The sequence below is a fragment of the Oncorhynchus nerka genome, linkage group LG9b, assembly GCF_034236695.1.
Source record: "Oncorhynchus nerka isolate Pitt River linkage group LG9b, Oner_Uvic_2.0, whole genome shotgun sequence".
Classification (NCBI taxonomy): domain Eukaryota; kingdom Metazoa; phylum Chordata; class Actinopteri; order Salmoniformes; family Salmonidae; genus Oncorhynchus; species Oncorhynchus nerka.
This window is the reverse complement of record NC_088424.1, coordinates 46,014,606-46,086,694: the sequence shown is the minus strand read 5'-3', so window position 1 is coordinate 46,086,694 and position 72,089 is coordinate 46,014,606. Positions and strand designations below refer to the sequence as shown.

The window sequence follows — 72,089 nt, the reverse complement described above, 5'->3', positions numbered from 1 at the left end:
ACTTCCAGTCATCCTGGAGAACAGATAAAAGTCCACGCACCCTATGTCCAAACACAAGGTCATTTGGACTGAAACCTGTGCTCTCCTGTGAAACTTCCCTAGCAGCTAACAGTAACCAAGGCAACCCCTCCTCCCAATCCTTATCCATCTCAGTACAATAAGCTCTCAACAAAGACTTTAGTGTTTGATGGAAACGTTCCAGTGCTCCTTGACTTTGCGCGTGATAGGCGCTAGACAAATTGTGTTTAATATGGAGCTGTTGAAGAACCTGACCAAACAGATTAGAGGTAAAATTAGATCCTTGATCACTCTGAATGACCTTAGGGATTCCAAACAATGAGAGAAACTGAGTCAAAGCTTTTAACACCGATTTAGTCGTGATAGATCGGAGAGGATAGGCAGCAGGAAACCTAGTGGTCTGACACATCACAGTGAACAGGTAACTACTACCCTTTTAGAACGAGGCAGAGGACCCACACAGTCAATAATCAGATACTCAAAAGGTTGGCTGAGTACAGGAATAGGAAACAATGGTACTGGTTTAATAGCTTGATTAGGCTTACCAGTTAATTGACAGGTGTGACAAGTTTTGATAAAATCAGAAACATCCCTCTTTAATCTAGGCCAAAAGAAATGTCTTAATATGCGATTGTAGGTTTTCCTCACCCCCATATGTCCAGCCACGTCGCTGTGAGAAGTTTCCAACACCAACTCACGAAGCTTAACTGGTACAACAACCTGACTAATTGCCTCCCCCAGAAAAACACTATCATGAGACACCCACTTTCTCATCAGGACATCCTCTTGGAGAAAATAGCCATGGGCGACATCTCCCAACTGTTCTATAGGCACAATTTGATCACGCAACTCTTCCAACGTGGGGTCATCCCGTTGCGCATTGATTAGATCTGAGCGGGTTACAGATAACGGGATAACAGGGAAAACAGTGACATACTTTGTATTATTATCATTAGTCGGCGCAGTGACCAGTTCGCCACGGCTCATAGAACGTGTCACTGCACACGCAGAGAACACCTCTGGGAAACTCTGTACACTCTCATCAGGAATCCCAACAAATGACGGCTTAGTGGAAACCACTAGAGATGGAAACACGACAGGCCATACACGCTCACCAGCCAAGTTATTCCCAAGGATAACATCGATACCCTCAATAGGCAACGAAGGACGCACACCCACAACAACTTCACCCTTCACCAGCCCACAATCCAACATCAGTTTATGCAATGGAACTGACAGAGTGTTCAAACCTATTCCCCTAATTAGAACACTATTCCCCGAATCAGTCTCAGCAGAAAAGGGTAACACAGACTCCAACACAAATGATTCAGAGGCACCTGTGTCTCTCAGGATCTTCACTGGCACTAGGTCTTTACTTCCTAACATAGACACAAAACCTTCTGTAATGAAAGGTAAATAGTCTGGATCAATATGGACTTTCACATTCTCCTGGGCCTGAGGAAATGAGTCATGAATGAACTGATGTGGAACAGGTGCAGCTAATGCAGTAGGCTTAGATTTAGCGTAAGCACCCTTTAACCTGAGAAGTGGACATTCGTTTTTCCAATGCCCTGAACCTTGACAGTAGTGACACTCATGCCCAAAGTCAGCTTTACCATGGGAGTCAGGTTCAACCCTAGTTGAATAGAACTCTGCCCGAGAACCAAAGTATCTCGGTGAGCGAAGCCCAAATCTATCCGAACGCCCCCACTCTTTCCGAATACGGGGTTCTGCAAAGACACTTTTGTGAGTCAACACATACTCGTCTGCCAAAACTGCAGCTTCAGCAACATTCTTTACTTTCTGTTCATTAATATACGTGGCAATACGATCAGGAATTGTGTCCTTAAATTGCTCTAACATAATCAGATCACACAGCCCTTGGAAAGTCACAACTGCAGAGGCGGAACACCAGCGATTAAACTGTAAAGACAACTGTCGCGCAAACTCAACATGAGTCTGGTTATCATCCCTTTTAAAGTTCTAAATCGTTGGCGGTAAGCCTCAGGGACCAATTCATAAATCTGTAACACAGCTGTTTTAACTTTATCATAACTGGCACTATCGTGTACACTAAGAGCTGAATATGCTTCCTGCGCTTTACCAGTCAGCACACACTGCAACATTAAAGTGCGGTCAGAATCAGGCCAACTCCTAGCGTCAGCAACCCGCTCAAACAACGAAAAGAATGTCTCGGGGTCCCTTTCATTAAACCGAGGCAATAACCGTAAGTTCCCAACAATATCAAATGTCTCTGGGGCACGACCAAAAGCGGAACTACCCCTAGGTAAATCTGGGTCACCTTCCCAAAACAAACTCTCCCCTGAGATCTTTCCTTCCCTAACCAACTCTATACGTTCTTGTTGCAATTTGATTTTAGCACGCTCCATATCTTGTTTAAATGCCAATTCCTTTTCATATTTTACACGATCATGCTCTAGCTTCTCACGATCATGCTGCCGATCATGCTCTCTCTTCTCACGATCATGCTCCAGCTGTAACAAAAGCAGTTCTTTCTGCTGTTCAAAAAGAAGGTTACTAGGACTAACCGATGGAATGTCCATTGTAACGTTATGGGGAGACGACAAATCCTCAGCAGAGGCTGGCCCAGTGGTAACTTCTAGAATACCACTCTCCATCAGATTGGCCTTCAATATCAACCTAATAGAATTCTTTAGACGTTTATCACTAATCTCAACCTTGTAGTATTCCGCGACCTTCAACAGCTGTTCTTTAGTACCTAAATCTAACAATTCCTCTGATGGAGAGCGAATGAACTTATCTACATAAGACACCATAATCACACAAAAAAAAATTCTGCCTCTTCCCTTCTGCTGAGCACACCAGACCACAACCCGAGAATTGACAATCACCCTGAGTACCACAGAAGAGAGATGAGATACGGAGCTTCCCCAAAACCTACAATAACTCAACCCTAGTCTTCGTGCAGATTTGCGGTGGGAATTTACGCACTGTAGCCCGCTGGCAAGGAAATAGAACTCCCCAGCATGCTGGCAAATTCCACCAAGCCACGGATGTGCCCCCGAGACAACTGCTCAGTCCACAGACACCACACAAAAATAACAAACATTAACCATGCCCAACATATTCCAAAAAATGAAACACGTCGCTAAACCTATCAGGGGAAAAAGGCTATAGCTCCGGGTAGCAAGTTCCACTACCCTACCCAAATCTCCCACCGAGGTACACAGCAGATTACTCACCTCAGACTGATGTCCCAACAGAAAGTAGAACAAGAGTTCAGGCTAGGCAGGGCCTGGAAACTAACCATTATAGTCTCTCCAACACAGCACACAAACCAAACAACAAAAGGCAACCAATACTGGGCCTATCAAACACAATATGCAACCCAAACACGTACCTCCACGGTCTCCCAAACCAATAGTTCAAATATCCCGGATGAGCCCCCACTTGTCACGAACCGGCTCAAAGCCCGTAACAAAGGGAGACAACGTGGAGATAATGAGTAGCAAAATATGTATTTATTACCTAAAGCAACTAAGTATAATAGACAATGGTGTGTGTAATCAGTAATCAGTAGTGTAAGTGAGTGTTTTGCATGCATGAATGTGATAATGCAGGGTGATGAAAGGTGCCAAAGCAAACAAACAAACAAACAAACAAACAAACAAACAAACAAACAAACAAACAAACAAACGGCCACCAAGAACCACAACACAATCTACAGAGGGTGTCTGCATGGAGAGAGTCTCCTCCATGAATGGGGAAGTGGTGTATTTATCCTGGGAGACACCGGGCCCAGGTGTTTCCCATGTAGCTGACGACCCTCCCAACTCCGCCCACCAGCATCCTAATAAGGAAATAACAGAGAGAATACGGCAGACAGAGTGGGAGGGTCGTCACAAGGTGATAAGTTTTTGATTTTTTTTTCACTTTTTCAAAATGTTGCTTTTGGATGTTGACTTGTGTTGCATTTGCAATATGAAAAACCACGGTGGAGCGCGCTCGCCACCTGTTGGATTTTCAAAGTGTTACACCTGAAATTTGCCAAATGGCATTTGCAATCAACTTTAAACGAAACGAAGCCGAATTGAGTGGTATTGGACACCGTGTATATGGTTTGTCCAGTGCCAATGACTTTCCATTCATTTTTGTACATTTCAAGGGGGTGTTCCCTTACATATAATAGCACTCAGAACTTTCCAAGAAAATAAAAGTGTAGACATTTATGGTCTGTTTATATACAGTGGGGCAAAAAAGTATTTAGTCAGCCACCAGTTGTGCAAGTTCTCCCACTTAAAAAGATGAGAGAGGCCTGTAATTTTCATCATAGGTACACTTCAAATATATGAATATTTTTTTTTTCCAATTGTAGGATTGTTAATGAATTTATTTGCAAATTATGGTGGATTTTTTTTTTCTCTCATTTTGTCTGTCACAGTTGAAGTGTACCTATGATGCAAATTACAGGCCTCTCTCATCTTCTTTAAGTGGGAGAACTTGCACAATTGGTGGTTGACTAAATACTTTTTTGCCCAACTGTATATTTATAGAGGCTATTTAGAGGCTATTTATACAGACAATTGGCATTTAAGTTGTATAAACTGTATTTGTAATTATATGGCAATATTTTAGGTTGTCAATAAGTAGATTACACAATTTCTGATATCACATGCCTTACTTGGCTGCTTTCGCTGCATATCATGTAGAAGTTGTCCCTTTTCAGGTTTAGAAGAAGTGACCGCTAAATGCTAACTCCCGTTCGCATAAGCTGGTTAGCATAGCTAGCATTCAGAAATCAGTGGTGGTAGTCAAAGTCGTTTTATACTGTAATGCTGTCACGACTTCTACCGAAGGTAACTCCTCTCCCTGTTCGGGTGGCGCTAGGCGTCACCGGTTTACTGGCCGCCACCGATCCCTTTCTCCCTTTCTGGTTGTTTTGTCTGTGTTCCTTTTCACACCTGGTTTAATTTGTGTTTATTTCTATGTGTATATAAGGCACCTGTTGCCTGCCATAGTTCGTGCGCGATTAAGCTTGTGTGTATTTACGCTCGATTATCTTTGATGTTTATTGTTTTCACTATTACGCACGTGTACGTAAGTGTCGGAACAGAGTTTGTTCCTCTGTGCGTTTTGCAAAGGTTTCTGATTATTCGAGAGCCTAGTTTTGGGATTTTCGTCTGTGCCATTTTTGTATCGGTGGACTATATATACTAAACACGCTTCTCAAAAATCCCTGCTCTCCTGCGCCTGACTCCTACACCTCTCACCGAGACGCACCTTGTCACAAATGCAGTTGTTTGGGAATGATGACATGAACGTGTTGGGGTTGACATGTGTACAAGAATTATACTCAGATTTTTATCTCAACATAGTGTGAAATGTACATATAAACAATAGCCTAAATGTAGGCACATTTTGCTGGTGGTCAATGAGGCAACTCGGGATGACAATTCCATTGTTTTGCTCGAGTTTGATTGACCTCTTAACCGTATCTATGACTGCTGTTTTCAACCCATTCTAGAACTTTGAAGGTTTATGACATAGGCCCTCTAGTAATTTAATAGGAATTATCAGTGTAATTAAGGATACAGGAAAGAAGAATAGTCTACTAACCATTACAGAATAGAATTGCTGGAATCAACATATTGGCCACATACCATTGGTCTATCCCCACGATCGTGTTCAGCAGCCTGTCATTGGTTGGTGGGGCTCTGGTCTTTCTGCTTCCTGAGACCAGGAGGACAGAACTACCTGACTCTACAGATGAGACCGAGGGGAAGAGGTAAGAGGGAAGAGGTAAGTGGTACCAGAGGATATGTGAGGAAAGATGCTCATACATAAGACTTGGCTGATCGTTTTTTGCATTTGTAGGAATGTTGTGGAACTATAAGAGGGCATTCATTCATATATGAGGCAGATGGAGAATCTAAATAAGTTACAAAGAAGTTGTTTAAGGATGTATAACTTTCTGTTGTCTTTTGAAGCTTGGTGTCATTGATATCTCCTTTTTCCTGTAGAAATGTGACTATCGCCATGAAGAAAGACAAAGGCTGCAAAGTGGATGATTACGACTCTGAAAAATCTACCAAACTATAAAGTCATGTTTATGTAAGTCTTTTTTCTGGGTAAATGTATTTTCAAGGCTTAGTTAGTAAGACAGTTGGCTGGTGCATGGTTGTTGTAACATCAAGGTTTTGAATTTGATTCCTGGATGGGCCACATAACTTGCTATTTTTAACTTTGGCTTATAGAATTGTAAAAACTGACTTTACTCTTTTTGTAACTCTGTTCACTAGCTAAATGGATCAGAAATATACGATAAAAGTGTCTACAAAATGAACCTATTATTATTATATTTGAAATTAAATACATTCGCAGTGCATCAAGGAATTTAATGATATATACACCGTTACTTAAATTTGTATAAATAAAACGGATTATCACCAATGTTACCCAATGAATCTGTAAATATTGTTGTGAAACCACCGAGCCAGCCTTCTGCTAACTCTACAGTCGCAGTGTCCAGGGGTCTGACAGGTCTGGCTAAATAATCTGTATCCTGATTGACTTCTTGGTCAGTCAGCCCAAGTAGTTTAGTTATGTTCACAATGGTTGGTGACCAAAATAAACATATTAAAAAATAAACCATTTCGAGGGGGGGACAAAAGGAAGGGAAAACGAAGTCACTGATTGCCCAGAGCTGATCAACTTATCAAGTGTTGATATTTCAATCAGCTGTGTAATGCCAAGGTAAAAAAAAATGAAAATGTCAACCCCTTTTGGTCCCCAGGACCAGGATTGAGAAACACTACACTAATCTATCCATTTATTATTGAACAAAATTGTTTCAGATAATTTTTTATTTGCTACATGAAATTGCCGTACTGTCTACTTGTCGGGTTGCCAAGATTGTTTCCAATAAATAACTTTGCCATCTCAATTTGTTACAATGAGCGAAGGTGGGAACCCAAGAGCGGACTCAGAAGAGGAATGCACAAAAAGGTTTATTGATCACAGAGAAAATGGGAGTGCAGAACCGGGGAAGCGCAGATGAGTTGCAAAAACCAGGAGTGTAGAGTGAGATTGGAGTTGGCTGAGTAGAACAGAGGAACAGGTCCTGAGGGGAATCCAAGGTAATGGTGGTGATATCCAGTGGAAGGTGGTGAGATGTGGAACAGGAGACAGGAACCAAAGACAGAGCGGTAACTGCAAACAGAGGACAAAAATGATGTAAGCAAAGCAGAGCAACAGGATCTTGAGAATAGACAAAAGGCTAGAGTGATAACTGACTGAGCAGAGATTACGATCTGGCAGAGTGGAGGTGGCAGGGATGAGTAAATGTAGAGGTCTTGATTTATGGGACGATTTGCAGCTGGTAAGGGACCTGCTCTGACTCCAACACACCTGTCTCCAACCACACAATCAGAGAGAGAGGGTGTATACAGGGGGAGAACTGAAGGTTAGGAAGACATCGGATGAACACCAGAGGGCGTAGTGGGCGCAGATGTGACACAATTCTTACATTCAGCAGCTACCCAGATCATTAACTTAAATTTAGAACTAAACATGATTACATTCAGAGGTCCAAGTCATTCTTGCTGTTCCACAATAATGTGTTTTTTCTGACTGAATAAATCCCAAAGGGCATTCCTACTGTACAATAAGCCAATCACATGGATGTGACTTTATGTCCCTTGATCTACACTTCTAAGAAGGCACCTGCCAAGAGATAAGTGAGGTTTATAGTATCTGTAAAGAATCATCAGTCAACGGTCGACTGGTAAAAACATGTCATTACTCAGCTGTACTGTAGAAAACCCCATCACAGTTAACCTCTCTGGCCCCGGGACACTCTCACAAAACACTCTGTGACTTCTAACCCCATGTAGAAGGTGCTCTTCCCCCACTGGAGTCTAGCACACAGAGGGGTTGGAAACTATCTTTCCTTACATCAGGCACTAGCCAAACCCAGTGGTTTCTTGTTGCCAGGGGCCCTTTTACCACACGTGGAGTCAGCCAATCACAGGCAGGTCATCTAGGGTCTCTGAACCTCCTCCCAGTCTTCAGCAAGCAATGGCAGAGTGAGGAGTTCTCTCAGAAACCTCTGCCCTGCACACCAACAACTGGGCCACAACCAGCCCTGGACACGCACAACAGATGCAAGTTCTGGTGTTACTGACTTATGAAAGTGGACTCTGGACAGACACCTTTTGTCTAGTTGTACCATACGCTTGTTCAGGGATTCACATTTAAATTCTCAAAGACACTTGTCCATCTGGCAGATCAGACAAGTTTCTTACTTGCCCAAAGATGGTCTCTTGCCCAGAAAATTCATTTCACAGTTTGCATTCTCAAATGACAAAAGTGTAAAGTTGTTCACTCCAACATAGTTCCCTTATTTTTATTTTATTTTTTATTTCACCTTTATTTAACCAGGTAGGCTGGTTGAGAACAAGTTCTCATTTGAACTGAGATAAGGCCAAGATAAAGCATAGCAGTAGTGAACAGACAACAGTGGGTTGGCATGGAATAAACAATTAACAAGTCAATAACATACAGGTAGAAAAAAGGTGGGTGGTATATAGGTGCTTTAGTGACAAAAGGCAAGGAGGTACTGTGATAAACTGCACCATTTTGCAGATTAACACTGGCGTGATAAATGATCAGATGGTCATGTACAGGTAGACATATTGGTGTGCAAAAGTACATAAATAAAAACAGTATGGGGATGAGGTAGGTAAAAAAAGTGAGTGAAGGAGGCTTTGTTGCAGTATAGAAAGCTGACTCTAGATTTGATTTTCGATTGGAAATGTTTGATATGAGTCTGGAAGGAGAGTTTACAGTCTAGCCAGACACCTAGGTACTTATAGATGTCCACATATTCAAGGTCGGAACCATCCAGGGTAGTGATGCTAGTCAGGCGTGCGGGTGCAGGCAGCGAACGGTTGAAAAGCATGCATTTGGTTTTACTAGCGTTTAAGAGCAGTTGGAGGCCACGGAAGGAGTGTTGTATGGCATTGAAGCTCGTTTGGAGGTTAGATAGCACAGTGTCCAAGGACGGGCCGGAAGTATATAGAATGGTGTCGTCTGCGTAGAGGTGGATCAGGGAATCGCCCGCAGCAAGAGCAACATCATTGATATATACAGAGAAAAGAGTCGGCCCGAGAATTGAACCCTGTGGCACCCCCATAGAGACTGCCAGAGGACCGGACAGCATGCCCTCCGATTTGACTCAAAGTAGTTGATGAACCAGGCAAGGCAGTCATCAGAAAAACCGAGGCTACTGAGTCTGCCGATAAGAATATGGTGATTGACAGAGTCGAAAGCCTTGGCAAGGTCGATGAAGACGGCTGCACAGTACTGTCTTTTATCGATGGCGGTTATGATATCGTTTAGTACCTTGAGCGTGGCTGAGGTGCACCCGTGACCGGCTCGAAACCAGATTGCACAGCGGAGAAGGTACGGTGGGATTCGAGATGGTCAGTGACCTGCTTGTTGACTTGGCTTTCGAAGACCTTAGATAGGCAGGGCAGGATGGATATAGGTCTGTAACAGTTTGGGTCCAGGGTGTCTCCCCTTTGAAGAGGGGGATGACTGCGGCAGCTTTCCAATCCTTGGGGATCTCAGACGATATGAAAGAGAGGTTGAACAGGCTGGTAATAGGGGTTGCGACAATGGCGGCGGATAGTTTCAGAAATAGAGGGTCCAGATTGTCAAGCCCAGCTGATTTGTACGGGTCCAGGTTTTGCAGCTCTTTCAGAACATCTGCTATCTGGATTTGGGTAAAGGAGAACCTGGAGAGGCTTGGGCGAGTAGTTGCGGGGGGGGAGCTGTTGGCCGAGGTTGGAGTAGCCAGGCGGAAGGCATGGCCAGCCGTTGAGAAATGCTTGTTGAAGTTTTCGATAATCATGGATTTATCGGTGGTGACCGTGTTACCTAGACTCAGTGCAGTGGGCAGCTGGGAGGAGGTGCTCTTGTTCTCCATGGACTTCACAGTGTCCCAGAACTTTTTGGAGTTGGAGCTACAGGATGCAAATTTCTGCCTGAAGAAGCTGGCCTTAGCTTTCCTGACTGACTGCGTGTATTGGTTCCTGACTTCCCTGAACAGTTGCATATCGTGGGGACTATTCGATACTATTGCAGTCCGCCACAGGATGTTTTTGTGCTGGTCGAGGGCAGTCAGGTCTGGAGTGAACCAAGGGCTATATCTGTTCTTAGTTCTGCATTTTTTGAACGGAGCATGCTTATCTAAAATGGTGAGGAAGTTACTTTTAAAGAATGACCAGGCATCCTCAACTGACGGGATGAGGTCAATGTCCTTCCAGGATACCCGGGCCAGGTCGATTAGAAAGGCCTGCTCACAGAAGTGTTTTAGGGAGCGTTTGACAGTGATGAGGGGTGGTCATTTGACTGCGGCTCTGTAGCGGATACAGGCAATGAGGCAGTGATCACTGAGATCCTGGTTGAAGACAGCGGAGGTGTATTTGGAGGGCCAGTTGGTCAGGATGACGTCTATGAGGGTGCCCTTGTTTACAGATTTAGGGTTGTACCTGGTGGGTTCCTTGATGATTTGTGTGAGATTGAGGGCATCTAGCTTAGATTGTAGGACTGCCGGGGTGTTAAGCATTTCCCAGTTTAGGTCACCTAACAGAACAAACTCTGAAGCTAGATGGGGGGTGATCAATTCACAAATGGTGTCCAGGGCACAGCTGGGAGCTGAAGGGGGTCGGTAGCAGGCGGCAACAGTGAGAGACTTATTTCTGGAGAGAGTAATTTTCCAAATTAGTAGTTCGAACTGTTTGGGTATGGACCTGGAAAGTATGACATTACTTTGCAGCCTATCTCTGCAGTAGACTGCAACTCCTCCCCCTTTGGCAGTTCTATCTTGATGGAAAATGTTATAGTTGGGTATGGAAATCTCAGAATTTTTGGTGGCCTTCCTGAGCCAGGATTCAGACACGACAAGGACATCAGGGTTAGCAGAGTGTGCTAAAGCAGTGAGTAAAACAAACTTAGGGAGGAGGCTTCTGATGTTGACATGCATGAAACCAAGGCTTTTTCGATCACAGAAGTCAACAAATGAGGGTGCCTGGGGACATGCAGGGCCTGGGTTTACCTCCACATCACCCGCGGAACAGAGGAGGAGTAGTATGAGGGTGCGGCTAAAGGCTATCAAAACTGGTCGCCTAGAGCGTTGGGGACAGAGAATAAAAGGAGCAGACTTCTGGGCATGGTAGAATATATTCAGGGCATAATGTGCAGACAGGGGTATGGTGGGGTGCGGGTACAGCGGATGTAAGCCCAGGCACCAGGCTCTGATCAGGCCCTACACCCAAACAAGGGCACTGCGTTCATCCACCTCTGGCCTGCTCGCCTCCCTACCACTGAGGAAGTACAGTTCCCGCTCAGCCCAGTCAAAACTGTTCGCTGCTCTGGCCCCCCAATGGTGGAACAAACTCCCTCACGACGCCAGGACAGCGGAGTCAATCACCACCTTCCGGAGACACCTGAAACCCCACCTCTTTAAGGAATACCTAGGATAGGATGAAGTAATCCCTCTCACCCCCCTTAAAAGATTTAGATGCACTACTGTTCCACTGGATGTCATAAGGTGAATGCACCAATTTGTAAGTCGCTCTGGATAAGAGCGTCTGCTAAATGACTTAAATGTTAAATGTTAAATGTGTGATGATGAGAGAGGTTGTATCTCTGGACATGCTGGTTGTAATGGGTGAGGTCACCGCATGTGTGGGAGGTGGGACAAAGGAGGTATCAGTGGTATGAAGAGTGGAACTAGGGGCTCCATTGTAAACTAAAACAATGATAACTAACCTGAACAACAGTATACAAGGCATATTGACATTTGAGAGAGACATACAGCGAGGCAGACAGTAATCACAGGTGTTGAATTGGGAGAGCTAGCTAAAACAGTAGCTAAAACAGTAGGTGAGACAACAACAGCTAACCAGCTAGCACAACAACAGCAGGTAAAAAGGCGTTGACTAGGCAGGGAGGGTCGGATTAACTACACACAGAGCCTGAGTGCGGCTGGGGCCGACAGATAAAACATAAACAAGCAGAATGGAGTACCGTGATTAATGGACAGTCCAGCATGCATCAGCTATGTAGCCAAGTGATCAGTGTCCAGGGGGCAGCGGTGGATGGGGCAGGGAAGCTAGACTGGCGAGTATTATCCAGGTTAAAAAAACTGGCTGGCTGTGCAGAAGGTAAAAGCCGCTAGCAGTGGCTAACAGTGACTAAATAGCTTGTAGCTAGTTAGCTGGTTAGCTTCTGGAGGTTCTTGAATGTGTTCTAAAAATTATCACATTGGGTGAGGCAGGTTACTGGAAGGTATAATCGAATTAAAAATCGAAAAGAGATTGAAAGTAAATATGGGTCCAGTGAGTGGTTGGGACGCGGTGATTCAGACGGTTAGCAGGCCTGTGCTAACAAGCTAACAGTTAGTAGGCCGGGGCTAAACAAGGTAGCAGTTAGCGGACCGGGGCTAAACAAGCTAGCAGTTAGCAAGCCGAATTAGCAAGCAAGGAGATAGCAAGGGCTAGAAAGTTAGCTTTTGGGGGACGTCGCGATGGGGTGAGTCTGTTGATGCCTCTTCATGCGGGGACATCGATAGACCGGTCGTGGGTCCGGATATTGTAGCCCAGGAGTATGCTTCGGTGGTAGCACAGGAGCTCTGGCCGGGCTAGCTTCAAGCTAAGTGGATGGAAACGCTAGCCAGGAGTAATCATCCCGGGTTGCGGTTAGCTAGTTAGCTAGTTGTGAAGATCCAGCTGAAAATGTTCCGTTTGCGTTGGGAATCTGGGGATAAAAAATAATAGGTCCATTATGCTCTGGTTAGAGTCGCGTTGTTCGCACTTGCGAGAGCTTTCCGAGCTAAAGGTTAGCTGATGACCGGTTAGCTGAAGACCGCTAGCAATGGTTTGCTGACTGATAGCTGGTAGTTAGCTGGCTAGCTTCAGTAAATAAAAATACTTTCGAAAAAAAAGCAGATCCGCACTACAAATCAAAATCAAATCAAATCCAATTTGATTTGTCACATACACATGGTTAGCAGATGTTAGTGCGAGTGTAGCGAAATGCTTGTGCTTCTGGTTCCGACAATGCAGTAATAACCAACAAGTAATCTAGCTAACAATTCCAAAACTACTACCTTATAGACACAAGTGTAAGGGGATAAAGAACATGTACATAAAGATATATGAATGAGTGATGGTACAGAGCGGCATAGGCAAGATACAGTAGATGGTATTGAGTGCAGTATATACATATGAGATGAGTATGTAAACAAAGTGGCATCGTTAGTGGCTAGTGATACATGTATTACATAAGGATGCAGTAGATGATATAGAGTACAGTATATACGTATACATATGAGATGAATAATGTAGGGAACATTATATTAGGTAGCATTGTTTAAAGTGGCTAGTGATATATTTTACATAATTTCCCATCAATTCCCATTATTAAAGTGGCTGGAGTTGAGTCAGTGTGTTGGCAGCAGACACTCAATGTTAGTGGTGGCTGTTTAACAGTCTGATGGCCTAGATATAGAAGCTGTTTTTCAGTCTCTCGGTCCCAGCTTTGATGCACCTGTACTGACCTCGCCTTCTGGATGATAGCGGGGTGAACAGGCAGTGGCTCGGGTGGTTGCTGTCCTTGATGATCTTTATGGCCTTCCTGTGACATTGGGTGGTGTAGGTGTCCTGGAGGGCAGGTAGTTTGCCCCCCGGTGATGCGTTGTGCAGACCTCACTACCCTCTGGAGAGCCTTACGGTTGTGGGCGGAGCAGTTGCCGTACCAGGCGGTGATACAGCCCGACAGGATGCTCTCGATTGTGCATCTGTAGGAGTTTGTGAGTGCTTTTGGTGACAAGCCGAATTTCATCAGCCTCCTGAGGTTGAAGAGGCGCTGCTGCACCTTCTTCACGATGCTGTCTGTGTGGGTGGACCAATTCAGTTTGTCTGTGATGTGTACGCCGAGGAACTTAAAACTTACTACCCTCTCCACTACGGTTCCATCGATGTGGATAGGGGGGTGTTCCCTCTGCTGTTTCCTGAAGTCCACAATCATCTCCTTAGTTTTGTTGACGTTGAGTGTGAGGTTATTTTCCTGACACCACACTCCGAGGGCCCTCACCTCCTCCCTGTAGGCCGTCTCGTCGTTGTTGGTAATCAAGCCTACCACTGTTGTGTCGTCCGCAAACTTGATGATTGAGTTGGAGGCGTGCGTGGCCACGCAGTCGTGGGTGAACAGGGAGTACAGGAGAGGGCTCAGAACGCACCCTTGTGGGGCCCCAGTGTTGAGGATCAGCGGGGTGGAGATGTTGTTGCCTACCCTCACCACCTGGGGGCGGCCCGTCAGGAAGTCCAGTACCCAGTTGCACAGGGCGGGGTCGAGACCCAGGGTCTCGAGCTTGATGACTAGCTTGGAGGGCACTGTGGTGTTAAATGCCGAGCTGTAGTCGATGAACAGCATTCTCACATAGGTATTCCTCTTGTCCAGATGGGTTAGGGCAGTGTGCAGTGTGGTTGAGATTGCATCGTCTGTGGACCTATTTGGGCGGTAAGCAAATTGGAGTGGGTCTAGGGTGTCAGGTAGGGTGGAGGTGATATGGTCCTTGACTAGTCTCTCAAAGCACTTCATGATGACGGAAGTGAGTGCTACGGGGCGGTAGTCGTTTAGCTCAGTTACCTTAGCTTTCTTGGGAACAGGAACAATGGTGGTCCTCTTGAAGCATGTGGGAACAACAGACTTGGATAGGGATTGATTGAATATGTCCGTAAACACACCAGCCAGCTGGTCTGCGCATGCTCTGAGGGCGCGGCTGGGGATGCCGTCTGGGCCTGCAGCCTTGCGAGGGTTGACACGTTTAAATGTTTTCCTCACGTCGGCTGCAGTGAAGGAGAGTCCGCATGTTTTAGTTGCGGGCAGTGTCAGTGGCACTATATTGTCCTCAAAGCGGGCAAAAAAAGTGATTTAGTCTGCCTGGGAGCAAGTCATCCTGGTCCGTGACAGTGCTGGTTTTCTTTTTGTAATCTGTGATTGACTGTAGACCCTGCCACATACCTCTTGTGTCTGAGCCGTTGAATTGAGATTCTACTTTGTCTCTTTACTGACGCTTAGCTTGTTTGATTGCCTTGCGGAGGGAATAGTTACACTGTTTGTATTCGGTCATGTTTCCAGTCACCTTGCCCTGATTAAAACCACTTAAGCCTACGCCTTACTTTTTCGAACATTCTGTTAAAAATGGCGAAACATTTCAGCGTCCTGCTACTCATGCCAGGAATATAGTATATGCATATGATTAGTATGTGTGGATAGAAAACACTCTGACGTTTCTAAAACTGGTTAAATCATGGCTGTGACTATAACAGAACGTGTGTTTCATCGAAAAGCGCAAGAAAAACTGATCACCGAAAACTGGAAAAAATATCAATGCGCCACTTGCATGTATTGTCTATGGGAAAGCAAATTACATGGGGCTGAGATTGCAAGTCCTACAGCTTCCGCACGATGTCGCCAGTCTTGTCAATTGCCTGGGCTTTGTTTCTTGGTCAAACGAGTAAGAGAGAGCCCATTCCTTCCGGTCTCCGACAGGATGTTTTGGAAGAGAGATTTCCGACCATGATTTGAAGACGTGGAGCTATTGAATACACATCGCCCCGTGATCAATTTGATAGATTATTAACGTTTACTAATGCCTAAAGTTGGATTAAAACAGTATTTTGAAGTGTTTTGTGAAAGTTTATCGTCAACTTTTTTAATAAAAAAAAATGACGTTGCGTTTTTAAACGGTGTTTTTTCCTGGATCACACACTTTTCATAGATCGATATTTAGGGTATATATGGACCGATTTAATAGAAAAAAAGACCCAATAGTGATGTTTATGGGACATCTAGGAGTGCCAACAAAGATGCTCGTCAAAGGTAATGAATGTTTTATATTTTATTTCTGCGTTTTGTGTTGCGCCGGCTATGCTAATTATTTGGTTTACGTCCCCTTCAGGTATTTCGGGGTGTTGCATGCTATCAGATAATAGCTTCTCATGCTTTCGCCGAAAAGCATTTTAAAAATCTGACTTGTTGGCTGGATTCACAACGAGTGTAGCTTTAATTCAGTACCCTGCATGTGTGTTTTAATGAACGTTTGAGTTTTAACCTCTTGCTCCTACCTGGCACGCAGGCGTCCCATCTAGAGCTCTGGAAATGCAAATGCACTACGCTAAATGCTAATAGTATTAGTTAACCTCTTAGAACTCTCGCTCTATACTGCCCCTGTTGGAGAAAGTGCGTACCCATAGTAAACTGAAAATATTTTTTCCCAAAATTGCTAATATATGCATATAAAAATTATTATTGAATAGAAAACACTCTAAAGTTTCTAAAACCGTTTAAATTATGTCTGTATGTAAAGCAGAACTCTCAGGAGAGCCATTCTCCCAAACACTCTGTGAAGAATAGAAAAGTTGGGTCTACTTTGACGTCATCGCCAACACCCTTCCCAGGCAGCTACGGATCCAGGAATAGTCTCTATCTGTCCAGCGCGATGTCTGCTTTCAAATGGCGCGTTCACTGTGAGAATCGCACGAGCCCTGCACCTTTGGCGCGAAATTGCGCCTGTCCCTCTCAAAACCGGGCACTCTATTGCGCGCGGCCGATTTGGAGCACGTCTTTTTCCAACATGCAGCATTTGAAGCCGGTTTGTCTGTTAGCGCTGTCCTTTGTTCTACATGCTAACAACAGCATAAAGCTCGATTTTGCACATCGTTTGACCAGTTTAATCGACATATAATATGTAAATTGAAGTTTTGGTGCGCAAGAGTGCTGGACCAGAAGTCATTTTTGATGCATTTCAGCTGAAGCAGTTAGCATATGCTAATACAGGGACACGCAACGTGAAACCAAACGATTTCTTGGGTAAGTATGACTCCTTCTACTTCTTCTGATGGAAGAACATCAAAGGTAAGGGAATATTTATGTGGTTATTTTGGGTTTCTGTTGACTCCAAACGTACTGCTAATATCTGAGCGCCGACTCCTAGTATAGCCAAGTGAACGATGTCTGTAACGTTAAAAATAAATGTAATACAGCGGTTGCATTAAGAAGAAGTGTATCTTTGTAAATATATGTAGAACATGTATATTTAGTCATGTTTATTGCTTGTTATCTGACGTTATCTGTCGGAGCTATCATCATGTCTCCTGACATTTGAGTAGCATGTTTTTTTTTTAAATGTCGTCAACCGAGATTTATGGATATTATATAACATATTATTGAAAAAAAATTAAATGTACTGTGTAACATGTAATATTACTGTCATCTGATGAAGATTTTCAAAAGGTTAGTGAATTATTTATTTTTTAATCCTACTTTTAAATTTTATTTTTTCTGGGACAAAATGGCCGCCGCTTGCCTTTTGTTTCGGTGGTGATCTAATATAAATATGTGCTATGTTTTTGCCGTAAAACATTTTAGAAATCTGACTTGCTGGGTAGATAAACAACTTGTTTATCTTTCATTTGAGCTATTTTACTTGTTAATGTGTGGAGGTTAAATATTTTTAGGAATATTTTTTCGCATTGTGCGTTATGCTAATGAGCTTGAGCCGTAGTCACGATACCGGATCCGGGATGGGTCGGACTATGAGCTTAAAACTCAAACGTTCATTAAAATACACATGCAGGGTATTGAATTAAAGCTACACTCGTTGTGAATCCAGGCAACAAGTCAGATTTTTTAAATGCTTTTCGGCGAAAGCATGAGAAGCTATTATCTGATAGCATGTAACACCCCAAAAGACCCGCAGGGGACGTAAACAAAATAATTAGCATATTCGGCGCTACACAAAGCGCACAATAAAATATAAAACATTCATTACCTTTGACCATCTTCTTTGTTGGCACTCCTAGATGTCCCATAATCACTATTGGGTCTTTTTTTCGATTAAATCGGTCCATATATAGCCTAGATATCGTTCTATGTAGACTGTGTGATAAACGAAAAAAAATAGCGTTTCATAACGTAACGTCATTTTTTTAAATTCAAAAGTCGACGATAAACTTTCACAAAACACTTCGAAATACTTTTGTAATGCAACTTTAGGTATTAGTACACGTTAATAAGCGATAAAATTCATCAGGAGGCGATATAAATTCTATACATGTCCGTTTCGAAAAAATGTCTTGGAGAGAGCTCGACCAAAACATCCGGTCGGAGACCGGAGGGAATCGGTTCCCTTCTGTCGGTTTGACCAAGAATCAAAGCCGAATCAAATGACAAGACTCTAGACATCGTGTGGAAGCTGTAGGCACTGCAACCTCGGATATTACCAAGGATATTTATTTCCATTTTCAGTGATCAGGTTTTCCTGCGCTTTTCGATGAAACGCACGTTCTGTTATAGTCACAGCCGTGATTTAACCAGTTTTATAAACGTCTGAGTGTTTTCTATCCACACATACTAATCATATGCATATACTATATTCATGGCATGAGTAGCAGGGCGTTGAAATGTTGCGCGATTTTTAACAGAATGTTCGAAAAAGTAGGGGGTAGGAGTAACAGGTTAATGAGTGCTATTAGCATTTAGCGTAGCGCATTTGCATTTCCAGATGGCTAGATGGGACGCCTGCGTGTCGGGTGGGCTTAACAGGTTAAAAGCAGTGGTTCACGCTTTCAGTTCACGCGAATGCTGCCATCAATCCACGGTTTCTGGTTTGGGAATGTTTTAATCGTTGCTATGGGAACGTCATCTTCAACGCACGTTCTAATGAACTCGCACACCGAATCAGTGTATTCGTCAATGTTGTCGTCTGACGCAATACGGAACATATCCCAGTCCACGTGATGGAAGCAGTCTTGGAGTGTGGAATCAGATTGGTCGGACCAGCGTTGAACAGACCTCAGCGCGGGAGCCTCTTGTTTTAGTTTCTGTCTGTAGGCAGGGATCAACAAAATGGAGTCGTGGTAAGCTTTTCCGAAAGGAGGGTAGGGCAGGGCCTTATATGCGTTGCGGAAGTTGGAATAGCAATGATCCAAGGTTTTTCCTGCCCTGGTTGCGCAATCGATATGCTGATAAAATTTAGGAGTCTTGTTTTCAGATTAGCCTTGTTAAAATCCCCAGCTACAATGGATGCAGCCTCCGGATATATGGATTCCAGTTTGCAAAGAGTCAAATAAAGTTCGTTCAGAGCCATCGATGTGTCTGCTTGGGGGGGAATATATACGGCTGTGATTATAATCGAAGAGAATTCCCTTGGTAGATAATGCGGTCTACATTTGATTGTGAGGAATTCTAAATCAGAAGGACTTGAGTTCCTTTATGTTGTTTTGGCCACACCACGTCCCGTTAACCATAAAGCATACGCCCCCCGCCCCTCTTCTTACCAGAAAGATGTTTGTTTCTGTCGGCGCGATGCGTGGAGAAACCAGCTGGCTGCACCGTCTCTGATAGTGTCTCTCCAGTGAGCCATGTTTCCATGAAGCAAAGAACGTTACAGTCTCTGATGTCCCTCTGGAATGCTACCCTTGCTCGGATTTCATCAACCTTGTTGTCAAGAGACTGGACATTGGCGAGGAGAATGCTAGGGAGTGGTGCACGATGTGCCCGTCTCCGGAGTCTGACCAGAAGACCGCTCGTTTTCCCCTTTTCAAGTCGTTTTTGGGGTCGCCGGCTGGGATCCATTCCGTTGTCCTGGGTGATAGGCAGAACACAGGGTCCGCTTCGCGAAAGTCATATTCTTGGTCGTACTGATGGTGAGTTGACGCTGCTCTTATGTTCAGTAGTTCTTCTCGACTGTATGCAATGAAACCTAAGAAGACCTGGGGTACCAATGTAAGAAATAACACGTTAAAAAAACTAAAAACTGCATAGTTTCCTAGGAATGCGAAGCGAGGCGGCCATCTCTGTCGGCGCCGGTGCCGGTGAGGCGGGTTGCAGGAGAGTATTTAGAAGTTGAGGTTTAGCAAAATGTTTTAAAAGATATGCGAAGAAAAATATGTAAAAAAAAAAAAAAAACGATATATATACAAGGGACACGACACGACGTCTGACTGCTACGCCATCTTGGATCCTTATCCCGGTGGAACCAGATTGATTGGTGTTCACGCAGCTATCAGGTTGGTTTTACCAGGCTATAAATCCCTAGGGGGGAAAAAAATGTTTTACTGGAATTGGTTGGAGTTGAACGTTTTTTGATAAAAGTTAGGTCTTAAAAGTAAAATGCTGATAGCTAATAGGATACGACACCGGTATCTAAGTCACAGATTTGGACTATAAAAAGGATTTTCCTTAGCATATGAAGGATTATCTCACTCTTGTAAATTTGAAGTAAGTTAAATTCACAGAAGGCTGCTGAAGGGAGAACAGCTCATAATAATGGCCATACTGGAGCAAATGGAATGGCATCAAACACTTGCAAACCACATGTTTGATGTATTTGATACCATTCCACTGATTCCACTCCAGTCATTACCACGAGCCTGTCCTCCCAAATTAAGGTCCCACCAACCTCCTGTGGTAAATTGTATAATGTTGATTTGCTTGCGTCGTTTTGAAACTCCCAAGCGGATTTATAGTGAAACTAAATTATTTTGGGGCACGACATTTAGATATGAAAAAAAAAGTTGTATAACTAGGGAACGGACAGTGCAGAATGGTTATATTCCTTCTAACTGTTCTTCTTAAAAATCCTGTTTCTACACGTGCTGAATCATGCTTGCTGACTGTGGGACAGTAGAGTTAAACATTAATTTACCTTGCATAAAGGCTTCTCTGACAAAGCACCTTCTTTCTGAAGCTCCTCAAACAGATAATTGCTTTGCTTCTTGAACATGGTTGATTTTGGCGAGATCCTGAGGTCCATTGGAGACTTTGGATTATTCCAGAAGCTCATACTATTGGGACTATGCTTCCCGAATCTTGTCCTGCCTTTCCACCTGGCCAGTTTGATTTTCATCCAGTCAGACCCTGAGCGCCACTGTAACACTGACTGGATACTTAGAGCTGGTTCCAATCTGAGCAGTGAGGAACAGCTGAATCTGACCGTGCCCCGGCAGGAGGATGGAACCTTCAGTAGGTGCCTGATGTTTACCCCTGTAGACTGGGACATTGACATCATCAGGGAGCATGGACTCAATCAGACCACTGACTGCCAGAATGGATGGGAGTACAACAATATAGTGTATGAAGCCACCATAGTCACTGATGTAAGTAGGAATAGATGAGTGTTTTTTACTAAACATATATTGTCATGTCATTAATGAGCTTGTATGTTATCTGATTTTATTTTGTTGCAGTTTGATCTTGTCTGTGGCAAAGCTAACGTTGTCGGACTTGCACAAACTGTGTTCATGGCTGGCATTCTTCTTGGTTCACTCTTGTTTGGACCTTTTGCTGAATCGTAAGCACACTTGAAGTTGTGAATAACATGTCCTATACTTCTTGGTTTCTTTCTTTCTCTTTGTAAAAAAAACCCACCACAAAACATAAACAAGTAAATCAAGAGGAACATTCATCAAACCTTCAAAAGGAGGTTTCTAACCATTTTAACCAACACAGTTTTCTCACCTTTTCTCTTCCAGATTTGGTCGCCAACGAGCAACTCAGATACCCATGGTTATTATGCTCATTTTTACTGTAACGACAGGCTTGTCTCCAAACTTTTATTTGTATATGGCATCCCAGTTTTTAGTAGGGATCGCATATGGTGGATTTCGAATCAACTGCATTGTATTAGGTAAAGTGATGTCCATTTCAAATAGACTATGCTCTATAATAAAATATAAAACAGAACATGAGATAACAGAACTCAGTCAATGATTTGTCAGTCAGCCGGTCATATTAAGTTGTTTACATTACTACATGTTCCTTCCACGCAGCAACTGAATGGGTCGGAGTGACAAAACGTTCTTATGGGTCTTGTTTGAGTCAGACGTTCAGTGGAGTTGGCCAGTGCATCCTTGCTGGCATGATCTTCTTCATCCGAGACTGGAGACTTGCCCAGTTTGTCATGGCTGTACCAATAGCAGTGGTCACAGTGTACATATGGTGTGTCCACGTGTCGTCTTGGACCAATATTAAAACTATTAAAACTGATGGCATTACAAAGCCAAACGGAAGCACCACAAATTGACACAATTCTTACGAGCATTACAGCACCCAACCTGAATATGAATGATTATCAGTATTAATTATAATTGTAAAATTGTCTGCCTGTTCTGTGTTTCCAGGTTTTATTCCTGAATCAGCCAGGTGGTTATTGGATCAGGGGAAAACAGAGGAAGCTAAGAAGTTGATACTCAGGGTAGCAGCCATCAACAAACGCACAGTTCCAGATACAATTCTAGAGAAGGTAAAGTGCATGATTTAGGAATTTGTTTAAAGGCCAGGGAGCTGGCCAGCCATTGTTTGCCAGTGCTGTGAAAAGATAGTGTAAAATCCTGAATTTGAAGAATTTATCTGCATGTGTTAGTTAGCTAGCTAGCCAGACAGTTTTAGAGAAAATAAAACATACATTTTTCAATTTAGCTGCCAATATGCCAACATTCCATTCAGACAATGCAGGTTTAGAAGAAGTGACCGCTAAATGCTAACTCCCGTTCGCATGAGCTGGTTAGCATAGCTAGCATTCAGAAATCAGTGGTGGTAGTCCAAGTTGTTTTAAACTGTAATGCAGTTGTTTGGTAATGATGACATGAACGTGTTGGGGTTGACATGCGTACAAGAATTATACTCAGATATTTATCTCAACATAGTGTGAAATGTACATATAAACAATAGCCTAAATGTAGGCACATTTTGCTGGTGGTCAATGAGGCAACTCGGGATGACAATTCCATTGTTTTGCTCGAGTTTGATTGACCTCTTAACCTTATCTGTGACTGCTGTTTTCAACCCATTCTGGAACTTTGAAGGTTTATGACATAGGCCCTCTAGTAATTTAATAGGAATTATCAGTGTAATTAAGGATACAGGAAAGAAGAATAGTCTACTAACCATTACAACCAGCTTCGGTTTAAAAACGTGGCTAAAATGTCATTGAATAAGCTTTATAAAGAAATAGAGACTATACAGTGTCATATTTGAATCTTTAAATGTAATAATAATTAAATTAATTAATAATAATTAATAATAAATAATAATAATTTAATTTAATCTTGTAATTCAATAGGATCTCTATGGTAAAATGTGACACTTGAATCTTTGGAAGCAGAGATTCAAGTGTCTATAATTATTCATTTCTGTAAAAGATAACTCTATTCCAGATAGCTGAGAAGAAAGTTGTTCAGAAGGGAGGCATACTCATTCTCATCAGATCTCCTGTACTTAGGAAATACTTCTTAACTATTACTCTTGCATGGTAAGTTCTTTAATAACTGTCAATAACTTAATATCTCATATTGGTCAACTTTCAGCCCATAATAAATCTCATCATGACAAACAAATGTGATGTCTGTTTTTGTGTGTCTCTCTGAAATCCCAGGTTCTCGTTAAACCTCTCCTACTACTCTCTGTCCTTTAACGTTGGAAACTTTGGCCTGGACATCTTCTTGACACAGCTCATGTTCGGACTCACAGAGATACCAGGTCATATACTCTGCATCTTTATACTGGAATATTTGGGGAGGAAGATATCCTTAATGTCTACCCTTCTGACTGGCGGATTCACATGCTTCCTAATCCTGGCTGTTCCACAAGGTAAAGTTTCAACTGGAATAGATTTATATGTTTTTGTAATTTAGTAGATTCTCTTATCCCGAGCGAGTTGCAATTCCCTCATCATAGTATTTATCAGAAAAGTCAGTGCTTGAGGGAAAAGAGAAGTATTTTTCTTTGTATTTTTAACTTCTTGTTGACAGGGGGGCAGTATTGAATAGCTTGGAAGAATAAGGTGCCCAGAGTAAACTACCTGCTACTCTGTTCCAGATGTTAATATATGCATATTATTAGTAGTATTGGATAGAAAACACTCTGAAGTTTATAAAACTGTTTGAATGATGTCTGTGAGTATAACATAACTCATATGGCAGGCGAAAACCTTTTGATAAATCCAACCAGGAATTGGGAAATCTGAGGTTTGTAGTTTTTCAATTCTTTGCTATTCCAATTTACAGTGTAAATGGGGTCATATTGCACTTCCTACGGCTGCCACTAGATGTCAAAAGTCTTTAGAACTTTGTTTGAGGCTTCTACTGTGAGGTTGGGGTGAATGAGAGGGGATTGAGCCAGGTGTCTGGCAGAGTGCCACAGGCAGGTGAAGCGCGGTCACGAGAGAGTTAGCTCTCGTTCCATTGCTTTTCTACAGACATAGGAATTCTCCAGATGGAACATTATTGAAAATGTATGATAACAACATCCTAAAGATTGATTCTATACTTAGTTTGAACTTTTTGAACTTTTCGTCCGACGTTTGGCTGGACCTGAACGCGCGTTTAGATTTGTTTCCAAATGTTTACCAATTGGACATAAGTTATGAACTTTATCGAACAAATCAAATATTTATTGTGGAACTGGGATTCCTGGGAGTGCATTCTGATGAAGATCATCAAAGGGAAGTTCATGTTTATAGTGTTCTTTCTAACTAATGATGACTCCAAGATGGCGGAGTTGACTTTGGCTGTTTTTGGGTACTGAGCGCCGTTCTCAGATTATGCTTTTTCCGTAAAGTTTTTTTGAAATCTGACACAGCGGTTGCATAGAGGATAAGTCTATATTTAATTATGTGAATAACACTTAAATATTTTATCAATGTTTATTACGAGTATTTCTGGGAAAATCACCGGATGTTTTGGAATCCAAACATTACTGCAAATCAAATCAAATCGAAACAAATTTTATTTGTCACATACACATCGTTAGCAGATGTTAATGCGAGTGTAGCGAAATGTTTTGTGCTTCTAGTTCCGACAATGCAGTAATACCCCAACAAGTAATCTAACTAACAATTCCAAAACTACTGTCTTATACACAGTGTAAGGGGATAAAGAATATGTACATAAAGATATATGAATGAGTGATGGTACAGAGCAGCATAGGCAAGATACAGCAGATGGTATCGAGTACAGTATATACATATGATGAGTATGTAAACAAAGTGGCATAGTTAAAGTGGCTAGTGATACACGTATTACACAAGGATGCAGTAGATGATATAGAGTACAGTATATATGTATGCACATGAGATGAATAATGTAGGGTATGTAACATTATATAAGGTAGCATTGTTTAAAGTGGCTAGTGATATATTTTACATCATTTCCCATCAATTCCCATTATTAAAGTGGCTGGAGTTGAGTCAGTGTCAGTGTGTTGGCAGCAGCCACTCAATGTTAGTGGTGGCTGTTTAACAGTCTGATGGCCTTGAGATAGAAGCTGTTTTTCAGTCTCTCGGTCCCAGCTTTGATGCACCTGTACTGACCTCGCCTTCTGGATGATAGCGGGGTGAACAGGCAGTGGCTCGGGTGGTTGTTGTCCTTGATGATCTTTATGGCCTTCCTGTAACATCGGGTGGTGTAGGTGTCCTGGAGGGCAGGTAGTTTGCCCCCGGTGATGCGTTGTGCAGACCTCACTACCCTCTGGAGAGCCTTACGGTTGTGGGCGGAGCAATTGCCGTACCAGGCGGGGATACAGCCCGCCAGGATGCTCTCGATTGTGCATCTGTAGAAGTTTGTGAGTGCTTTTGGTGACAAGCCGAATTTCTTCAGCCTCCTGAGGTTGAAGAGGCGCTGCTGCGCCTTCTTCACGATGCTGTCTGTGTGAGTGGACCAAATCAGTTTGTCTGTGATGTGTACGCCGAGGAACTTAAAACTTGCTACCCTCTCCACTACTGTTCCTCGATGTGGATAGGGGTGTTCCCTCTGCTGTTTCCTGAAGTCCACAATCATCTCCTTAGTTTTGTTGACCTTGAGTGTGAGGTTATTTTCCTGACACCACACTCCGAGGGCCCTCACCTCCTCCCTGTAGGCCGTCTCGTCGTTGTTGGTAATCAAGCCTACCACTGTTGTGTCGTCCGCAAACTTGATGATTGAGTTGGAGGCGTGCATGGCCACGCAGTCGTGGGTGAACAGGGAGTACAGGAGAGGGCTCAGAACGCACCCTTGTGGGGCCCCAGTGTTGAGGATCAGCGGGGTGGAGATGTTGTTGCCTACCCTCACCACCTGGGGCGGCCCGTCAGGAAGTCCAGTACCCAGGAAGTCCAGTACCCAGTTGCACAGGGTGAGCTTGGAGGGCACTATGGTGTTAAATGCCGAGCTGTAGTCGATGAACAGCATTCTCACATAGGTATTCCTCTTGTCCAGATGGGTTAGGGCAGTGTGCAGTGTGGTTGAGATTGCATCGTCTGTGGACCTATTTGGGCGGTAAGCAAATTGGAGTGGGTCTAGGGTGTCAGGTAGGGTGGAGGTGATATGGTCCTTGACTAGTCTCTCATAGCACTTCATGATGACGGAAGTGAGTGCTATGGGGCGGTAGTCGTTTAGCTCAGTTACCTTAGCTTTCTTGGGAACAGGAACAATGGTGGCCCTCTTGAAGCATGTGGGAACAGCAGACTGGTATAGGGATTGGTTGAATATGTCCGTAAACACACCGGCCAGATTTTTTGCACATTATCGAACAAAACATACATGTATTGTGTAACATGATGTCCTATGAGTATCATCTGATAAAGATCATCAAAGGTTAGTGATTAATTTCATCTATATTTCTGCTTTTTGTGACTGGTATCTTTGGCTGGAAAAACAGCTGTGTGTTTTTTTACTTGGCTATGAGCTAACATAATCATATGTTATGCTTTCGCTGTAAATCATTTTGGAAATCGGGACACCATGGGTAAATTTACTTCTTGGATATAGGGGGTGCTATTTTAATTTTTGGATGAAAAACGTTCCCGTTTTAAACAAGATATTTTGTCACGAAAAGATGCTCGACTATGCATATAATTGACAGCTTTGGAAAGAAAACACTCTGACGTTTCCAAAACTGCAAAGATATTGTCTGTGAGTGCCACAGAACTGATGTTACAGGCGAAACCCAGATAAAAATCCAATCAGGAAGTGCCGCATTTTTTGAAACCGCCTCATGCCAATGACTCCTTATATGGCTGTGAATGGGCCACGAATGAGCTTAGGCTTTCTGTCGCTTCCCCAACGTGTCGACAGCATTGTGACGTATTTGTAGGCATATCATTGGAAGATTGACCATAAGAGATTTCATCTACCAGGGGTGTCCTCCGTTGCAATTATTGCGTAATCTCCAGCTGCATTATTTTTCCGTTTGCTTCTGATGAGAAACCAACTGTCACGACTGATATATTATCGAATAGATATGTGAAAAACACCTTGAGGATTGATTCTAAATAACGTTTGCCATGTTTCTGTCGATATTATGGAGCTAATTTGGAGAAAAGTTCGGCGTTGTAGTGACTGAATTTTCCGGTCTTTTTCTTAGCCAAACGTGATGAACAAAATGGAGCTATTTCGCCAACACAAATAATATTTTTGGAAAAAAATGAACATTTGCTATTTAACTGAGAGTCTCGTCATTGAAATCATCCGAAGTTCTTCAAAGGTAAATGATTTTATTTGAATGCTTTTCTTGTTTTTGTGAAAATGTTGCCTGCTGAATGCTAGGCTTAATGCTATGCTAGGCTATCAATACTCTTACACAAATGCTTGTGTAGCTTTGGTTGAAAAGCATATTTTGAAAATCTGAGATGACATTGTTGTTAACAAAAGGCTAAGCTTGTGTTTGAATATATTTATTTCATTTCATTTGCGATTTTCATGAATAGGAAACGTTGCGTTATGGTAATGCACTTGAGGCTATGATTACGCTCCCGGATATGGGATTGATCGTCGCCCGAGGTTAACGAGATGTTTATCTTTCATTTGCTGTATTGGACTTGTTAATGTGTGAAAGTTACATATTTAAAAAAAAAAAAATTGAATTTCGCGCGCTGCCTTTTCAGCGGAATGTTGTCGTTGGGTTCCGCTAGCGGAACACCTTACCCATCAGGTTAACTCATTAGGAAATTGGGGCACCACGGGAAAAGTTTAACGAGTTATCTCTCGACTTAAACTCTTAAGATATACAGATATCTCTGACATCAATAACAGTCACTTATTAATCATTATTACCTCATCAGTCTCATTCTGAACAGTCAATTATTAATTATTATTACCTCGTCAGTCTCATTCTGAACAGTCAATTATTAATCATTATTACCTCATCAGTCTCATTCTGAACGTCGCAAGAACCCTAGCCCTTATTGATGAAACATCAATACACAAATTGGCTTAATTATTTATTTAACTAAATAATAACACAGAATACAAACACATGAGATAAAAGTCCCTAGTGGACTGACACGATATGACGGCTTGTTACACAATGGAAAGGGGGTGGGGAAAGAAAGAGAGGGAGGGAGGGAGAGACAAGGAGAGTCAACTTATCATACATACATTTGGAACCTACGCTCACAGTAACCATAATACTTAGCACCCTAACCACCGCTCATTCGGATTAGAAATGTAATATATATTTACACGTAGCTGTCTTTCTCTGTCATCTCTATTGAAACCAAACTATCCATCTATGGGTAGTGGCTCGATGTAAGGCTCTGGTTGTACACCAGAGATCACAATGTCCTTCTTAGTTGAAGAGTTTCTCTGGTCTTGGAGTGTTTGTTCGGTAAATTCTTCAGAAGTAACAACGGTTGTGTCAAGAGAGATTCTTCCTTCCCACCTCGTGTCTTTAGGACACTTTTCACATGCACAGCTGCAGACTGTGAATGTTTCTGGTCTCCTAGATGAGGTTATCTTCTTCTGTAGAGATTGAGAGTGAGTTTCACCATTTAAAACGTCTGGACTACCGTCCCATGTTTCTGGTCTGTAGAGTTTAAATCATTTTGTAACATTCAGCTCACGCTGTACGTCAGGCTGGTCTGTAGAGTTCAAAACCATTTTCAGCCATGTAGCTACCACTCCATGCTGTATGGTCTCAGTACAACGTTTCTAACCATTTCAAGGTGTGGACCACGGCCTCACATATTTTAGGTCTATATGTTATTTCTTACAGAGTCCTTTTAAGCACTCTGACCAAAGGGGGCATTTGATCATGCTGACACGAACTCTGAGCTCACTTGGGCGTGGCTACTGACTGGGCACAAGTTTATATGAAAAACAATGATCTAATTTAGAAGGCTAAAATCACATTGCTATCTTCACAAAAGTATTCTCATATTTAATCATGTATTCTATACCACATTTAGATGTAAACTTGATACAAAGGACGCATACACTTTCCGAGTTACAGTTAATTTGTCATACCATACTTAATGACATCACAAAATAATAATCCATATGACAGGATTATTCTTTAGATCCCCATAGACCATTCTTAATATTCTTACCTCATGAATATTGTTCCAAAGTTCATTCATAGGAATTTATATTCCAATACTGCAGGGCAAGAAAGACAAAGTTTCTGTTAACTATTTATGACCTGCTGTTAAGTCATTAAACCGGAGTCTGGCTATCTGTCAGCTATGTGCCAAGTTGATCTGCCACTTTTAATCCTCATCAAGGAGAGACTCATGACACTACATTGTAGAATAATAGTGAAGATATCAAAACTGTGAAATAACACATATGGAATCAAGTAGTAACCAAAACAATTGTTAAACAAATCAAAATACATTTTAGATTTTAGATTCTACACAGTAGCCACCTTTTACCTTGATGACAGATTTGCACACTCCATGTGACACTACAGCTGACTACCTCATGAAGCTAGTTGAGAGAATGCCAAGAGTGTGCAAAGCTGTCATCAAAGCAAAGGGTGGCAACGTTAAAGATTCTCAAATATAAAATATATTTTCATTAGTATAACACTTTTTACTACATGATTCCATATGTGTTATTTAATAGTTTTTATGTCTTCACTATTACAATATTCTACTAAGTAGAAAATAGTAAAAATAAAGAAAAATTCTGGAATGAGTAGGTGTGTCCAAACTTTTGACTGGTACTGTAGAAATAAAATCTAACGAGGCAGTGGACTGATCATACAGAGACGACAAAACATGTTGATGTTTAGTATGTTAACTCTATTTTAGACAACGCCATTGCTATTACTGCTCTTGCTGCTGCGGGGAGGTTTTTCATGAACAATGCTGGATCCATTTGCAACGTCTATCTTCAGGAGCTGTTTCCCACCTCTGTTAGGTAAGATATATATATTTCTATATACATGTATACAGACCCATTCACTTTTTTTGTGAGGGGTCAGCCTTACTCTAAACTTGATTTTTTTTTACTCAATCATCAATCTATACACAATACTCAATAATGACTAAGCATTTTTTTTATATATATATATATATACCGTACTTGCATAAGTATTCAGACCCTTTGCTTTGAGACTCAAAATTCAACTTAGGTGCATCCTGTCTCCATTGATGCCTTGAGATGTTTCTACATCTGGATTGGAGTCCACCTGGGGTAAATTCAATTGATTGGACATGATTTGGAAAGGCACAAACCTGTCTATATGAACACAGTGGATTCCATCATTCTTAAATGGAAGAAGATTGGAACCACCAACACTCTTCCTAGAGCTGGCATCCTGGCCAAACTGAGCAATAGGAGGAGAAGGGCCTTGGTCAGGGAGGTGACCAATAACCCGTTGGTCACTCTGACAGAGCTCCAGAGTACCTCTGTGGAGATGGGAGAACCTTCCAGAAGGATAACCATCTCTGCAGCAGTCTACCAATCAGGTGTTGATGGTATTGTGGCCAGATGGAAGACACTCCTCAGTAAAAGGCACATGACAGCCCACTTGGAGTTTGCCAAAAGAAACATAAAGGAGTCTCAGACCATGGGAAACAAGATTCAATGATCTGTTGAAACCAAGATTGACCTCTTTGGCCTGAATGCCAAACATGATATCTGGAGGAAACCAGGCACCGCTTCATCATCTGGCTGTGGGGATGTTTTTCAGCTGCAGGTACTGGGAGACTAGTAAGGATCGAGGGAAAGATGAACAGAGCAAAGTACAGAGAGATCCTTGATGAAAACCTGCTCCAGAGTGCTCAGGACCTCATACTGGGGCAACGGTTCACTTTCCACCAGGACAATGACCCTAAGCACACAGCCAAGACAACGCAGGAGTGGCTTCGTTACAAGTCTCTGAATGTCCTTGAGTGGCCCAGCCAGAGCCCGGACTTGAACCCTATCAAATATCTCTGGAGAGACCTGAAACTAGGTGTGCAGCAACTTTCCCCGTCCTACATGACAGAGCTTGAGAGGATTTGCGGAGAAGAATGGGAGACTCTCCCCAAATACTAGCTTTTACTATAATAGCCAAGAAGACTCAAGGCTGTAATCTCTGCCAAAGTACTGAGTAAAGGGTCTGAATACTTATGTAAATGTGATATTTTCTATTTATTTAGTTTTTGTAAAATCTTGTTTTCCCTTTTTCATTATGGGATATTGTGTGTAGATTGATGAGGGGAAAAACTGTTTAATAAATTCTAGAAGAAAGCTGTAACGTAACAACATGTGGAAAAAGTGAAGGTGTCTGAATACTTTCCGAATGCATACACATGTATATGTGTGTGTGTATTTTTGTGTATAAATATATTTATCTTATATATACATGTACATATAAGGCCCATGAATATATCTTATTTTACATGGTTTAATAACCCTTAATGTTTCACATCCTTTGTTCCTTCATTCATTCAGACAAACGGCCACAGGCTTGGCCTCAATAGCGATCAGAATTGCTGGAATACTGTCACCAATGCTCAACATATTGGCCACATACCATTGGTCTATCCCCACGATCGTGTTCAGCAGCCTGTCATTGGTTGGTGGGGCTCTGGTCTTTCTGCTTCCTGAGACCAGGAGGACAGAACTACCTGACTCTACAGATGAGGCCGAGGGGAAGAGGTAGGTGGTACCAGAGGATATGTGAGGAAAGGTGCACATACATAAGACTTGGCTGATCGTTTTTTGCATTTGTAGGAATGTTGTGGAACTATAAGAGGGCATTCGTTCATATATGAGGCAGATGGAGAATCTAAATAAGTTACAAAGAAGTTGTTTAAGGATGTATAACTTTTTGTTGTCTTTTGAAGCTTGGTGTCATTGATATCTCCTTTTTCCTGTAGAAATGTGACTATCGCCATGAAGAAAGACAAAGGCTGCAAAGTGGATGATTACGACTCTGAAAAATCTACCAAACTATAAAGTCATGTTTATGTAAGTCTTTTTCTGGGTAAATGTATTTTCAAGGCTTAGTTAGTAAGACAGTTGGCTGGTGCGTGGTTGTTGTAACATCAAGGTTTTGAATTTGATTCCTGGATGGGTCACATAACTTGCGGTTTTTAACTTTGGCTTATAGAATTTTAAAAAATGACTTTACTCTTTTTGTAACTCTTTTCACTAGCTAAATGGATCAGATGATATATACACCGTTACTTAAATTTGTATAAATAAAAACGGATTATCACCGATGTTACCCAATGAATCTGTAAATATTGTTGTGAAACCACCGAGCCAGCCTTCTGCTAACTCTACAGTCGCAGTGTCCAGGGGTCTGACAGGTCTGGCTAAATAATCTGTATCCTGATTGACTTCTTGGTCAGTCAGCCCAAGTAGTTTAGTTATGTTCACAATGGTTGGTGACCAAAATAAACATATTAAAAAATAAACCATTTCGAGGGGGGGACAAAAGGAAGGGAAAACGAAGTCACTGATTGCCCAGAGCTGATCAACTTATCAAGTGTTGATATTTCAATCAGCTGTGTAATGCCAAGGTAAAAAAAATGAAAATGTCAACCCCTTTTGGTCCCCAGGACCAGGATTGAGAAACACTACACTAATCTATCCATTTATTATTGAACAAAATTGTTTCAGATAATTTTTTATTTGCTACATGAAATTGCCGTACTGTCTACTTGTCGGGTTGCCAAGATTGTTTCCAATAAATAACTTTGCCATCTCAATTTGTTACAATGAGCGAAGGTGGGAACCCAAGAGCGGACTCAGAAGAGGAATGCACAAAAAGGTTTATTGATCACAGAGAAAATGGGAGTGCAGAACCGGGGAAGCGCAGATGAGTTGCAAAAACCAGGAGTGTAGAGTGAGATTGGAGTTGGCTGAGTAGAACAGGGCCTGAGGGGAATCCAAGGTAATGGTGGTGATATCCAGTGGAAGGTGGTTGGTGGTGAGATGTGGAACAGGAGACAGGAACCAAAGACAGAGCGGTAACTGCAAGCAGAGGACAAAAATGATGTAAGCAAAGCAGAGCAACAGGATCTTGAGAATAGACAAAAGGCTAGAGTGATAACTGACTGAGCAGAGATTACGATCTGGCAGAGTGGAGGTGGCAGGGATGAGTAAATGTAGAGGTCTTGATTTATGGGACGATTTGCAGCTGGTAAGGGACCTGCTCTGACTCCAACACACCTGTCTCCAACCACACAATCAGAGAGGGTGTATACAGGGGGAGAACTGAAGGTTAGGAAGACATCGGATGAACACCAGAGGGCGTAGTGGGCGCAGATGTGACACAATTCTTACATTCAGCAGCTACCCAGATCATTAACTTAAATTTAGAACTAAACATGATTACATTCAGAGGTCCAAGTCATTCTTGCTGTTCCACAATAATGTGTTTTTTCTGACTGAATAAATCCCAAAGGGCATTCCTACTGTACAATAAGCCAATCACATGGATGTGACTTTATGTCCCTTGATCTACACTTCTAAGAAGGCACCTGCCAAGAGATAAGTGAGGTTTATAGTATCTGTAAAGAATCATCAGTCAACGGTCGACTGGTAACAACATGTCATTACTCAGCTGTACTGTAGAAAACCCCATCACAGTTAACCTCTCTGGCCCCGGGACACTCTCACAAAACACTCTGTGACTTCTAACCCCATGTAGAAGGTGCTCTTCCCCCACTGGAGTCTAGCACACAGAGGGGTTGGAAACTATCTTTCCTTACATCAGGCACTAGCCAAACCCAGTGGTTTCTTGTTGCCAGGGGCCCTTTTACCACACGTGGAGTCAGCCAATCACAGGCAGGTCATCTAGGGTCTCTGAACCTCCTCCCAGTCTTCAGCAAGCAATGGCAGAGTGAGGAGTTCTCTCAGAAACCTCTGCCCTGCACACCAACAACTGGGCCACAACCAGCCCTGGACACGCACAACAGATGCAAGTTCTGGTGTTACTGACTTATGAAAGTGGACTCTGGACAGACACCTTTTGTCTAGTTGTACCATACGCTTGTTCAGGGATTCACATTTAAATTCTCAAAGACACTTGTCCATCTGGCAGATCAGACACAGTTTCTTACTTGCCCAAAGATGGTCTCTTGCCCAGAAAATTCATTTGGCTGTTTGCATTCTCAAATGACAAAAGTGTAATAGTTGTTCACTCCAACATAGTTCCCTTATTTATTTTTTATTTTTTTTTATTTCACCTTTATTTAACCAGGTAGGCTGGTTGAGAACAAGTTCTCATTTGCAACTGCGACCTGGCCAAGATAAAGCATAGCAGTGTGAACAGACAACACAGGGTTACACATGGAGTAAACAATTAACAAGTCAATAACACAGTAGAAAAAAAGGGAGTCTATATACATTGTGTGCAAAAGGCATGAGGAGGTAGGCGAATAATTACAATTTTGCAGATTAACACTGGCGTGATAAATGATCAGATGGTCATGTACAGGTAGACATATTGGTGTGCAAAAGTACATAAATAAAAACAGTATGGGGATGAGGTAGGTAAAAAAAAGGGGTTGGGCTATTTACCGATAGACTATGTACAGCTGCAGCGATTGGTTAGCTGCTCAGATAGCAGATGTTTGAAGTTGGTGAGGGAGATAAAAGTCTCCAACTTCAGCGATTTTTGCAATTCGTTCCAGTCACAGGCAGCAGAGAACTGGAACGGAAGGCGGCCAAATGAGGTGTTGGCTTTAGGGATGATCAGTGAGATACACCTGCTGGAGCGCGTGCTACGGGTGGGTGTTGCCATCGTGACCAGTGAACTGAGATAAGGCGGAGCTTTACCTAGCATGGACTTGTAGATGACCTGGAGCCAGTGGGTCTGGCGACGAATATGTAGCGAGGGCCAGCCGACTAGAGCATACAGGTCGCAGTGGTGGGTGGTATAAGGTGCTTTAGTGACAAAACAAATGGCACTGTGATAAACTGCATCCAGTTTGCTGAGTAGAGTGTTGGAAGCAATTTTGTAGATGACATCGCCGAAGTCGAGGATCGGTAGGATAGTCAGTTTTACTAGGGTAAGTTTGGCGGCGTGAGTGAAGGAGGCTTTGTTGCAGTATAGAAAGCTGACTCTAGATTTGATTTTCGATTGGAAATGTTTGATATGAGTCTGGAAGGAGAGTTTACAGTCTAGCCAGACACCTAGGTACTTATAGATGTCCACATATTCAAGGTCGGAACCATCCAGGGTAGTGATGCTAGTCAGGCGTGCGGGTGCAGGCAGCGAACGGTTGAAAAGCATGCATTTGGTTTTACTAGCGTTTAAGAGCAGTTGGAGGCCACGGAAGGAGTGTTGTATGGCATTGAAGCTCGTTTGGAGGTTAGATAGCACAGTGTCCAGGACGGGCCGGAAGTATATAGAATGGTGTCGTCTGCGTAGAGGTGGATCAGGGAATCGCCCGCAGCAAGAGCAACATCATTGATATATACAGAGAAAAGAGTCGGCCCGAGAATTGAACCCTGTGGCACCCCCATAGAGACTGCCAGAGGACCGGACAGCATGCCCTCCGATTTGACTCAAAGTAGTTGATGAACCAGGCAAGGCAGTCATCAGAAAAACCGAGGCTACTGAGTCTGCCGATAAGAATATGGTGATTGACAGAGTCGAAAGCCTTGGCAAGGTCGATGAAGACGGCTGCACAGTACTGTCTTTTATCGATGGCGGTTATGATATCGTTTAGTACCTTGAGCGTGGCTGAGGTGCACCCGTGACCGGCTCGGAAACCAGATTGCACAGCGGAGAAGGTACGGTGGGATTCGAGATGGTCAGTGACCTGCTTGTTGACTTGGCTTTCGAAGACCTTAGATAGGCAGGGCAGGATGGATATAGGTCTGTAACAGTTTGGGTCCAGGGTGTCTCCCCCTTTGAAGAGGGGGATGACTGCGGCAGCTTTCCAATCCTTGGGGATCTCAGACGATATGAAAGAGAGGTTGAACAGGCTGGTAATAGGGGTTGCGACAATGGCGGCGGATAGTTTCAGAAATAGAGGGTCCAGATTGTCAAGCCCAGCTGATTTGTACGGGTCCAGGTTTTGCAGCTCTTTCAGAACATCTGCTATCTGGATTTGGGTAAAGGAGAACCTGGAGAGGCTTGGGCGAGTAGTTGCGGGGGGGAGCTGTTGGCCGAGGTTGGAGTAGCCAGGCGGAAGGCATGGCCAGCCGTTGAGAAATGCTTGTTGAAGTTTTCGATAATCATGGATTTATCGGTGGTGACCGTGTTACCTAGACTCAGTGCAGTGGGCAGCTGGGAGGAGGTGCTCTTGTTCTCCATGGACTTCACAGTGTCCCAGAACTTTTTGGAGTTGGAGCTACAGGATGCAAATTTCTGCCTGAAGAAGCTGGCCTTAGCTTTCCTGACTGACTGCGTGTATTGGTTCCTGACTTCCCTGAACAGTTGCATATCGTGGGGACTATTCGATACTATTGCAGTCCGCCACAGGATGTTTTTGTGCTGGTCGAGGGCAGTCAGGTCTGGAGTGAACCAAGGGCTATATCTGTTCTTAGTTCTGCATTTTTTGAACGGAGCATGCTTATCTAAAATGGTGAGGAAGTTACTTTTAAAGAATGACCAGGCATCCTCAACTGACGGGATGAGGTCAATGTCCTTCCAGGATACCCGGGCCAGGTCGATTAGAAAGGCCTGCTCACAGAAGTGTTTTAGGGAGCGTTTGACAGTGATGAGGGGTGGTCATTTGACTGCGGCTCTGTAGCGGATACAGGCAATGAGGCAGTGATCACTGAGATCCTGGTTGAAGACAGCGGAGGTGTATTTGGAGGGCCAGTTGGTCAGGATGACGTCTATGAGGGTGCCCTTGTTTACAGATTTAGGGTTGTACCTGGTGGGTTCCTTGATGATTTGTGTGAGATTGAGGGCATCTAGCTTAGATTGTAGGACTGCCGGGGTGTTAAGCATTTCCCAGTTTAGGTCACCTAACAGAACAAACTCTGAAGCTAGATGGGGGGTGATCAATTCACAAATGGTGTCCAGGGCACAGCTGGGAGCTGAAGGGGGTCGGTAGCAGGCGGCAACAGTGAGAGACTTATTTCTGGAGAGAGTAATTTTCCAAATTAGTAGTTCGAACTGTTTGGGTATGGACCTGGAAAGTATGACATTACTTTGCAGCCTATCTCTGCAGTAGACTGCAACTCCTCCCCCTTTGGCAGTTCTATCTTGATGGAAAATGTTATAGTTGGGTATGGAAATCTCAGAATTTTTGGTGGCCTTCCTGAGCCAGGATTCAGACACGACAAGGACATCAGGGTTAGCAGAGTGTGCTAAAGCAGTGAGTAAAACAAACTTAGGGAGGAGGCTTCTGATGTTGACATGCATGAAACCAAGGCTTTTTCGATCACAGAAGTCAACAAATGAGGGTGCCTGGGGACATGCAGGGCCTGGGTTTACCTCCACATCACCCGCGGAACAGAGGAGGAGTAGTATGAGGGTGCGGCTAAAGGCTATCAAAACTGGTCGCCTAGAGCGTTGGGGACAGAGAATAAAAGGAGCAGACTTCTGGGCATGGTAGAATATATTCAGGGCATAATGTGCAGACAGGGGTATGGTGGGGTGCGGGTACAGCGGATGTAAGCCCAGGCACCAGGCTCTGATCAGGCCCTACACCCAAACAAGGGCACTGCGTTCATCCACCTCTGGCCTGCTCGCCTCCCTACCACTGAGGAAGTACAGTTCCCGCTCAGCCCAGTCAAAACTGTTCGCTGCTCTGGCCCCCAATGGTGGAACAAACTCCCTCACGACGCCAGGACAGCGGAGTCAATCACCACCTTCCGGAGACACCTGAAACCCCACCTCTTTAAGGAATACCTAGGATAGGATGAAGTAATCCCTCTCACCCCCCCCCCCTTTAAAAGATTTAGATGCACTACTGTTCCACTGGATGTCATAAGGTGAATGCACCAATTTGTAAGTCGCTCTGGATAAGAGCGTCTGCTAAATGACTTAAATGTTAAATGTTAAATGTGTGATGATGAGAGAGGTTGTATCTCTGGACATGCTGGTTGTAATGGGTGAGGTCACCGCATGTGTGGGAGGTGGGACAAAGGAGGTATCAGTGGTATGAAGAGTGGAACTAGGGGCTCCATTGTAAACTAAAACAATGATAACTAACCTGAACAACAGTATACAAGGCATATTGACATTTGAGAGAGACATACAGCGAGGCAGACAGTAATCACAGGTGTTGAATTGGGAGAGCTAGCTAAAACAGTAGCTAAAACAGTAGGTGAGACAACAACAGCTAACCAGCTAGCACAACAACAGCAGGTAAAAAGGCGTTGACTAGGCAGGGAGGGTCGGATTAACTACACACAGAGCCTGAGTGCGGCTGGGGCCGACAGATAAAAACATAAACAAGCAGAATGGAGTACCGTGATTAATGGACAGTCCAGCATGCATCAGCTATGTAGCCAAGTGATCAGTGTCCAGGGGGCAGCGGTGGATGGGGCAGGGAAGCTAGACTGGCGAGTATTATCCAGGTTAAAAAAACTGGCTGGCTGTGCAGAAGGTAAAAGCCGCTAGCAGTGGCTAACAGTGACTAAATAGCTTGTAGCTAGTTAGCTGGTTAGCTTCTGGAGGTTCTTGAATGTGTTCTAAAAATTATCACATTGGGTGAGGCAGGTTACTGGAAGGTATAATCGAATTAAAAATCGAAAAGAGATTGAAAGTAAATATGGGTCCAGTGAGTGGTTGGGACGCGGTGATTCAGACGGTTAGCAGGCCTGTGCTAACAAGCTAACAGTTAGTAGGCCGGGGCTAAACAAGGTAGCAGTTAGCGGACCGGGGCTAAACAAGCTAGCAGTTAGCAAGCCGAATTAGCAAGCAAGGAGATAGCAAGGGCTAGAAAGTTAGCTTTTGGGGGACGTCGCGATGGGGTGAGTCTGTTGATGCCTCTTCATGCGGGGACATCGATAGACCGGTCGTGGGTCCGGATATTGTAGCCCAGGAGTATGCTTCGGTGGTAGCACAGGAGCTCTGGCCGGGCTAGCTTCAAGCTAAGTGGATGGAAACGCTAGCCAGGAGTAATCATCCCGGGTTGCGGTTAGCTAGTTAGCTAGTTGTGAAGATCCAGCTGAAAATGTTCCGTTTGCGTTGGGAATCTGGGGATAAAAAATAATAGGTCCATTATGCTCTGGTTAGAGTCGCGTTGTTCGCACTTGCGAGAGCTTTCCGAGCTAAAGGTTAGCTGATGACCGGTTAGCTGAAGACCGCTAGCAATGGTTTGCTGACTGATAGCTGGTAGTTAGCTGGCTAGCTTCAGTAAATAAAAATACTTTAGAAAAAAAAGCAGATCCGCGCTACAAATCAAAATCAAATCAAATCCAATTTGATTTGTCACATACACATGGTTAGCAGATGTTAGTGCGAGTGTAGCGAAATGCTTGTGCTTCTAGTTCCGACAATGCAGTAATAACCAACAAGTAATCTAGCTAACAATTCCAAAACTACTACCTTATAGACACAAGTGTAAGGGGATAAAGAACATGTACATAAAGATATATGAATGAGTGATGGTACAGAGCGGCATAGGCAAGATACAGTAGATGGTATTGAGTGCAGTATATACATATGAGATGAGTATGTAAACAAAGTGGCATCGTTAGTGGCTAGTGATACATGTATTACATAAGGATGCAGTAGATGATATAGAGTACAGTATATACGTATACATATGAGATGAATAATGTAGGGAACATTATATTAGGTAGCATTGTTTAAAGTGGCTAGTGATATATTTTACATAATTTCCCATCAATTCCCATTATTAAAGTGGCTGGAGTTGAGTCAGTGTGTTGGCAGCAGACACTCAATGTTAGTGGTGGCTGTTTAACAGTCTGATGGCCTAGATATAGAAGCTGTTTTTCAGTCTCTCGGTCCCAGCTTTGATGCACCTGTACTGACCTCGCCTTCTGGATGATAGCGGGGTGAACAGGCAGTGGCTCGGGTGGTTGCTGTCCTTGATGATCTTTATGGCCTTCCTGTGACATTGGGTGGTGTAGGTGTCCTGGAGGGCAGGTAGTTTGCCCCCGGTGATGCGTTGTGCAGACCTCACTACCCTCTGGAGAGCCTTACGGTTGTGGGCGGAGCAGTTGCCGTACCAGGCGGTGATACAGCCCGACAGGATGCTCTCGATTGTGCATCTGTAGGAGTTTGTGAGTGCTTTTGGTGACAAGCCGAATTTCATCAGCCTCCTGAGGTTGAAGAGGCGCTGCTGCACCTTCTTCACGATGCTGTCTGTGTGGGTGGACCAATTCAGTTTGTCTGTGATGTGTACGCCGAGGAACTTAAAACTTACTACCCTCTCCACTACGGTTCCATCGATGTGGATAGGGGGGTGTTCCCTCTGCTGTTTCCTGAAGTCCACAATCATCTCCTTAGTTTTGTTGACGTTGAGTGTGAGGTTATTTTCCTGACACCACACTCCGAGGGCCCTCACCTCCTCCCTGTAGGCCGTCTCGTCGTTGTTGGTAATCAAGCCTACCACTGTTGTGTCGTCCGCAAACTTGATGATTGAGTTGGAGGCGTGCGTGGCCACGCAGTCGTGGGTGAACAGGGAGTACAGGAGAGGGCTCAGAACGCACCCTTGTGGGGCCCCAGTGTTGAGGATCAGCGGGGTGGAGATGTTGTTGCCTACCCTCACCACCTGGGGGCGGCCCGTCAGGAAGTCCAGTACCCAGTTGCACAGGGCGGGGTCGAGACCCAGGGTCTCGAGCTTGATGACTAGCTTGGAGGGCACTGTGGTGTTAAATGCCGAGCTGTAGTCGATGAACAGCATTCTCACATAGGTATTCCTCTTGTCCAGATGGGTTAGGGCAGTGTGCAGTGTGGTTGAGATTGCATCGTCTGTGGACCTATTTGGGCGGTAAGCAAATTGGAGTGGGTCTAGGGTGTCAGGTAGGGTGGAGGTGATATGGTCCTTGACTAGTCTCTCAAAGCACTTCATGATGACGGAAGTGAGTGCTACGGGGCGGTAGTCGTTTAGCTCAGTTACCTTAGCTTTCTTGGGAACAGGAACAATGGTGGCCCTCTTGAAGCATGTGGGAACAACAGACTTGGATAGGGATTGATTGAATATGTCCGTAAACACACCAGCCAGCTGGTCTGCGCATGCTCTGAGGGCGCGGCTGGGGATGCCGTCTGGGCCTGCAGCCTTGCGAGGGTTGACACGTTTAAATGTTTTCCTCACGTCGGCTGCAGTGAAGGAGAGTCCGCATGTTTTAGTTGCGGGCAGTGTCAGTGGCACTATATTGTCCTCAAAGCGGGCAAAAAAGTGATTTAGTCTGCCTGGGAGCAAGTCATCCTGGTCCGTGACAGTGCTGGTTTTCTTTTTGTAATCTGTGATTGACTGTAGACCCTGCCACATACCTCTTGTGTCTGAGCCGTTGAATTGAGATTCTACTTTGTCTCTATACTGACGCTTAGCTTGTTTGATTGCCTTGCGGAGGGAATAGTTACACTGTTTGTATTCGGTCATGTTTCCAGTCACCTTGCCCTGATTAAAACCACTTAAGCCTACCCCTTACTTTTTCGAACATTCTGTTAAAAATGGCGCAACATTTCAGCGTCCTGCTACTCATGCCAGGAATATAGTATATGCATATGATTAGTATGTGTGGATAGAAAACACTCTGACGTTTCTAAAACTGGTTGAATCACGGCTGTGACTATAACAGAACGTGTGTTTCATCGAAAAGTGCAAGAAAAACTGATCACCGAAAACTGGAAAAAATATCAATGCGCCACTTGCATGTATTGTCTATGGGAAAGCAAATTACATGGGGCTGAGATTGCAAGTCCTACAGCTTCCACACGATGTCGCCAGTCTTGTCAATTGCCTGGGCTTTGTTTCTTGGTCAAACGAGTAAGAGAGAGCCCATTCCTTCCGGTCTCCGACAGGATGTTTTGGAAGAGAGATTTCCGACCATGATTTGAAGACGTGGAGCTATTGAATACACATCGCCCCGTGATCAATTTGATAGATTATTAACGTTTACTAATACCTAAAGTTGGATTAAAACAGTATTTTGAAGTGTTTTGTGAAAGTTTATCGTCGACTTTTTTAATTGAAAAAAATGACGTTGCGTTTTTAAACGGTGTTTTTTCCTGGATCACACACTTTTCATAGATCGATATTTAGGGTATATATGGACCGATTTAATCGAAAAAAAGACCCAATAGTGATGTTTATGGGACATCTAGGAGTGCCAACAAAGATGCTCGTCAAAGGTAATGAATGTTTTATATTTTATTTCTGCGTTTTGTGTTGCGCCGGCTATGCTAATTATTTGGTTTACGTCCCCTTCAGGTATTTCGGGGTGTTGCATGCTATCAGATAATAGCTTTTCATGCTTTCGCCGAAAAGCATTTTAAAAATCTGACTTGTTGGCTGGATTCACAACGAGTGTAGCTTTAATTCAGTACCCTGCATGTGTGTTTTAATGAACGTTTGAGTTTTAACCTCTTGCTCCTACCTGGCACGCAGGCGTCCCATCTAGAGCTCTGGAAATGCAAATGCACTACGCTAAATGCTAATAGTATTAGTTAACCTCTTAGAACTCTCGCTCTATACTGCCCCTGTTGGAGAAAGTGCGTACCCATAGTAAACTGAAAATATTTTTTCCCAAAATTGCTAATATATGCATATAAAAATTATTATTGAATAGAAAACACTCTAAAGTTTCTAAAACCGTTTAAATTATGTCTGTATGTAAAGCAGAACTCTCAGGAGAGCCATTCTCCCAAACACTCTGTGAAGAATAGAAAAGTTGGGTCTACTTTGACGTCATCGCCAACACCCTTCCCAGGCAGCTACGGATCCAGGAATAGTCTCTATCTGTCCAGCGCGATGTCTGCTTTCAAATGGCGCGTTCACTGTGAGAATCGCACGAGCCCTGCACCTTTGGCGCGCGAAATTGCGCCTGTCCCTCTCAAAACCGGGCACTCTATTGCGCGCGGCCGATTTGGAGTACGTCTTTTTCCAACATGCAGCATTTGAAGCCGGTTTGTCTGTTAGCGCTGTCCTTTGTTCTACATGCTAACAACAGCATAAAGCTCGATTTTGCACATCGTTTGACCAGTTTAATCGACATATAATATGTAAATTGGAAGTTTTGGTGCGCAAGAGTGCTGGACCAGAAGTCATTTTTGATGCATTTCAGCTGAAGCAGTTAGCATATGCTAATACAGGGACACGCAACGTGAAACCAAACGATTTCTTGGGTAAGTATGACTCCTTCTACGTCTTCTGATGGAAGAACATCAAAGGTAAGGGAATATTTATGTGGTTATTTTGGGTTTCTGTTGACTCCAAACGTACTGCTAATATCTGAGCGCCGACTCCTAGTATAGCCAAGTGAACGATGTCTGTAACGTTAAAAATAAATGTAATACAGCGGTTGCATTAAGAAGAAGTGTATCTTTGTAAATATATGTAGAACATGTATATTTAGTCATGTTTATTGCTTGTTATCTGACGTTATCTGTCGGAGCTATCATCATGTCTCCTGACATTTGAGTAGCATTTTTTTTTAAATGTCGTCAACCGAGATTTATGGATATTATATAACATATTATTGAAAAAAAATTAAATGTACTGTGTAACATGTAATATTACTGTCATCTGATGAAGATTTTCAAAAGGTTAGTGAATTATTTATTTTTTAATCCTACTTTTAAATTTTATTTTTCTGGGACAAAATGGCCGCCGCTTGCCTTTTGTTTCGGTGGTGATCTAATATAAATATGTGCTATGTTTTTGCCGTAAAACATTTTAGAAATCTGACTTGCTGGGTAGATAAACAACTTGTTTATCTTTCATTTGAGCTATTTTACTTGTTAATGTGTGGAGGTTAAATATTTTTAGGAATATTTTTTCGCATTGTGCGTTATGCTAATGAGCTTGAGCCGTAGTCACGATACCGGATCCGGGATGGGTTGGACTATGAGCTTAAAACTCAAACGTTCATTAAAATACACATGCAGGGTATTGAATTAAAGCTACACTCGTTGTGAATCCATGCAACAAGTCAGATTTTTAAAATGCTTTTCGGCGAAAGCATGAGAAGCTATTATCTGATAGCATGTAACACCCCAAAAGACCCGCAGGGGACGTAAACAAAATAATTAGCATATTCGGCGCTACACAAAGCGCACAATAAAATATAAAACATTCATTACCTTTGACCATCTTCTTTGTTGGCACTCCTAGATGTCCCATAATCACTATTGGGTCTTTTTTTCGATTAAATCGGTCCATATATAGCCTAGATATCGTTCTATGTAGACTGTGTGATAAACGAAAAAAAATAGAGTTTCATAACGTAACGTCATTTTTTTAAATTCAAAAGTCGACGATAAACTTTCACAAAACACTTCGAAATACTTTTGTAATGCAACTTTAGGTATTAGTACACGTTAATAAGCGATAAAATTCATCAGGAGGCGATATAAATTCTATACATGTCCGTTTCGAAAAAATGTCTTGGAGAGAGCTCGACCAAAACATCCGGTCGGAGACCGGAGGGAATCGGTTCCCTTCTGTCGGTTTGACCAAGAATCAAAGCCGAATCAAATGACAAGACTCTAGACATCGTGTGGAAGCTGTAGGCACTGCAACCTCGGATATTACCAAGGATATTTATTTCCATTTTCAGTGATCAGGTTTTCCTGCGCTTTTCGATGAAACGCACGTTCTGTTATAGTCACAGCCGTGATTTAACCAGTTTTATAAACGTCTGAGTGTTTTCTATCCACACATACTAATCATATGCATATACTATATTCATGGCATGAGTAGCAGGGCGTTGAAATGTTGCGCGATTTTTAACAGAATGTTCGAAAAAGTAGGGGAGGAGTAACAGGTTAATGAGTGCTATTAGCATTTAGCGTAGCGCATTTGCATTTCCAGATGGCTAGATGGGACGCCTGCGTGTCGGGTGGGCTTAACAGGTTAAAAGCAGTGGTTCACGCTTTCAGTTCACGCGAATGCTGCCATCAATCCACGGTTTCTGGTTTGGGAATGTTTTAATCGTTGCTATGGGAACGTCATCTTCAACGCACGTTCTAATGAACTCGCACACCGAATCAGTGTATTCGTCAATGTTGTCGTCTGACGCAATACGGAACATATCCCAGTCCACGTGATGGAAGCAGTCTTGGAGTGTGGAATCAGATTGGTCGGACCAGCGTTGAACAGACCTCAGCGCGGGAGCCTCTTGTTTTAGTTTCTGTCTGTAGGCAGGGATCAACAAAATGGAGTCGTGGTAAGCTTTTCCGAAAGGAGGGTAGGGCAGGGCCTTATATGCGTTGCGGAAGTTGGAATAGCAATGATCCAAGGTTTTTCCTGCCCTGGTTGCGCAATCGATATGCTGATAAAATTTAGGGAGTCTTGTTTTCAGATTAGCCTTGTTAAAATCCCCAGCTACAATGGATGCAGCCTCCGGATATATGGATTCCAGTTTGCAAAGAGTCAAATAAAGTTCGTTCAGAGCCATCGATGTGTCTGCTTGGGGGGGAATATATACGGCTGTGATTATAATCGAAGAGAATTCCCTTGGTAGATAATGCGGTCTACATTTGATTGTGAGGAATTCTAAATCAGAAGGACTTGAGTTCCTTTATGTTGTTTTGGCCACACCACGTCCCGTTAACCATAAAGCATACGCCCCCGCCCCTCTTCTTACCAGAAAGATGTTTGTTTCTGTCGGCGCGATGCGTGGAGAAACCAGCTGGCTGCACCGTCTCTGATAGTGTCTCTCCAGTGAGCCATGTTTCCATGAAGCAAAGAACGTTACAGTCTCTGATGTCCCTCTGGAATGCTACCCTTGCTCGGATTTCATCAACCTTGTTGTCAAGAGACTGGACATTGGCGAGGAGAATGCTAGGGAGTGGTGCACGATGTGCCCGTCTCCGGAGTCTGACCAGAAGACCGCTTCGTTTTCCCCTTTTTCGAAGTCGTTTTTTGGGGTCGCCGGCTGGGATCCATTCCGTTGTCCTGGGTGATAGGCAGAACACAGGGTCCGCTTCGCGAAAGTCATATTCTTGGTCGTACTGATGGTGAGTTGACGCTGCTCTTATGTTCAGTAGTTCTTCTCGACTGTATGCAATGAAACCTAAGAAGACCTGGGGTACCAATGTAAGAAATAACACGTAAAAAAAACAAAAAACTGCATAGTTTCCTAGGAATGCGAAGCGAGGCGGCCATCTCTGTCGGCGCCGGTGCCGGTGAGGCGGGTTGCAGGAGAGTATTTAGAAGTTGAGGTTTAGCAAAATGTTTTAAAAGATATGCGAAGAAAAATATGTAAAAAAAAAAAAAAAACGATATATATACAAGGGACACGACACGACGTCTGACTGCTACGCCATCTTGGATCCTTATCCCGGTGGAACCAGATTGATTGGTGTTCACGCAGCTATCAGGTTGGTTTTACCAGGCTATAAATCCCTAGGGGGGAAAAAAATGTTTTACTGGAATTGGTTGGAGTTGAACGTTTTTTGATAAAAGTTAGGTCTTAAAAGTAAAATGCTGATAGCTAATAGGATACGACACCGGTATCTAAGTCACAGATTTGGACTATAAAAAGGATTTTCCTTAGCATATGAAGGATTATCTCACTCTTGTAAATTTGAAGTAAGTTAAATTCACAGAAGGCTGCTGAAGGGAGAACAGCTCATAATAATGGCCATACTGGAGCAAATGGAATGGCATCAAACACTTGCAAACCACATGTTTGATGTATTTGATACCATTCCACTGATTCCACTCCAGTCATTACCACGAGCCTGTCCTCCCAAATTAAGGTCCCACCAACCTCCTGTGGTAAATTGTATAATGTTGATTTGCTTGCGTCGTTTTGAAACTCCCAAGCGGATTTATAGTGAAACTAAATTATTTTGGGGCACGACATTTAGATATGAAAAAAAAAGTTGTATAACTAGGGAACGGACAGTGCAGAATGGTTATATTCCTTCTAACTGTTCTTCTTAAAAATCCTGTTTCTACACGTGCTGAATCATGCTTGCTGACTGTGGGACAGTAGAGTTAAACATTAATTTACCTTGCATAAAGGCTTCTCTGACAAAGCACCTTCTTTCTGAAGCTCCTCAAACAGATAATTGCTTTGCTTCTTGAACATGGTTGATTTTGGCGAGATCCTGAGGTCCATTGGAGACTTTGGATTATTCCAGAAGCTCATACTATTGGGACTATGCTTCCCGAATCTTGTCCTGCCTTTCCACCTGGCCAGTTTGATTTTCATCCAGTCAGACCCTGAGCGCCACTGTAACACTGACTGGATACTTAGAGCTGGTTCCAATCTGAGCAGTGAGGAACAGCTGAATCTGACCGTGCCCCGGCAGGAGGATGGAACCTTCAGTAGGTGCCTGATGTTTACCCCTGTAGACTGGGACATTGACATCATCAGGGAGCATGGACTCAATCAGACCACTGACTGCCAGAATGGATGGGAGTACAACAATATAGTGTATGAAGCCACCATAGTCACTGATGTAAGTAGGAATAGATGAGTGTGTTTTACTAAACATATATTGTCATGTCATTAATGAGCTTGTATGTTATCTGATTTTATTTTGTTGCAGTTTGATCTTGTCTGTGGCAAAGCTAACGTTGTCGGACTTGCACAAACTGTGTTCATGGCTGGCATTCTTCTTGGTTCACTCTTGTTTGGACCTTTTGCTGAATCGTAAGCACACTTGAAGTTGTGAATAACATGTCCTATACTTCTTGGTTTCTTTCTTTCTCTTTGTAAAAAAAACCCACCACAAAACATAAACAAGTAAATCAAGAGGAACATTCATCAAACCTTCAAAAGGAGGTTTCTAACCATTTTAACCAACACAGTTTTCTCACCTTTTCTCTTCCAGATTTGGTCGCCAACGAGCAACTCAGATACCCATGGTTATTATGCTCATTTTTACTGTAACGACAGGCTTGTCTCCAAACTTTTATTTGTATATGGCATCCCAGTTTTTAGTAGGGATCGCATATGGTGGATTTCGAATCAACTGCATTGTATTAGGTAAAGTGATGTCCATTTCAAATAGACTATGCTCTATAATAAAATATAAAACAGAACATGAGATAACAGAACTCAGTCAATGATTTGTCAGTCAGCCGGTTATATTAAGTTGTTTACCATTACTACATGTTCCTTCCACACAGCAACTGAATGGGTCGGAGTGACAAAACGTTCTTATGGGTCTTGTTTGAGTCAGACGTTCGGTGGAGTTGGCCAGTGCATCCTTGCTGGCATGATCTTCTTCATCCGAGACTGGAGACTTGCTCAGTTTGTCATGGCTGTACCAATAGCAGTGGTCACAGTGTACATATGGTGTGTCCACGTGTCGTCTTGGACCAATATTAAAACTATTAAAACTGATGAAGACCTTAGGGGCATTACAAAGCCAATCGGAAGCACCACAAATTGACACAATTCTTACGAGCATTACAGCACCCAAACTGAATATGAATGATTATCAGTATTAATTATAATTGTAAAATTGTCTGCCTGTTCTGTGTTTCCAGGTTTATTCCTGAATCAGCCAGGTGGTTATTGGATCAGGGGAAAACAGAGGAAGCTAAGAAGTTGATACTCAGGGTAGCAGCCATCAACAAACGCACAGTTCCAGATACAATTCTAGAGAAGGTAAAGTGCATGATTTAGGAATTTGTTTAAAGGCCAGGGAGCTGGCCAGCCATTGTTTGCCAGTGCTGTGAAAAGATAGTGTAAAATCCTGAATTTGAAGAATTTATATGCATGTGTTAGTTAGCTAGCTAGCCAGACAGTTTTAGAGGAAATAAAACATACATTTTTCAATTTAGCTGCCAATATGCCAACATTCCATTCAGACAATGCAGGTTTAGAAGAAGTGACCACTAAATGCTAACTCCCGTTCGCATGAGCTGGTTAGCATAGCTAGCATTCAGAAATCAGTGGTGGTAGTCCAAGTTGTTTTAAACTGTAATGCAGTTGTTTAGGAATGATGACATGAACGTGTTGGGGTTGACATGCGTACAAGAATTATACTCAGATATTTATCTCAACATAGTGTGAAATGTACATATAAACAATAGCCTAAATGTAGGCACATTTTGCTGGTGGTCAATGAGTAACTCGGGATGACAATTCCATTGTTTTGCTCGAGTTTGATTGACCTCTTAACCTTATCTATGACTGCTGTTTTCAACCCATTCTGGAACTTTGAAGGTTTATGACATAGGCCCTCTAGTAATTTAATAGGATCTCTATGGTAAAATGTGACACTTGAATCTTTGGAAGCAGAGATTCAAGTGTCTATAATTATTCATTTCTGTAAAAGATAACTCTATTCCAGATAGCTGAGAAGAAAGTTGTTCAGAAGGGAGGCATACTCATTCTCATCAGATCTCCTGTACTTAGGAAATACTTCTTAACTATTACTCTTGCATGGTAAGTTCTTTAATAACTGTCAATAACTTAATATCTCATATTGGTCAACTTTCAGCCCATAATAAATCTCATCATGACAAACAAATGTGATGTCTGTTTTTGTGTGTCTCTCTGAAATCCCAGGTTCTCGTTAAACCTCTCCTACTACTCTCTGTCCTTTAACGTTGGAAACTTTGGCCTGGACATCTTCTTGACACAGCTCATGTTCGGACTCACAGAGATACCAGGTCATATACTCTGCATCTTTATACTGGAATATTTGGGGAGGAAGATATCCTTAATGTCTACCCTTCTGACTGGCGGATTCACATGCTTCCTAATCCTGGCTGTTCCACAAGGTAAAGTTTCAACTGGAATAGATTTATATGTTTTTGTAATTTAGTAGATTCTCTTATCCCGAGCGAGTTGCAATTCCCTCATCATAGTATTTATCAGAAAAGTCAGTGCTTGAGGGAAAAGAGAAGTATTTTTCTTTGTATTTTTAACTTCTTGGTGACAGGGGGGCAGTATTGAATAGCTTGGAAGAATAAGGTGCCCAGAGTAAACTACCTGCTACTCTGTTCCAGATGTTAATATATGCATATTATTAGTAGTATTGGATAGAAAACACTCTGAAGTTTATCAAACTGTTTGAATGATGTCTGTGAGTATAACATAACTCATATGGCAGGCGAAAACCTTTTGATAAATCCAACCAGGAATTGGGAAATCTGAGGTTTGTAGTTTTTCAATTCTTTGCTATTCCAATTTACAGTGTAAATGGGGTCATATTGCACTTCCTACGGCTGCCACTAGATGTCAAAAGTCTTTAGAACTTTGTTTGAGGCTTCTACTGTGAGGTTGGGGTGAATGAGAGGGGATTGAGCCAGGTGTCTGGCAGAGTGCCACAGGCAGGTGAAGCGCGGTCACGAGAGAGTTAGCTCTCGTTCCATTGCTTTTCTACAGACATAGGAATTCTCCAGATGGAACATTATTGAAAATGTATGATAACAACATCCTAAAGATTGATTCTATACTTAGTTTGAACTTTTTGAACTTTTCGTCCGACGTTTGGCTGGACCTGAACGCGCGTTTAGATTTGTTTACCAAATGTTTACCAATTGGACATAAGTTATGAACTTTATCGAACAAATCAAAGATTTATTGTGGAACTGGGATTCCTGGGAGTGCATTCTGATGAAGATCATCAAAGGGAAGTTAATGTTTATAGTGTTCTTTCTAACTAATGATGACTCCAAGATGGCGGAGTTGACTTTGGCTGTTTTTGGGTACTGAGCGCCGTTCTCAGATTATGCTTTTTCCGTAAAGTTTTTTTGAAATCTGACACAGCGGTTGCATAGAGGATAAGTCTATATTTAATTATGTGAATAACACTTAAATATTTTATCAATGTTTATTACGAGTATTTCTGGGAAAATCACCGGATGTTTTGGAATCCAAACATTACTGCAAATCAAATCAAATCAAAACAAATTTTATTTGTCACATACACATCGTTAGCAGATGTTAATGCGAGTGTAGCGAAATGTTTTGTGCTTCTAGTTCCGACAATGCAGTAATAACCAACAAGTAATCTAACTAACAATTCCAAAACTACTGTCTTATACACAGTGTAAGGGGATAAAGAATATGTACATAAAGATATATGAATGAGTGATGGTACAGAGCAGCATAGGCAAGATACAGCAGATGGTATCGAGTACAGTATATACATATGATGAGTATGTAAACAAAGTGGCATAGTTAAAGTGGCTAGTGATACACGTATTACACAAGGATGCAGTAGATGATATAGAGTACAGTATATATGTATGCACATGAGATGAATAATGTAGGGTATGTAACATTATATAAGGTAGCATTGTTTAAAGTGGCTAGTGATATATTTTACATCATTTCCCATCAATTCCCATTATTAAAGTGGCTGGAGTTGAGTCAGTGTCAGTGTGTTGGCAGCAGCCACTCAATGTTAGTGGTGGCTGTTTAACAGTCTGATGGCCTTGAGATAGAAGCTGTTTTTCAGTCTCTCGGTCCCAGCTTTGATGCACCTGTACTGACCTCGCCTTCTGGATGATAGCGGGGTGAACAGGCAGTGGCTCGGGTGGTTGTTGTCCTTGATGATCTTTATGGCCTTCCTGTAACATCGGGTGGTGTAGGTGTCCTGGAGGGCAGGTAGTTTGCCCCCGGTGATGCGTTGTGCAGACCTCACTACCCTCTGGAGAGCCTTACGGTTGTGGGCGGAGCAATTGCCGTACCAGGCGGGGATACAGCCCGCCAGGATGCTCTCGATTGTGCATCTGTAGAAGTTTGTGAGTGCTTTTGGTGACAAGCCGAATTTCTTCAGCCTCCTGAGGTTGAAGTGGCGCTGCTGCGCCTTCTTCACAATGCTGTCTGTGTGAGTGGACCAAATCAGTTTGTCTGTGATGTGTACGCCGAGGAACTTAAAACTTGCTACCCTCTCCACTACTGTTCCCTCGATGTGGATAGGGGGGTGTTCCCTCTGCTGTTTCCTGAAGTCCACAATCATCTCCTTAGTTTTGTTGACCTTGAGTGTGAGGTTATTTTCCTGACACCACACTCCGAGGGCCCTCACCTCCTCCCTGTAGGCCGTCTCGTCGTTGTTGGTAATCAAGCCTACCACTGTTGTGTCGTCCGCAAACTTGATGATTGAGTTGGAGGCGTGCATGGCCATGCAGTCGTGGGTGAACAGGGAGTACAGGAGAGGGCTCAGAACGCACCCTTGTGGGGCCCCAGTGTTGAGGATCAGCGGGGTGGAGATGTTGTTGCCTACCCTCACCACCTGGGGGCGGCCCGTCAGGAAGTCCAGTACCCAGTTGCACAGGGTCGAGACCCAGGGTCTCGAGCTTGATGACGGGCACTATGGTGTTAAATGCCGAGCTGTAGTCGATGAACAGCATTCTCACATAGGTATTCCTCTTGTCCAGATGGGTTAGGGCAGTGTGCAGTGTGGTTGAGATTGCATCGTCTGTGGACCTATTTGGGCGGTAAGCAAATTGGAGTGGGTCTAGGGTGTCAGGTAGGGTGGAGGTGATATGGTCCTTGACTAGTCTCTCATAGCACTTCATGATGACGGAAGTGAGTGCTATGGGGCGGTAGTCGTTTAGCTCAGTTACCTTAGCTTTCTTGGGAACAGGAACAATGGTGGCCCTCTTGAAGCATGTGGGAACAGCAGACTGGTATAGGGATTGGTTGAATATGTCCGTAAACACACCGGCCAGATTTTTTGCACATTATCGAACAAAACATACATGTATTGTGTAACATGATGTCCTATGAGTATCATCTGATAAAGATCATCAAAGGTTAGTGATTAATTTCATCTATATTTCTGCTTTTTGTGACTGGTATCTTTGGCTGGAAAAACAGCTGTGTGTTTTTTTACTTGGCTATGAGCTAACATAATCATATGTTATGCTTTCGCTGTAAATCATTTTGGAAATCGGACACCATGGGTAAATTTACTTCTTGGATATAGGGGGTGCTATTTTAATTTTTGGATGAAAAACGTTCCCGTTTTAAACAAGATATTTTGTCACAAAAAGATGCTCGACTATGCATATAATTGACAGCTTTGGAAAGAAAACACTCTGACGTTTCCAAAACTGCAAAGATATTGTCTGTGAGTGCCACAGAACTGATGTTACAGGCGAAACCCAGATAAAAATCCAATCAGGAAGTGCCGCATTTTTTTGAAACCGCCTCATGCCAATGACTCCTTATATGGCTGTGAATGGGCCACGAATGAGCTTAGGCTTTCTGTCGCTTCCCCAACGTGTCGACAGCATTGTGACGTATTTGTAGGCATATCATTGGAAGATTGACCATAAGAGATTTCATCTACCAGGGGTGTCCTCCGTTGCAATTATTGCGTAATCTCCAGCTGCATTATTTTTCCGTTTGCTTCTGATGAGAAACCAACTGTCACGACTGATATATTATCGAATAGATATGTGAAAAACACCTTGAGGATTGATTCTAAATAACGTTTGCCATGTTTCTGTCGATATTATGGAGCTAATTTGGAGAAAAGTTCGGCGTTGTAGTGACTGAATTTTCCGGTCTTTTTTCTTAGCCAAACGTGATGAACAAAATGGAGCTATTTCGCCAACACAAATAATATTTTGGGAAAAAAATGAACATTTGCTATTTAACTGAGAGTCTCGTCATTGAAATCATCCGAAGTTCTTCAAAGGTAAATGATTTTATTTGAATGCTTTTCTTGTTTTTGTGAAAATGTTGCCTGCTGAATGCTAGGCTTAATGCTATGCTAGGCTATCAATACTCTTACACAAATGCTTGTGTAGCTTTGGTTGAAAAGCATATTTTGAAAATCTGAGATGACAGTGTTGTTAACAAAAGGCTAAGCTTGTGTTTGAATATATTTATTTCATTTCATTTGCGATTTTCATGAATAGGAAACGTTGCGTTATGGTAATGCACTTGAGGCTATGATTACGCTCCCGGATATGGGATTGATCGTCGCCCGAGGTTAACGAGATGTTTATCTTTCATTTGCTGTATTGGACTTGTTAATGTGTGAAAGTTACATATTTAAAAAAAAAAAAATTGAATTTCGCGCGCTGCCTTTTCAGCGGAATGTTGTCGTTGGGTTCCGCTAGCGGAACACCTTACCCATCAGGTTAACTCATTAGGAAATTGGGGCACCACGGGAAAAGTTTAACGAGTTATCTCTCGACTTAAACTCTTAAGATATACAGATATCTCTGACATCAATAACAGTCACTTATTAATCATTATTACCTCATCAGTCTCATTCTGAACAGTCAATTATTAATTATTATTACCTCGTCAGTCTCATTCTGAACAGTCAATTATTAATCATTATTACCTCATCAGTCTCATTCTGAACGTCGCAAGAACCCTAGCCCTTATTGATGAAACATCAATACACAAATTGGCTTAATTATTTATTTAACTAAATAATAACACAGAATACAAACACATGAGATAAAAGTCCCTAGTGGACTGACACGATATGACGGCTTGTTACACAATGGAAAGGGGGTGGGGAAAGAAAGAGAGGGAGGGAGGGAGAGACAAGGAGAGTCAACTTATCATACAGACATTTGGAACCTACGCTCACAGTAACCATAATACTTAGCACCCTAACCACCGCTCATTCGGATTAGAAATGTAATATATATTTACACGTAGCTGTCTTTCTCTGTCATCTCTATTGAAACCAAACTATCCATCTATGGGTAGTGGCTCGATGTAAGGCTCTGGTTGTACACCAGAGATCACAATGTCCTTCTTAGTTGAAGAGTTTCTCTGGTCTTGGAGTGTTTGTTCGGTAAATTCTTCAGAAGTAACAACGGTTGTGTCAAGAGAGATTCTTCCTTCCCACCTCGTGTCTTTAGGACACTTTTCACATGCACAGCTGCAGACTGTGAATGTTTCTGGTCTCCTAGATGAGGTTATCTTCTTCTGTAGAGATTGAGAGTGAGTTTCACCATTTAAAACGTCTGGACTACCGTCCCATGTTTCTGGTCTGTAGAGTTTAAATCATTTTGTAACATTCAGCTCACGCTGTACGTCAGGCTGGTCTGTAGAGTTCAAAACCATTTTCAGCCATGTAGCTACCACTCCATGCTGTATGGTCTCAGTACAACGTTTCTAACCATTTCAAGGTGTGGACCACGGCCTCACATATTTTAGGTCTATATGTTATTTCTTACAGAGTCCTTTTAAGCACTCTGACCAAAGGGGGCATTTGATCATGCTGACACGAACTCTGAGCTCACTTGGGCGTGGCTACTGACTGGGCACAAGTTTATATGAAAAACAATGATCTAATTTAGAAGGCTAAAATCACATTGCTATCTTCACAAAAGTATTCTCATATTTAATCATGTATTCTATACCACATTTAGATGTAAACTTGATACAAAGGACGCATACACTTTCCGAGTTACAGTTAATTTGTCATACCATACTTAATGACATCACAAAATAATAATCCATATGACAGGATTATTCTTTAGATCCCCATAGACCATTCTTAATATTCTTACCTCATGAATATTGTTCCAAAGTTCATTCATAGGAATTTATATTCCAATACTGCAGGGCAAGAAAGACAACGTTTCTGTTAACTATTTATGACCTGCTGTTAAGTCATTAAACCGGAGTCTGGCTATCTGTCAGCTATGTGCCAAGTTGATCTGCCACTTTTAATCCTCATCAAGGAGAGACTCATGACACTACATTGTAGAATAATAGTGAAGATATCAAAACTGTGAAATAACACATATGGAATCAAGTAGTAACCAAAACAATTGTTAAACAAATCAAAATACATTTTAGATTTTAGATTCTACACAGTAGCCACCTTTTACCTTGATGACAGATTTGCACACTCCATGTGACACTACAGGACACTACTACTACCTCATGAAGCTAGTTGAGAGAATGCCAAGAGTGTGCAAAGCTGTCATCAGGGTAAAGGGTGGCTACTTTAAAGATTCTCAAATATAAAATATATTTTCATTAGTATAACACTTTTTACTACATGATTCCATATGTGTTATTTAATAATTTTTATGTATTCACTATTACAATATTCTACTAAGTAGAAAATAGTAAAAATAAAGAAAAATTCTGGAATGAGTAGGTGTGTCCAAACTTTAGATATAAAATGTGTCCAAACTGTAGATTTAAAATCTAACGAGGCAGTGGACTGATCATACAGAGATGAGAAAACATGTTGATGTGCAGTATGTTAATTATATTTTAGACAACGCCGTTGCTATTACTGCTCTTGCTGCTGCGGGGAGGTTTTTCATGAACAATGCTGGATCCATTTGCAACGTCTATCTTCAGGAGCTGTTTCCCACCTCTGTTAGGTAAGATATATATATTTCTATATACATGTATACAGACCCATTCACTTTTTTTGTGAGGGGTCAGCCTTACTCTAAACTTGATTTTTTTTTACTCAATCATCAATCTATACACAATACTCAATAATGACTAAGCATTTTTTTTATATATATATACCGTACTTGCATAAGTATTCAGACCCTTTGCTTTGAGACTCAAAATTGAACTTAGGTGCATCCTGTCTCCATTGATGCCTTGAGATGTTTCTACATCTGGATTGGAGTCCACCTGGGGTAAATTCAATTGATTGGACATGATTTGGAAAGGCACAAACCTGTCTATATGAACACAGTGGATTCCATCATTCTTAAATGGAAGAAGATTGGAACCACCAACACTCTTCCTAGAGCTGGCATCCTGGCTAAACTGAGCAATAGGAGGAGAAGGGCCTTGGTCAGGGAGGTGACCAATAACCCGTTGGTCACTCTGACAGAGCTCCAGAGTACCTCTGTGGAGATGGGAGAACCTTCCAGAAGGATAACCATCTCTGCAGCAGTCTACCAATCAGGTGTTGATGGTATTGTGGCCAGATGGAAGACACTCCTCAGTAAAAGGCACATGACAGCCCACTTGGAGTTTGCCAAAAGAAACATAAAGGAGTCTCAGACCATGGGAAACAAGATTCAATGATCTGTTGAAACCAAGATTGACCTCTTTGGCCTGAATGCCAAACATGATATCTGGAGGAAACCAGGCACCGCTTCATCATCTGGCTGTGGGGATGTTTTTCAGCTGCAGGTACTGGGAGACTAGTAAGGATCGAGGGAAAGATGAACAGAGCAAAGTACAGAGAGATCCTTGATGAAAACCTGCTCCAGAGTGCTCAGGACCTCATACTGGGGCAACGGTTCACTTTCCACCAGGACAATGACCCTAAGCACACAGCCAAGACAACGCAGGAGTGGCTTCGTTACAAGTCTCTGAATGTCCTTGAGTGAACCAGCCAGAGCCCGGACTTGAACCCTATCAAATATCTCTGGAGAGACCTGAAACTAGGTGTGCAGCAACTTTCCCCGTCCTACATGACAGAGCTTGAGAGGATTTGCGGAGAAGAATGGGAGACTCTCCCCAAATACTAGCTTTTACTATAATAGCCAAGAAGACTCAAGGCTGTAATCTCTGCCAAAGTACTGAGTAAAGGGTCTGAATACTTATGTAAATGTGATATTTTCTATTTATTTCTTTTTTGTAAAAACCTTATTTTCCCTTTTTCATAATGGGGTATTGTGTGTAGATTGATGAGGGGAAAAACTGTTTAATAAATTCTAGAAGAAAGCTGTAACGTAACAACATGTGGAAAAAGTGAAGGTGTCTGAATACTTTCCGAATGCATACACATGTATATGTGTGTGTGTATTTTTGTGTATAAATATATTTATCTTATATATACATGTACATATAAGGCCCATGAATATATCTTATTTTACATTGTTTAATATCCCTTAATGTTTCACATCCTTTGTTCCTTCATTCATTCAGACAAACGGCCACAGGCTTGGCCTCAATAGCGATCAGAATTGCTGGAATACTGTCACCAATGCTCAACATATTGGCCACATACCATTGGTCTATCCCCACGATCGTGTTCAGCAGCCTGTCATTGGTTGGTGGGGCTCTGGTCTTTCTGCTTCCTGAGACCAGGAGGACAGAACTACCTGACTCTACAGATGAGGCCGAGGGGAAGAGGTAGGTGGTACCAGAGGATATGTGAGGAAAGATGCACATACATAAGACTTGGCTGATCGTTTTTTGCATTTGTAGGAATGTTGTGGAACTATAAGAGGGCATTCGTTCATATATGAGGCAGATGGAGAATCTAAATAAGTTACAAAGAAGTTGTTTAAGGATGTATAACTTTTTGTTGTCTTTTGAAGCTTGGTGTCATTGATATCTCCTTTTTCCTGTAGAAATGTGACTATCGCCATGAAGAAAGACAAAGGCTGCAAAGTGGATGATTACGACTCTGAAAAATCTACCAAACTATAAAGTCATGTTTATGTAAGTCTTTTTTCTGGGTAAATGTATTTTCAAGGCTTAGTTAGTAAGAGAGTTGGCTGGTGCATGGTTGTTGTAACATCAAGGTTTTGAATTTGATTCCTGGATGGGCCACATAACTTGCTGTTTTTAACTTTGGCTTATAGAGTTTAAAAAAATGACTTTACTCTTTTTGTAACTCTGTTCACTAGCTAAATGGATCAGAAACATACGATAAAAGTGTCTACTAAATTAACATATTATTATTATATTTGAAATTAAATACATTCGCAGTGCATCAAGGAATTTAAATTTAATGATATATACACCGTTACTTAAATTTGTATAAATAAAACGGATTATCACCTATGTTACCCAATGAATCTGTAAATATTGTTACGAAACCACCGAGTCAGCCTACTGCTAACTTTACTGTCGCAGTGTCCAGGAGTCCTATAGGTCTGGCTAAATAATATATATCCTGATTGAATGTGTGATTGAATTGTGCATTTATGTGAGAAGTAAAAGTCTGCAGATCAGGTGTTGAATGCATGTTCCCCAGGAGATAGCTAACTCTGGATCCAGGGCCAGCTCCTGATTGACTTCTTGGTCGGCCAGCCCAAGTAGTTTAATTGTTTTCACAATGGTTGGTGACAAAAAATAAACATATTCAAAATACATTTTAAAAATTGGAGGGGGGACAAAACGAAGGATTTAACCAACCAAACACGGGAAGTCCCGTCAGACCCAAGAGGCTACATTCAAGCCTCACTGAAGTGTCTGCCAGTTACTGATTGCCCAGAGCTGGTCATCTTATCATCAAGCGTTGATATTTCAATCAGCTGTGTAATGCCAAGGCAACCAATCAAAATGTGTACCCCTTTGGTCCCCAGGACCAGGATTGAGAAACACTACAATAATCTATCCATTTATTATTGAACAAAATTGTTTCAGATAACTTTTTTTAATTTGCTACATGTCACATGAAATTGCCGTACTGTCTACTTGTCGGGTTGCCAAGATTGTTTACAAGAAATAGCTTCTTCTTTCTTTTTTATTTATAAACCGGTAACTTTGTCATGTCATTCCTTACATTCAGCAGCTACCCAGATCATTAACTTAAAATTAAAACTAAACATGATTACATTCAGAGGTCCAAGTCATTCTTGCTGTTCCACAATAATGTGTTTTTTTCTGACTGAATAAAACCCAAAGGGCATTCCTACTGTACAATAAGCCAATCACATGGATGTGACTTTATGTCCCTTGATCTACACTTCTAAGAAGGCACCTGCCAAGAGATAAGTGAGGTTTATAGTATCTGTAAAGAATCATCAGTCAGTCGACTGCTAACAACATGTCATTACTCAGCCGTACTGTGGAGAACCCCATCCCAGTCACTCTCTCTGGCCCCGGGACACTCTCACAAAACACTCTGTGACTTCTAACCCCATGTAGAAGGTGCTCCTCCCCCGCTGGTACCTAGCACACAGAGGGGTTGTAAAGGCACTAGCCAAACCCAGTGGTTTCTTGTTGCCAGGGGACCTTACCACAAGTGGATCACAGGCAGGTCATCTAGGATCTCTGATCCTCCTCCCAGTCTTCAGCAAGCAATGGCAGAGTGAGGAGTTCTCTCAGAAACCTCTGCCCTGCACACCAACAACTGGGCCACAACCAATGGACCTTTCTCTTACAGCCTTGGACACTCACAACCGATGTACGTTTTAGTGTGTAACTGACCTATGAAAGTGGACTCTGGACAGGCACCTTATGTCTAGTTATACCTTATGCATGTTCAGGAATTCACATTTAAATTCTCAACGCCACTTGTCCATGGGGCAGAGATTGGGGACATTGCCCTGTTTAGGGTGCCGTCTTTCGGATGGGACGTTAAACGGGTGTCCTGACTCTCTGTGATCACTAAAGATCCCATGGCACTTATTGTTAGAGTAGGGTTGTTAACCCCGGTGTGCTGGCTAAATTCCCAATCTGGCCCTCATACCATCACAGTCACCTAATTATCCCCAACTTAAAAATTGGCTCATCCCCCTCCTCTCCCCTGTAACTATTCCCCAGGTTTTTTGCTGTAAATGAAGCTAAGTCAACTTAGCTGGTAAAATAATGGTTAAATAAAAATACAACACACTAGGCCGACAGTATCTAAGTCACGGATTTGAACTATATTAATTATTTTCCTTTGCGTGGGAAAGATTATCTCACTCTTGTAGAGAACTTCACAGCAAAACATTCAGATTGGGGGTTTGTTACGTTGTATAACTAGGGATCTAACGGTGCAGAATGGTTATATTCCTTGTTCTTCTTAAACTGTTCTTCTTAAAAAAGTAAAGTTTCCACACATTCTGAATCATGTCTGCTGAAAGACTGTGGGACAGAAGATTTAAACATGAATTTATCTTGCATAAAGGCTTCTCTGTGACAAAGCACCTTCTTTCTGGAGCTACTCAAGCAGTAATTGCTTGATTCTTGAACATGGCTGATTTTGGAGAGATCCTGAGGACCATTTAATTTGATCTTGTCTGTGACAATGTTAAGGTGGTTAAATGTTTCACAAACAGTGTATATTGCTGGTATTCTTGTTCAGGTCTTTTGCTGAATCGTAAGTACACCTGAAGATCCCTTTAGTCGGTCACTCGGTGTAACATACTATGATGAGTCAACCAATCATATTCACCTAAAGACAACTGAAATCACACCCAGCGGGCCAATGGATGCCGAGTCGACCCTCGGAAACCCTGCCTTCCTGGCTAGCGTGGGCTCACATTTATTTCCTCAATTGTTCGCTCTTCAGTTCACCTGAAGGAAGAACGTGTCACGCAATTTACAACCCTTTCAAGCACACAAAGACCATGAGATTCTTAGTGGGAGTGACGTCCCCGATGTCTTTATATAATTTTTAGGTGTCTCTTAGCCAGTTCCTTGGGAGTTCAAAAAGGCTCCTGTCCCTGCAGCATGTGGGTGAAGTTCTGTCCTGTTTGCCTGGGGTGGAAACACTTTCAGGAACAGTTTGCGTCACCACCCGATTTTAAAGATTTCTACAATTAGCTAAATGAAACCTGGGATTCCCCTAATTCAGCCCGGTTGGTGCTACTGGGTTATGACGAGTTCATGAATGTAAAGGGTATGGAGGAAGCAGGGCTCATTTGCACCCCACCGATAGATGAAAAGCTAGCGAGTTACTTAGATCCAGAGGCTAACAAGGGGGCAGATCCTAGCACTGTGCTTCCGAATAATCAGTGACACTACCCGGCGGATCAGCTGAACAAAGTGTACCAGGCTGAGTATGTGGTGGACCGGTCTTTGAATGTGGTCACAATACGACAAACGTATCATTTTGATTTACTGCAGTAGCTGAATGAGACCGTGGAGTCGACAAAACCAGAGCTTCTCGATAAAGTCCGTGCTACGGTTGATTTTGTGGTGGATCTGTCCCGCTGTACTATCCTGGCTGTGCTGAAAAATATGGGGGCAGCAGTTGACGTTGTCCCGTATTCATGAGAGGGACAGGCAGATGTATTTGAATGAGACAGTTTCGCCAAATAACATTGTTTGGCTTGGCTATCGAGTCCTTACAGACCCGTTTCAAGGAGAAACAGAAACAGAATGCAGCTCTACACTTTCACCTTCACGGGGGAGGCTCGGCAGTTCCCGAGGCATGAAGGACAAGGGTTCAGGCCAGAGGCGGGTTGCCTCGGGCCAGGAAGTGGCTTCGAGTTTTTAACTGTTGTCATGACGCTGGCCTGGGGGTAGGCTTATGACAGTCATAAATACATCTCCCCTTTTTTTCCTCTCTCTACCCTACTGATGTGACTCTTGAAAATCCCTTGATTTACATAGAGATTCTGGGAACATCAGAAGGTGGGGGGAAATGAACCATATTTTGGTAATCCAACCAGTTGAACATATGCGTTGGTACTTAATGAATATGATGTCAGTTCGGTTGTCATCTGAGACATTCTCATCAATGATAGGATGACATAAACTGTACAGTGGAAAGTCTACACATTATAGTTATCAGATTCACATGGAATTGTTGTGCAATTTAAATGTTTAGATATGAAATTATTTCTGAGGGGATGAAATGTGATTTTAGCTTCAAAAATGTGAGAATTGGGTTTTCATGAGTGAATTAGGCCCAACTCAGTGGCTCGCCCACGTGAAGAGACATTGGTTTTCAACTATGAAACACGCCCTCTTCTCCCTTCCTATATAAAGCCTTGACGACAATATAACTTCCTGTTCTGGGGACATTAACGTGACTGCCTTGACGTTAGAAGGGCCGGTGACACCTACAGAGCAAAGCCAATCTCAGCTACCCAACGAAATTAGCATTGAATCATCACGTGAAGAGGACGATCGACACGTTGAATATGATGAATTTCGACAATACCAGCCAGAATATAACATGAGCATATAAGCATGGCAACGGGGTATGAACTTTGAACTCTGATTCACTCCAGCCGCCAAGCGTGAACTGGGAAATGACAGACAGAGTATACCGTCTACCACACAATCCCGTTACTAAAATGGGTACAGTTTACCACCAGAGACAGTCTTCAAAGGATGGAAGAACTCTTGGGCAACTCGGCCTTCCATCTACCACCAACCTATTGAAGCGCAGCTCAGAGTAAATATTCATTGCATTTTCCTTTTCCAAGTGGGCGGTAATTTAGAATGCATAAGATCCTGTATTTACGATAGAGACATCGCTTCTCCCTTTGTTCTTCAGTTTTCCCGCTCTTTCACTCAAACCCAAACCCCTTTTCTTTGGGTAACCAGCTGTCATATCTGTTCCGCCCGCTAGGGACGTTTTCCTTATGACGTAATTTGTAATCAAGTTATGATTAATTATGTGTATGTGTAATTCTGTGTGATTAGTTTGGTATTTAGTAAATAAATAATTAAACCCAATTTTGTATTGCTGATTCAACTTGTTAGCCAGGGTTCATGAAGATAACCAAGAATTTACAACTTTCAGATGAGACTGAATTAAGAAGACGATTAATATTGACTGCTATTGATGGAAAATATTACCAGGTCTTTAAGAGTTTATTCGGAAGATAACAGCTCTATAAATACTTTTTCATGGTGCCCTGACTCTCTAGTTAATTACATTTACATGATTAGCTCAATCAGGTAATATTAATTACGGATAAATTATTTTATAGAATAGCATGTCATATCACTTAATCCGGCATAGCCAAAGACACGACAATGGGCATGCTTGACATTGGCAAATACTGGGGAGTTTTTCAGGATTAAAAAATGTATGGAGCTAAGCACAGGCAAAATCCTAGCGGAAAAACTACTTCAGTCTAGAGGGGGATGCAAGTGGGTCCGACAGAGATCATTGTGGTGTGGGAGAGGGCAGTCAGACAGACGATTTTGGGATGAAATATTTTTATTGTACCGTAGATGATTTAGAAACGGTCATCTTTCTGCCTAGGCTAACCTATTGTATTAAAAGCACATCTTTGTCACGTTATTCACACACTCTCAGCATTTCGCTGCTTCAAGTTAAGGGCCCTACATCTCCAATCCTATTTGGATGTACGAGATCAAGTGCGGCTAGTATAGGTGTGGTCTCGTTGAAATAGAGTAGGCTGCCTATTTATGGGCAGAGAATCGCTGTCAGGTATCTTTCCAAGGAAATGTACTTATTAAATATGATTAGGCTATAGTTGCCTGTATATTGCCTGTAAATAAATGTGGATCACCCATATTTGTCTTCGTCTGAAAATCGTAGGCTATAAAAATATCTCAAGAGAAAGTGCAAATCACTCCGACTCTGCTTTCTTCAGACTATGTCTAGAATATTGGCTGATATAGCTCAGTAATATCGATATCTTAATATAATGGGCCATGCGAGAATCTCTGGTAATTTAACCTAAGCTATTTTTTAGGTTATTTTTGTGCATTATTACATTGCCTACAGAATGCAAAATTGCCTGGACCATGGCTGGCAAGTGAGCTGCGTCACATATGCCTAAAGTAACAGGCGGGTGCGGTATGAAAAGCTACAAGGCAGGGGATGAAGAAATCAGTCCCATGCAGACCTCTACTTCAGTCTGCTGTGCAATAGACACTGGGAGACCAATTCACCTTTCACATGACAATAACCTACAACACAAGGCCAAATCTAAGCTGGAGTTGTTTACCAAAAAGACAGTGAATATTCCTAAGTGGCTAACTTACAGTTTTGACTAAAGCCCCTACTCTATCAAGTTTTCAAGATAAGTGACTTTCAAAATACAGAAATCATCACCCCAATACAGAGATGATTTCAATATTTTGAAAGTTACATGTCTTGAAAACTTGATTGATGACAAGCAAAAGATTTTGGGATTATGTCAACAATGGACGAATTAAATAAATACCGAAAGTGAGTTTTTAGGTGGAGTTTTCCTTTATTAAGGTGTCAGCATGCTTCAGTTCGGCTGGCTAGCGAAAGTCGACAAACCGGACGAGCGTGCTTGCATGATCCCTAAAAAGACATTCGCTTGAAAAATGACAGTAGAGGGTGATCAGCTGGTGATAGCCATCTACGGCCAAACAAAGGAAATTACGACACACCCAAACATGGAAGACAAGCGAGGGAAAATAAAATAGTGTACACAGAGAGATAAATAGCGAGAAAATTGAAGTTGTGCGTATTGCCACATATCTACTTGATTTGATGTACCTAGCAACACATATTGTATAATAGGTGAGATAAGGAGACAGAGAAGATGCCCGCTACAGGTTCACAGTGGTGGCGGTAGGGGCACATGGCCTAGAGAGTGGTGGAGTGTTTCAAGAAAGTTCTTTTGAGTCCAAACTGCTTCAGAAAACCGATGATGGCTGTCCTGCCAGGTACCACAACGTTAAGTCCTCATGTTTTCCTGGGAGATGCAGCTTTCCTCATACATGAGAACATCTTGTGCCTTCATTCATCCAGGTATGTTGATAATAGAATGAATTTCACTTTTTCTGTTTCTAATTTCCCTTGATACTGAATACATGTATGAAACCTCTATGAGAAATGTCATTTTATCAAGGCTTTTGGAATATGATTGCTGGAAAAATATTTAAATGGTTTGTTTTTTTTTGTTTAGCAAAAAAAAAACACAATTTAAATACGGTTTAAAAACAGTTTTTTGGAAAATTTTGCAAATTAATTAAAATAAATAAAAACAGAAATACCTTATTTACATATGTTTTCAAACCCTTTGCTATGACACTCACATTTCCGCCCAGGTGCATCCTGTTCCCATTGATCATCCTTGAGATGTTTCTTAATTGGTAAATTCAATTGATTGGACATGATTTTGAAAGGCACACACCTGTCTACATAAGGTCCCACAGTGCATGTCAGAGCAAAAATCGAGCCATGAGGTCGAAGGAATTGACTGTAGAGCTCCGAGACAGGATTGTGTGGAGGCCCAAAACATTTCTGCTGCATTGAAGGTCCCCAAGAACACAGTGGCCTCCATCATTCTTAAATGGAAGATGTTTGGAACCACCAAGACTCTTCCTAGAGCTGGCCGCTCAGCCAAACTCATCATTCAGGGGAGAAGGGCCTTGGTCAGGGAGGTGACCAAGAACCTGATGGTCACTCTGACAGAGGTCCAGAGTTCCTCTGTGGAGATGGAAGAACCTTCCAGAAGGACAACCATCTCTACAGCACTCCTCCAATCAGGCCTTTATGGTAGAGTGGTCAGACGGAAGCCACTCCTCAGTAAAAGGCACATGGCAGCCCATTTGGAGTTTGCCAAAAGACACCTAAAGGAGTCTCAGACCATGTGAAACAAGATTCTCTGGTCTGATGAAACCAAGATTGAACTCTTTGGTCTGAATGCCAAGCGTCACGTCTGGAGGAAACCTGGCACCGCCCCTACCGTGAAGCATTGTGGTGGCAGCATCATGCTGTGGGGATGTCTTTCACTGGCAGGGACTGAGAGACTAGTCAGGTTCGAGGGAAAGATGAATGGAGCAAAGTACAGAGAGATCCTTGATGAAAACCTGCTCCAGAGCGCTTAGGATCTCAGATTGTGGCGATGATTCACCTTCCAACAGGACAATGACCCTAAGCACATGGCCAAGGCAATGCAGGAGTGACTTTGGGATAAGTCTCTCAATGTCCTTGAGTGACCCAACCAAATGGAAATAAGCTGTTAAGCTTTATTATGTTATCCTTGATGATTTTCTTAAATTGTATGTGGAGGCATCACCAGTTGGAGGTCCCTTATGTATGGATTTGACAAATTGTCAAATAAACACAATCAAGCCTGGACTTGAACCTGATTTAACATCTCTGGAGAGACCTGAAAATAACTGTGCAGTGACGCTCGCCATCCAGCCTGACAGAACTTGAGAGGATCTGTAGAGAAGAATGAGAAGAAACCCCAAATACAGGTGTGCCAAGCTTGTAGCGTCATACCCAAGAAGAATCGAGGCTTCAATGTGTAAAAAAGTAACTCAAAAGTTTGGACACACCTACTCATTCCAGGATTTTTCTTATTTTTTAAAACTATTTTACTATAAAGAATGCCAAGTGTGTGACAGCTTTGCACACTCCAGGTGACTACCTCATGAAGCTGGTTGTGAGAATTCCAAGAGTGTGAAGAATCTCATATATAAAATATGTTTTGATTTGTTTAACACTTTTTGGTTACAACATGATTCCATATGTGTCATTTCATAGTTGTTATGTCTTCACTATTATTCTACAATGTAGAAAATAGTAAAAAATAAAGAAAAATCCTTGAATGAGTAGGTGTGTCCAAATTTTGACTGCTACTGTATGCACGAATGGTTCTGAACTGTTTCGGTTGGGAGCATGCGGCCGCCTTTAGACAGCACGGGAGGTTGCACATTTATCCAGATTGGTCTTTGGGCTGCCTTGGGGTGCATCAACTCGTAAAGTGCGCAGTATCAGGGTTACCACAGTTTCCTGTGGGTTTAAGCTTTGGGCTGCAGTGGTTCATTGACTCATTGGTCAACGCTTGTGTGCGCTTTACCAAGTCACTACAGGTGTTCTGTTGTTTCGGACTTACGGTTCCCTGTATGATTTCTGACATTTCACGATCGCAAGGTGAGTATTGTTCTTGGAACCATGTGGTCTAACGAATTTGGCCTGTTGGCAGTGATTTTTGCTTTCTTCAAGTGAAAATTATTGGTTGTTTTACTCCATGGACAGCAGGGTAGCCTAGTGGTTAAAGAGTTGGATTAGTAGCCAAAAGGTTGCTAGATCAAATCTCAGAGTTGACAAATCTGTTGTTCTACCCCTGAACAAGGCAGTTAACCTACTGATTCTAGGCTCTCATTGAAAATAAGAATTTGTTCTTAATAACTGACTTGCCAAGTTAAAAAAAGAGATAGTATGTTATACCTCCTTCAGGGAACACTAGTTATATTCATAACTGTACATTTTGAATGACGTCCTTTACTTCTGGTCTTCTGTCACTCTGTGAAAATGCAACCAAACATTTTTTTTTTAAATTCAGAGGAACATTAAACAAACCTTCAAAAGGGTTTCAGGGTTTTCTCTTCCAGATTTGGTGCCAACGAGCAACTCAAATACCCATGGTTATTATGCTCATTTTTACTGTAATGACAGGCTTGTCTCCAAACTTTTATTTGTATATGGCATCCCAGTTTTTAGTAGGGATCGCATATGGTAGATGATGATACTAGGTAAAATCCTTTCCATTCCAAACAAACCTACGTTCTAAAGGAATAAACATGAGATAACAGAACTCAGTCAATGATTTGTCAGTCAGCCGGTCATATTAAGTTGTTTAACATTACTACATGTTCCTTCCACACAGCAACTGAATGGGTCGGAGTGACAAAACATTCTTATGGGTCTTGTTTGAGTCAGACGTTCGGTGGAGTTGGCCAGTGCATCCTTGCTGGCATGATCTTCTTCATCCGAGACTGGAGACCTGCCCAGTTTGTCATGGCTGTACCAATAGCAGTGGTCACTTCTATTGATGCCTTTGGAAAGTATTCAGACTTTTTCCACATTTTGTTACGTTACAGCCTTATTCTAAAATGTATTAAATAAAAAACAATTCTCAGCAATCTACACACAATACCCCATAATGACAAAGCATAAACAGGTTTTTTTTTCTTTTTCCCCCAGACGTATATACCTAATTTACATAAGTATTCAAACCCTTTGCTATGACATTGGAAATTGAGCTCAGGTGCATCCTGTTTCCATAGATCATCCTTGAGATGTTTCTACAACTTGATTGGAGTCCACCTGCAGCATTGAACAATGGAGGGGATGGCTGCCGGTTTACTGGCTCTTAAATAACTTCGCTATTTTGTTTGTTTTTTCAAAAAAAAAATGGAACTAATTTTGTACATAATGTTGCTACTATCATCTCTTATGGCCAAAAAGAGCTTCTGGACATCATAACAGCGATTACTCACCTCGAACTGGAAAAATATTTTTTATTTAATGAATCCAATGCAAAGGATGTACTGCTTCCCGGAGACCAGGGCCCTCAACCCTGTCATTCGCATGAAGAAAAGACTGAAATACAGGGGGCGGAGGTCTGGGTGCCTTGTGAGAATTAGTTGGCGAATGAGTAAACCACCTCTACCCTCTGTATTATTGGACAACGTACAATCATTGCAAAACAAACTGGATGATCTACAATTGAAGAATATTCTACCAACGGGACATTACAAACTGTAATATCTTATGTTTCACCGAGACTTGGCTGAACTACGACACGGATTATATAGCGCTGTCTGGCTTCTCCGTTTTTCGTCAGGACAGAGCAGCTACGTCTGCTAAGACAAGGGGCAGGGGTGTGTGTCTATTGGTCAATAACTGCTAGTCCGCGATGCATAATATTAAAGAAGTCTCAAGGTATTGCTCGCCTGAGGTAGAATAATGAATGATAAGCTGTAGACCACACTATATCTAACAAGAGAGTTCTCATCTATAATATTCGTAGCAGTCTCTAAAAAACGAAAGCAGGAATTACCAGTGACTCGCTCAATACAGAAGTGGTCAGATGACGTGGATGCTACGCTACAGGACTGTTTTGCTAGCACAGACTGGAAAATGTCAATAAGTGCATCGATGACGTCGTCCCCACAGTGACCATACGTACATTTCCCAACCAGACGCCATGGATTACAGGCAACATCTGCACCGAGCGAAAGGCTAGAGCTTGCGCTTTCAAGGAGCCGGACACTAATCTGGACACTTATAAGAAATCCCTCTATGCCCTCAGACGAACCATCAAACAGTCAAAAATTCAGTACAAGACTAAGATTGAATCCTACTAAGCCGTCTCTGATGCTCGTCAGAGCGGACTACAAAGGGAAACCCAAATTACCCAAATGTGAGCTGCCCAGTATCGCGAGCCTACCAGACAAGCTAAATGCCTTTTATACTCGCTTTGAGGCAAGAAACACTGAAGCATTCATGAGAACACCAGCTGTTCCAGATGACTGTGTGATCACACTCTCCATAGCCGATGTGATCAAGACCTTAAAACAGGTCAACATTCACAAAGCCACAGGCCAGACGGATTACAAGGACATGTACTCGAAGCATGCATGGACCAACTGGCAATTGTCTTCACTGACATTTTCAGCCTCTCCCTGGCCGAGTTTGTAATACCTACATGTTTCAAACAGACCACCATAATCCCTGTGCCTAAGATAGAGAAGGTAACCTGCCTAAATGATTACCACCCCATAGCACTCACGTCTGTAGCTATGAAGTGCCTTGAAATGCTGGTCATGGCTCACATAAACACCATCATGCCAGAAACCCTAGACCCACTCCAATTCACATACCGCCCAAACAGATCCACAGATGAAGCAATCTCAATCGCTCTCCACACTGCCCTTTCCCACCAGGACAATAGGAACTCCTATGTGAGAATGCTGTTCACTGACTACAGCTCAGCGTTCAACACCATAATGCACACATAGCTCATGACTAAGCTAAGGACCCTGGGACTGAACACCTCTCTCTGCAACAGGATCCTGGACTTTCTGACAGGCCACCCTCAGGCAGTATGGGTAAGCAACAACACATATGCCACACTGTTCCTCAACACTGGCCACTCAGGGGTGTGTGGTTAGTCCCCTCCTGTACTCCCTGTTCACCCACGACTGTGTGGCCAAGCATGACTCCAACACCATCATTAAGTTTTCTGACGACACAACAGTGGTAGGTCTGATCACCGACAACGACAAGACCGCCTTTAGGGAAGAGGTCAGAGAACTGGCAGTGTAGTGCCAGGACAACAATGGACTACAGGAAAAGGAGGGCTGAACAGGCCCACATTAACATCGACGGGACTGAAGTGAAGCGGGTCGAGAGTGTCATGTTCCTTGGTGTCCACATCATCAACAGACTATCATGGTCCAAACACACCAAGACAGTTGTGAAGAGTGCACGACAACACCTTTCCCCCCTCAGGAGACTGAAAATATCTTCTAAAAGTTATACAGCTGCACCATTGAGAGCATCCTGACCGGTTGCATCACTGCCTTGTATGGCAACTGTTCAACATCTGACCGGAAGGTGCTACAGAGGGTAGTGCGTACGGCCCAGTACATCACTGGGGTAAATCTTCCTGACATCCAGGACCTATATACTAGGCGTGTCAGAGGAAGGCCCAAAAAATTGTGAAAGACTCCAGTCACCCAAGTCATAGACTGTTCTCTCTGCCTCCGCACGGAAAGCAGTACCGGAGCGCCAAGTCTAGACCTTAACAGCCCCCAAGCCATAAGACTGTTGAACAACTAAACAAATCAAAATGGCTACCCAGACTATTTACATTGAACCCCCCAGCACATTGACTCAGTACCGTTACCCCCTGTATATAGCCTCGTAATTGTACATTTCTTGTGTTACATTTTGATTGATTCAAAAAAATGTTTTACTTTAGTTTATTTAGTAAATATTTTATTAACTCTATTTGTTGAACTACATTGTTGGTTAAGGGCTTGTAAAGTAAGCATTTCACCTTTTGTTTTCAAAGTGCATGTAACATTTGATTGGATTTGATTTGAACATCCCCCAAGAACACAGTGGCCTCAATCATTCTTAAATGAAGAAGTTTGGAACTACCAAGACTCTTCCTGGAGCTGAGCAATCGGGGGGAGACGGGCCTTGGTCAAGGAGGTGACCAAACTTCAAAATTGTCTTATTTTGTACAATGGACTGTGTTTTTATTCCTAGTTTTTATTCTTGCCCAGCAAACACCATCTTCAACTATTCCTCATCTACAATTTAGACCACAGTTAGTTGAATGAGGTGTACTGATCAAGCCTTTTTAATTCATTTCTTTGTTTTCCCTCACTTCGGGATGTTAAAATGTTTTCTGTTCTACTGAGCCATTTACTTCATGTTCATATTATCTTTAATGTCTT

At 42.5% G+C, this 72,089-nt stretch overlaps 2 protein-coding genes across 3 annotated transcripts; both read left to right on the top strand.

Annotated features, from left to right (window-relative positions):
* Positions 1-19,884: 19,884 nt before the first annotated feature.
* Positions 19,885-31,367, top strand: LOC135565725 (solute carrier family 22 member 13-like). Its single transcript, XM_065013635.1, has 6 exons — positions 19,885-21,230; positions 21,321-21,424; positions 21,606-21,760; positions 21,903-22,071; positions 23,507-23,610; positions 31,021-31,367. Exons 1-6 carry the CDS (start codon positions 20,856-20,858, stop codon positions 31,365-31,367), a joined length of 1,254 nt encoding a protein of 417 aa, XP_064869707.1. The 5' UTR covers positions 19,885-20,855.
* A 14,478-nt stretch (positions 31,368-45,845) lies between these two features.
* LOC115122391 (solute carrier family 22 member 13-like) lies at positions 45,846-58,981 on the top strand. 2 transcript variants are annotated; one of them, XM_065013776.1, is made up of 10 exons: positions 45,849-47,838; positions 47,929-48,032; positions 48,214-48,368; positions 48,512-48,680; positions 48,875-48,995; positions 49,684-49,778; positions 49,902-50,116; positions 56,557-56,665; positions 58,182-58,388; positions 58,610-58,981. In XM_065013776.1, exons 1-10 carry the CDS (start codon positions 47,464-47,466, stop codon positions 58,686-58,688), a joined length of 1,629 nt encoding a protein of 542 aa, XP_064869848.1. In that variant the 5' UTR covers positions 45,849-47,463; the 3' UTR covers positions 58,689-58,981. The 2 variants fall into 2 exon arrangements, with proteins under 2 accessions (XP_064869849.1, XP_064869848.1); XM_065013777.1 differs by lacking the exons at positions 58,182-58,388; positions 58,610-58,981 and adding an exon at positions 53,872-53,991 and having other exon boundaries at positions 45,846-47,838; positions 56,557-56,642.
* The last annotated feature ends 13,108 nt before the right edge of the window (positions 58,982-72,089 follow it).

Coding starts and splice junctions, on each gene's coding strand:
- LOC135565725 (XM_065013635.1), top strand. CDS start 20,856: ATGGTTGATTTTGGCGAGATCCTGAGGTCCATTGGAGACTTTGGATTA. Junction 21,425..21,605: donor TTTGGACCTTTTGCTGAATC/GTAAGCACACTT, acceptor TTTCTCTTCCAG/ATTTGGTCGCCAACGAGCAA. Junction 23,611..31,020: donor CGGACTCACAGAGATACCAG/GTCATATACTCT, acceptor GATGTTTTTCAG/CTGCAGGTACTGGGAGACTA.
- LOC115122391 (XM_065013776.1), top strand. CDS start 47,464: ATGGTTGATTTTGGCGAGATCCTGAGGTCCATTGGAGACTTTGGATTA. Junction 47,839..47,928: donor AAGCCACCATAGTCACTGAT/GTAAGTAGGAAT, acceptor ATTTTGTTGCAG/TTTGATCTTGTCTGTGGCAA. Junction 56,666..58,181: donor CTGTTTCCCACCTCTGTTAG/GTAAGATATATA, acceptor TCATTCATTCAG/ACAAACGGCCACAGGCTTGG.